At 43.9% G+C, this 72,089-nt stretch overlaps 1 protein-coding gene across 1 annotated transcript; it reads right to left on the reverse strand.

Annotated features, from left to right (window-relative positions):
• Positions 1-27,023: 27,023 nt before the first annotated feature.
• On the reverse strand, positions 27,024-29,366 carry TMEM158 (transmembrane protein 158). Its single transcript, XM_083406997.1, has one exon. The coding sequence runs from the start codon at positions 28,946-28,948 to the stop codon at positions 28,064-28,066; it is 885 nt and encodes a 294-aa protein (XP_083263123.1). The 5' UTR covers positions 28,949-29,366; the 3' UTR covers positions 27,024-28,063.
• Positions 29,367-72,089: the final 42,723 nt, after the last annotated feature.

Here is a 72,089-nt window from a genome sequence, read left to right on the forward strand (position 1 = left end):
GGAAACACCCAGCTACAGTCCACCAAGGATTATCCTAAGGTAAAGGTAAAGGTACCCCTGCCCGTTCGGGCCAGTCTTGCCAGACTCTAGGGTTGTGCGCCCATCTCACTTAAGAGGCCAGGGGCCAGAGCTGTCTGAAGACACTTCCGGGTCACGTGGCCAGCGTGACATCACTGCTCTGGTGAGCCAGAGCCGCACACGGAAACGCCGTTTACCTTCCCGCTAGTAAGCGGTCCCTATTTATCTACTTGCACCCAAAGGTGCTTTCGAACTGCTAGGTTGGCAGGTGCTGGGACCGAACGACGGGAGCGCACCCCGCCGCGGGGATTCGAACCGCCGACCTTTCGATCGGCAAGTCCTAGGCACTGAGGCTTTAACCCACAGCGCCACCTGCGTCAGGATTATCCTAATGCAAGTCTAATCCTCCCTCCATTATTTGTTGCAGAGCTCTGGAGGTGGTAATTTGCTCTGGATTTGCTAGTAATGTCATCTAATATCTAACCAGAGAGCCACTTCATGTTGCCGCAGGAAGAGCGTTTTATCTCTGCTACCTTCTCCAGAAATGTTCAACCCAGAAGGCATTTAAAGAAGAAGCAGAAACTCATATCTGTCGCAATAGCTGATAATAATAATAATATACAATAATAATTTATTATTTATACTCTGCCCATCTGGCTGGGTTTCCCTAGGCACTCTGGGCGGCTCCCAACAGAAGATTAAAAACACAATAAAACATCAAACATTAAAAACTTCCCTAAACAGGGCTGTCTTCTAAAAGTCAGATAGTTGTTTATTTCTTTGACATCTGATGGGAGGGCATTCCACAGGGTGGGTGCCACTACCAAGAAGGCCCTCTGCCTGGTTCCCTGTAACTGTAACACAGAGAACCGCCAGAAAGCCCTCAGAGCTGGATCTCAGTGTCCAGGCTGAATGATAGGGGTGAACGTTCCTTCAGGTATACTGGGCCGAGGCCATTTAGGACCGGTGTTATATGGTCTTGGTGGCCACTCCCAGTCACCAGTCTAGCTGCCGCATTCTGGATTAGTTGTAGTTTCTGGGCCACCTTCAAAGGTAGCCCCGCATAGAGTGCATTGCAGTAGTCCAAACGGGAGATAACCAGAGCATGCACCACTCTGGTGAGACAGTCTGCGGGCAGGTAGGGTCTCAGCCTGCGTACCAGGTGGAGCTGATAAACAGCTGTCGTGGACACAGAATTGACCTGCGGCTCCATGGATAGCTGTGAACCCAGAATGATTCCCTGTCTGCGCACATGGTGCTTCCGGGGCACAGTTACCCCATTCAGGACCAGGGAGTCCTCCACACCAGCCCACATCCTGTCCCCCCAAAACAGGACTTCTGTCTTGTCAGGATTCAACCTCAATCTGTTAGCCACCCTCCATCCTCCAACCGCCTCCAGCCACTCACACATGACCTTTACTGCCTTCACTGGTTCTGATTTGAAAAAGAGGTAGAGCTGGGTATCATCCGCATACTGATGAACACCCAGCCCAAACCCCCTGATGATCTCTCCCAACGGCTTCATCATATAGATATTAAAGAGCATGGGAGAGAGGACGGAACCCTGAGGCACCCCACAAGTGAAAAACCAGGTGGAAATAGACCACCATAGCTGTTCTGTGGTGCAACCTGCCATCCTTTCCTAAATAAACAAGCTTTTATCATTCCAAAGGACCATCTTTTTCCCCAACCAAATACAGTGGTGCCTCGCAAGACAAAATTTATTCGTTCCGCGAGTCTCTTCGTCTAGCGGTTTTTTCGTCTTGCGAAGCAACCCTATTAGCGGATTAGCGGATTAGCGCTATTAGCGGTTTAGCGGCTATTAGTGGCTATTAAAGGCTTAAGGGATTAGCGGATTAGCTGCTAAAAGGCTATTAGCGGTTTAGCGGCTTAGAAAAAGGGGTTGGGGAGCGGGAAAAAATCTCAAGACTCGCAAGACATTTTCATCTTGCGAAGCAAGCCCATAGGGAAATTCGTCCTGCGAAGCGCATCGAAAAACAGAAAACCCTTTCGTCTAGCAGGTTTTCCATCTTGCAAGGCATTCATCTTGCGGGGTACCACTGTATTGTATATCCATCCTGCATAAAGAACTGTAGTTCTTAAAAAAGAAGAATAAAGCTTTTGGTTTTTTAACAAAAGTTATTTTAAACATTTTTTTTTCATTTCGTTATATATCATCTCCCAGAAAGCTTTTATCACCACATATGATAAAAGGTACCTTCTTTTTCTTTACATTTCCAGCAGATATGTGTACTTGTCCTATACATCAACTTGTCTGTCCTTAAACAGCTGTGCTGGCTTCTAGCCCATCTCTGACCCTGCTGCAACCACCGTTTCAAACCAGGAGCATATATTCTGAGACACACCCTTCTCTGGTAGTCTAAATTAGCAATAAGAGCACTGATTTTTCTACTCCGCCCCAATCCTTGTAAGACATCCTTTTGTACAGGAAGCTGAGAATATAATAATTGTGAATTCAGAAGCATGGGGTCTTAATTTATATTGGATTAATTGCATGGCATGCAACAAGGTGGTCTTGTGCGTTTGTAATGTAAGAAGGCATGACGATTTTCAGCAAAAATCCGGGGGGGGGGGGGGAGACACTGACAAGGACAAGAAGAAATATCAAAGACAGAATAAATGTCCACACAGGAAGAATAATGATACAGTATGAGATCTTCACTTGCAGTGTTTATAAATTACAAATAGAAGTCAAAAATTATTGCAGCTGGTGTATAAGGGATTAATATTATGACGGGAAGGTAACTGAAATTAATAAGATTTTGGAACGCAGAAATAAAGTAAATCATCAAACCAGCACCTAAATTATATAGTTTGGTATTGGAATGATTTGTATTTGTAATTGTATTTTAATTGGCATTGTTGTAATGAGGCTTTTATTGGATGTTGTAACTGAAAACTAATAAAAAATATTATCAAAAATAGATGGGTTTTTTTTCTCCTGACAGACATTTGAGTAGTTGATTGGCTTGCTCTAAAATGATTGTGAAATGTTCCCTTCACCCCCGTTCCAGGATTACCTAAGTGGGAACATTGATTGCTGATTATGTTGAAATTCCAAAATGTTCTCTCTCTTTTCAACAAATACCTTGAAGGCATGTTTATCCCTGAATAGATCTTTGTTTTACAAGGAGTGCCAAAACTCCTGCCAACCCACTAAAGGCTGGCATATAACCAAGATTAGTCATGAGGAAAGCTTGGAAGACGTACATACAGCCATATCAGCTATCGTTAAATTCCTTTAATCCAATAACATCTACATCAGTGACACGCAAGAAGAAGAACATGAAAAAACAATACAGTTGGATGAGAATTAAAATTGAATTAATGAATCCATTAATTTTGATCACTGACCAAAATGGAGAATTAAAATGTAACATACACCCCCACACAAACTACAGATTAGGGTTGTCTCATTCACAATCCCTGAAAATGAGAGTATTATTACTGGTGTTAAAGGTAAAGGTAAAGGTACCCCTGCCCATACGGGCCAGTCTTGACAGACTCTAGGGTTGTGCGCCCATCTCACTCAAAGAGGCCAAGGGCCAGCGCTGTCCGAAGACACTTCCGGGTCACGTGGCCAGCGTGACATCGCTGCTCTGGCGAGCCAGAGCCGCACACGGAAACGCCGTTTACCTTCCCGCCAGTAAGCGGTCCCTATTTATCTACTTGCACCAGAGAGTGCTTTCGAACTGCTAGGTTGGCAGGCGCTGGGACCGAACAGCGGGAGCGCACCCCACCGCGGGGATTCGAACCGCCGACCTTTCGATCGGCAAGCCCTAGGCGCTGAGGCTTTAACCCACAGCGCCACCCGCGTCCCGTAATTACTGGTGTTAGGGGGTAGTCATAGTTTTTTAGATATTTGTTGTACTTCTAAATATCAGGAAACAACAAATATAGAATCAATTCCTTATCGGAAGCATCTTCATTTGACTCATCCCATGTTCCCAAGTAACACTAATTAAAGGATTGGTTTCAATTCTTGTTTTGTTATGAAATGAATTCCTAGGAAACCATCTCCCCAAAAGTTGCCACTGGGAGTGGAAACATGTATTTTTATATTTTGTACGGAGCCAGCATTTGGGGGACAAATTGGGGTTAATACATGATAAAAACATTGGTATAGTGCCACCTAAAGATAATTGTGAGAGTAGATTCTTGATTCAGTTCAATTTTCTTTATTTCTGTATTCTTGTATGTCACCGAAGTATATTTCTTGCTTAGATTATTTTAAAAAAACACATTTTTTTTTAAGCTAACATAAAATTCCCTCATCTGTCTTTAATCACTTGGTTTTACTTTGTGGAAATTTGTTCTGGATCGTATACAGTATTCATTGCAAAGTCGGTGTGTGGCGTAGCAGACAAGAGTGTTGGGCTAGGATATTATTTAGTACTATTATTGTTTTGTTTTGTGTTTTGTTTTGTTGGTTGAATTTATATACCGCCCCATTACCTGCTAGTAGAGCAGTTAACAGAATATGGAATAAAGGAAATTTATTCAGGGTCAAATTTTCTCTCAGGAATTGGAGCTCACTCTGAGCTCCATTAGAGGAAAGGTAAGTTTTTTAAAAAGGTGCTCAATAAATAAAGTCTCCTGTCTGTCTGTGTTTGTTCAGATTCAAGCATTCATAAATAGGGAGATTGGGGGGGGGGGGAATCAGGGCTAAGGCTGCAATACTATACACACCCCTACCTGGGAGTAAATCCATTGAACCCAATAGGGCTTATCTCTGAGTAAATAAGTGTAGGATTAGGCTGTAAATCTGAACAACAATGTGGGGAATATTGCATTAGTTTTCCTGACCATAATGCTAGTGCTTCTGTCTTGTTTTCTAATGCTGCTTTCACACGACAGTACCTGTTGTGTTATGGAATTGTGGCTTTTTGACCGATATACTGGCAGGTCACATTAAATTTCATTCACACCATAGTGTGACATGACAATGAATGTAACTAGATGACATCACACATCAGCACATGCCCCAAATTTCAACAGTTTACTTCCACGATTTTCTGGGTTAATATTAATATTAATATTAATATAAATTTTATTTATACCCTGCCCTCCCCAGCCAAGACCGGGCTCAGGGAGAGTAACAATAATAAAAACAAGTTGATTAAAATACAACTTAAAAAACAAGATTAAAATACAACATTCAAACATTAAAATGCAGCCTCTTCACAGGAGGAAAAAGGAAAAAAGAAAGAGGAGGAGGGAATCAAATTGATTCTAATGGGGCTTCAAATGGGTTTGTTTTTGTTTTTTTTACAATCAAATGAAACAGAAATGAGTGTTAAAAATGTGCTATATTTGACTAGAAGTAGCTTTTACATCACGTGAAAGCTGAAATATAATGCAGAAATAAACATTCATGGAAACAGAATAAATTACTTTGTGAATGCAGCTTGTTATAATAATTTTAAGGTCTTATATATATAAAATAGATGTTCATAAATGTACCAAGCAAACACATACCAATATGTAAACCACATGTCTGAAACCCACAGAAAAGTCCTGAAACCATTTTCTCTCTCCCAAAATGACCTCAAATATTTCTCTGCAAGGCCAAAGGAAATGGGAAATCTCCCCATTGTCTCTTTCACAAATCCTGTCTTAAGGGCACATTTAAGATATGAATAAGGTGTGAGCCTGTGGCCTGTGACCTGGCTTCAGGAATTGAGTAACAAAAGAGTGACCAGGATGCCCAGGTAATCCAATCAGGTAACCTGGCAGACAGGAAGAAACAACACACCCAGATTTACACCCCTTCTGTGGTGGATGGATGATGTTTCTGGGGGGTGGTCTTGAGCTACAGGGTGGGCAGTTTCAAAGTCTATATAAGGGCTTGCACACCTTTGTCCTGTGTCGTCCTCCTCGCTCCGTGTGGCAGGAGCACCCTGTTGCAACAGCTTTAATAAAGATCAGGCTTATAGCCGCTTTGCTTTTCGATATCCTGGTCTGGTCTCTGTTCATTTCCTGATCGGTTTGAGCCTAAAAGGTACACTCTCTCTGAAGGTCCAGTCTTCCTTAAGAAGCTGAACCCCTTGAAGGGACCCCATTTTTATTCTTATTTCAAGCCAGTATGGTGTAGTGGTTAAGAGCGGTGGACTCGTAATCTGGTGAACCGGGTTCGCGTCTCCGCTCCTCCACATGCAGCTGCTGGGTGACCTTGGGCTAGTCACACTTCTCTGAAGTCTCTCAGCCTCACTCACCTCACAGAGTGTTTGTTGCGAGGGACGAAGGGAAAGGAGATTGTTAACTGCTTTGAGACTCCTTCGGGTAGTGATAAAGCGGGATATCAAATCCAAACTCTTCTTCTTCTTCACTCACAAGTGCTAATCTCCCTCCACTAGCAGTGACACACTTGCAAACACAGTGGAACCTCGGGTTGCGGACGTAATCCGTGACGGAGGCATGTCCACAACCCGCAGCATTCGCATCTTGAAGCACCGCGTCTGCGCAGGCTAGATTTGGCGCTTCTGCACATGCTCGAAGCGCAATTTAGTGCTTCCGCGCATATGCGAGCAGCAAAACCCGTTCCGGTACTTCCAGGTTTCCTGCGGTCTGCAACCCAAAAACACGTAACCTGAAGCGTCCGTAACATGAGGTATGACTGTATATTCAAAGCAGCCTCTGAACTATGACGAATGTGGAAATCACTTTAAAAGATGCTTCCCTAGCACCCTCTTGATGTCTCCGACAACAAATCCTTTCCATTCCAGGCAGCAGAGAGTTTCTGGCAAGTGTAGACCAAGACATCAGAAGGGCTCCTTTGCTGGGAGAGGCTGTTTTAAAGCGTAAGTTTTAATTCAAACGATCTGGCTTCCCCAGACTTTAAATCGCAGCTCCCATCTCTGCTGCTGCACAAAGTGCACCTAGAGAGTTGATGGTGTTAAATGCGTTTGCACACTATTCCAGAGCACAAAGGATGGTTTGGCTCCTGCTAAAGGCAGGTTGTCTAGGAAACCAGAGCTAAAGTTGCTATTCCAGACCTGAGCCAGAGAAGAGACTGAATGCCGCAAAACTCGCGTGCCTATACTGTAGGTGTTTGGAATCAATGTGGGGAAGAGTAAAAGGACCAGACTTCATCTAAATTGTATCCAAATGTGAAATAGGACTTACATCGTCTACTGCCTTGTGATCTTTTGGATCCTATTCCACTCAGTACATCACACTCCCCCACAACAAACACTCTGTGAGGTGAGTGGGGCTGAGAGACTTCAAAGAAGTGTGACTGGCCCAAGGTCACCCAGCAGCTGCATGTGGAAGAGTGGGGAAGCGAACCTGGTTCACCAGATTACGAGTCTACCGCTCTTAACCACTACACCACACTGGCTCCCAGAGGTTGAGGATCAGAGTTTTCCTTCTAGAGGGGCTACTTTCCCAGGTTGACGAGCCCCATCAGCACCCAGAAGGACTACTAATTTAAATGTAGCATATATCCTACCTTTCAGTTTCTTAAGGCGACTAACAGAATAAATCAAAATCAAATTTGAGCTCGTAATCCAGAAGCATCATAGCCAGACATTGGAGAGACCTGTCAGGAGTAAGCATGGACCAATGGTACCAAATAGTATGGGAAACAGCCCTACTAGAAAAATTAACTAATAAACTGAAACTGACACGGGGACAAACAGAAGAAGACGCCTTCACCCCAGTATGGCTCCCCTTTATCACATACACAGCCCAACAGGACAAGGACAATAATCCACCAACAGCATACAAATCAATATGGCTAACCTGATCCAAAACACCCACCCACCTCACTCACACACGAAAACAAAGATCACCACAGCCAATCACAAGCAAACAATCACACCCTAGGCCAACCCCAACCTCTCTCACCACCAAAGGAACACAAGTGAACAACACAAGCAACGCTGACACCAAACTCTACATACATTAAACATAATAGAAACACCGCCACCCGACCCCATCCCCATCCATCTTCCCTCTCTCCACCCCCCTTTCTTTTTTCTTTTTCTTTTTTCTTCTCCCTCTAATGCCTCAGTAAATGAAACGGATTTGTAAAAATGTTACATGGGGGGAAAAATACGAGGCATTATACTTCTGTAAAACAAGAAAATCCTTAATAAAATATCAAGATGGGGAAAGCAAAAAAAATAAATAGAGTAAATGGAGTAAGCAGATAGGGTGGCCAGAAGCATGTGATATGGACACCTGTGGTTTAACTTGCTTGCTGGAGTTTCCCACAGTAGTCTGTCTGAAACAGATCTCTTCCTCTGCATGTGGCAGTCCAGTGGCCTGGACTGAGTAAGCTGACCTATAGGTAGCTTATATATAATGTTCTCCTCAGCAGTTGGGAGGGTAGCACTGAACTCGGAGGTTTTTTGTCCCTTAAATCTAGTTTCTAAATTTTCCTGTCATCTTTTTGTTATGAACGTGTTTTTGCTATTCTCATATTTTGATAGCTCCGTGCGTTTGGATTTCTGATGTCCAGAGAATTATCTTCAGTACAGGACAGTTCTTCGTAAAATCTGGCATCTAAGCATTTTTGCCCGAACATCAAACTGAATTTCCAAAATCTGGGATTTTAGAAAGTGTGGCCTTCAAGTGGAAATTTGCATGTTTCAAAGGAGGGAAAAAAGCCCATTTCATGGCAGAACAGAATGTTCTCTCACCCCCACTCTCGGCTTTTAGAGGGTGCTTCTATTGAGGAGGAAATTATAGCTAGCTGAATAACAAGATACTGTGCCATAAGAGAGTTTTAGAAGCATAGATAGAGACTCTGTTACTGTAACAGTTATGTGTGTGCTTAAGGGGAAAAAAGTTCATTGGCAGATAAAGACTCCCTATGATGCAGCTTCAAAATTGCTCTGCAAAATACAAGTAGTCACATATTAATGTTTGCTGTAAAGTAGGAAGAAAATGTAGCCTTGGAGCTGAATTTTGATTACAGTATGAGTCTCTCTATAATCATACCCTGCAAAGTCCAATTGTCTAATTGGAGAACAAGCAGCGCTTTGCACATTGCACTCTGGGAAATAAGCACTATTGAAATGCATGCTGGGAATAACAGTACTCTTAATTTCTCCTGTTGGTCATTATTTTCCGCACAACAATGTTCCTCATCTTACTCTGCCTCTAATGCTATTGGCAGGGTTTTACATCGCCGGCATCAGAGCAGCTAATAGCAATGGAACTGGTTGCAATTACTCGAAGTCCACAAATCTGAGCAAAGTGTACATTTGGCAAATTATTTACTAAACATAGCTAATTTGTATTTCCATGATACGGGTTTGAAAGAGTATTGCTATTTTCTGTTGCTTCGTTCTTTGTCTTGGCATGTCTTTACGTAACCAGGACTCTTTCAAATTTCAGGGAAAGGGAGAAATTTTTTAAGGGAGAAGAAGAAAGGAAGGTTTAGAGGCCTGCTGTTCAAAATTAAGGCAATTGGGTTTGTGCTTTAAAATGCGTAATTACAGAAATGTTACCGACACATGTTGAACAGTCCTTCTAGCAGCCTCTTCACAACTTTATACCTGTCCTGTCTCGCCAGAAATTTGAGTTATTCCGAACAGAAGTAAGTGCAGCCCTCATCAAAAACTCTGTGGGGAAAATACCTGAAAAAATGCCATATTTTATGGTGTTCGGTGAACATAGATCTGTTACCATGGAGATAAGTTTGACAAAGAGCGATATGCATGATGATTTGCAGGCAATCCCTACTTGTGCAATGCCTGCCCCTCTTACCTTAAAAGAAAGAAAAAACCCACAGCAAGATAACTCACATTCTCCCTGCCCTTAATTTTATTATTTTCATAATCATCACATTCTATATACATTTTAGAAACAAAGATTACCCATGTTTATCCCCAGAGGCCCCAGAAGTACATTATAAAAGCCTGTACTTTTGTAAGTAACAGTATCCATCTGCAAAACATGTTGTTGTTATTTAATCCACGAAATAGTAATAAAGCTTTGGGACTGTTCTTTGGCTTTCTGGAGTATTTGTGAACGTAAACCTCTACCATTCCTCTTGCCAGTCTCTTTTTTTAAAATAATTTTTTAAATTGATTTTCAAAAATAAAGAAAGAAGAGGAAGGAAAAGAACAAGAGAGAAAAAGAATAATGTTACATCAAAATATCATAGAAAATTCCACATATTGAGATTGCTCTGAATCTCCTGACTCCCCCCCCCCCCCCCGTCCCATCCTTGGGTCCTCTGATGTGTGTGAGAAAAATGAATGCTTAGGGCATTCACCAATGCTCTTTAAAGTTATGCATCAAGTGGTTGGGGAAATGACAGCAGTTTTCTGGGAGGAAGGGCCTCCAGTAGTTAGGGGAAGCAATCGCCCTATAATGGTGTAAATAACATTGAAGAGTAATGGAGCCCCGTCATTCATTTCCAATTGTAAATATACACAATGCACATCTTATTAACTGAATTTACAGTTGGAAAGTTATGGTCATTGGTAAGTTGAAATTAAAACTATAACCCAATTATATTTGCTCTTTCAAAACTCGATTTCCCTGATCTGTAGGCAGAAAGTCAATCTCAATTAAATTGATGTTTGCTACAAATACAAAGTGTAATAAGAGTACAAATATTGTCCACTGGCTATTCAAACTGTTATTGAAGTGCATATATTCATGTTTATGATCTGAATACTAATCTGGGGATATCTACAAATAGAATGAAATTAATAGAATTGAGCATTGCCTGAAATCATTGCAGATTTCTGGGTCGGTGGGTGAGAGACACAGAAAAGCTACAGGCTTGTGTGCATATTTTAACTTCAGTGAAGTGTCATTCCCCACCCTAAAGTGTGGTTTGGATTAGGAACAGTTGCATGTGAAATAGCTCCATATAATTTGTGGAATTCAGTGGCGTAGCGTGGGGGGTGCAGGGGGGGCCGGCCGCACTGGCCGCAACATCTGGGGGTTAGGGTTAGGGGGCGCAACTCCACGGGTTAGGGGGCACAAATCCACGGGTTAGGGGGCGCAAATTACTTGCCTTGCCCCGGGTGCTGACAACCCACGCTACACCACTGGTGGAATTTAAGTGCAATTGTGAGCAACAATGATACTAGAATGATGAGTGACTAGCCCTATTTAAGAACTTATCCTTATACATTTCTCATTATGGAGATGGGCTCACATGCCACATCTTTTCTCCTGCCTTTTGCACTGGGCTCTTGGGAACACAAGGAGGGGTCTGTACCAGCAAGCAAGCCCAAGGGTCACCCAATATTGGTGGTACAGTACAGTACTCACCTAGTACTGAAATGAATCCCCACTCCTGTTTTTGTATAAAGCAAGTCACCGGGTTTGCAGTTCCACAGTGCCAATGCGTCAAAGGGTTTGCGTGGCCCTACTCAAAGTGTTCGCTGTAGGGGCCGCCTCTACAACACTTAACCTAGCATCCATGGGAGCCATGAAGCCATGGCAGAGGCCTGTAGCGCCACCTGGTGCCTCGCTGACCTCGGTGATCGGCATGTCTGTGCCTTGCAGTATATTGAATGTATTGACCTTATATGATGATGGGTGCTGTAAAGCCGTGATTGGGCATGTAACGTGAGACATTGGCAGACGGCCATGCAGGCGAGGAGACAAAGGATAAAAAAATATATATATACCGAAGAGGAGAGAAGTTCGAATGAGCTGCCCTCCACCATGAAAATATTGCGGTCTCTCTGTGTGTTTTTCTATGCTGTGCACCCCATTTGTGACGGCTGGTTTCCGTCAGCATCCTCTGCAAGGGAAGCGGGCAGAGCAACAATCAGAAGCATAGCATGGGCTCTGGCAACCCACGCTATGCCACTGGCAACAATAATACCCTTGCTTCCCTCTTGATCAGTGATGAGGACCCTGTGCCATTCTAGCATGGCTGACGGTCAGGGACAGTCTAGTGCAGCAACATCTGGGAGTTCCCTATTCCTGTTCTAACTACAGAGGGTGACCAAACCAGGTTACCTGTCCCTGTATAGGCCCACATAAGACCACTTAGATCACCTGGGGAAATTCTACTCATGGCACCCTACAGAACACCATAAGGCAATAACCCAAGAATGGGCATGTTCTGCTACTGCTCCTGCATTATGGAATGAACTCCCCTCTACACTATAAGGAACAATAACCATTTGCTGCATCAGAGGCGTTGGAAAGCCTTTTTACCCAGGCTTTCCTTGATCCGTTAGATCGGACCCTGTTTTGTGTGTTTGAATCCCCTGCTACTGCTTCGTATACTTTTATACACTTTTATCCCGCTGTTTTTTATTGGTTTTGCTGCTCTTTGGTTCTAAAGAGAGCTTACCCCACTAAGAGATTTTTAAAAAGATATTAAATAAAGGAAATAAACCTGCTACAGCTGACTCAAAGCAGCCATGTTGCAAGGGGTAATTGAGAAATTTTCAAAATAGTATGGAAAACAATTCTGATGTTTCCATCCCTCTTTCCACTGCATTGCTAACCCCAAAATTTCCTGTGATTCCACACAGAACCAGGTTTGATGAAGACTGTGTTACGGTGTTTTATTGTTGGTATGATATACACACTCCCAATACATAAGACAATGGAATATACTGTATACCTGAAGGTGCATCTCCACCCCTATCGTTCAGCCCGGACACTGAGATCCAGCGCCGAGGGCCTTCTGGTGGTTCCTTCATGGCGAGAAGTGAGGTTACAGGGAACCAGACGGAGGGCCTTATCGGTAGTGGCGCTCCCCCTTCAGATGTGAAGGAAATAAGCAGCTATCTTCTCTTTAAAAGACATCTGAAGGCAGCCCTGTTGAGGAAAGTTTTAAATATTTAATGCTGTATTGTTTTTCACACTTGATTGGAAACCGCCCAGATGGGCTGGGGGAACTCAGCCAGATGGGCGGGGTATAAATAATAAATTATTATTATTATTATTATTATTATTATTATTATTATTATTATTATTATTTTGTACATATTCTTTCATTGCCCACAAACCTGCACATGTAAATTGAAGTGGTATGACATATCCTCCACAAGCATTGTTCTGGGCACTGAAATGCACAGATGGGCTCCACAAACAACAAAGACAAGTCGGCCAAATTAACATTTGCAATCTGTAGCAACATCCTCGGTTTGTTGTTATTAATGGTATGCGCATTCGCAGTGACACTTTTTCAACAATGGCTCAGAATGCCACCTGGTGTGCAGGTTTATTAGTAAATGTGGCTACTTTTCTCAATCCACGCATACTTTAGCCATAAGGTTTCAGAAAAATATCTAAAACAATTTATTCAGTGTCAGGAGTCCAGGTTCCCAACTTGATAACATGGTAAAGGTAAAGGGACCCCTGACCATTAGGTCTAGTTGTGACCGACTCTGGGGTTGCGGTGCTCATCTCGCTTTATTGGCCGAGGGAGCCGGCGTACAGCTTCCGGGTCATGTGGCCAGCATGACTAAGCCGCTTCTGGTGAACCAGAGCAGTGCACGGAAATGCCGTTTACCTTCCTGCTGGAGGGATACCCATTTATCTACTTGCACTTTGACGTGCTTTCGAACTGCCAGGTTGGCAGGAGCAGGGACCGAGCAACGGGAGCTCACCCCGTCGCAGGGATTTGAACCACTGACCTTCTGATCGGCAAGTCCTAGGCTCTGTGGTTTAACCCACAGCGCCACCTGCGTTCCAATAACACAGTAAGCGGAGGTAATTAAAAGTGGATTTATTTCAAAAACAAACAGATAGCGCCGGACAGCTCTAACAAAGCCTCCGGCACCATTACTCAAGATGACCCTTCTGAAGACTCCTTCCGGTGTTGACAGAAGATATTGAACTTACGACCCTTGAGCTTTCTATCTAGCAGCCCTCCCATTCGCCGTCTCTTTGGACATAGTGAATCAGGGCCAATCTCTTCCTGTTCTGAGAGGCTGTCTCTGAGACTGTTTGTTTGTGCCTTTTTGTGCTTCCTACGAGCTTTGGCTGTGCTCCAGCCTGCTCCCAGCTACTGCCTCATCAGCCAGCCCGTCCAGGTCAGGAAGAGCTGAAGTCTGCAGCTGCCGGCTCTCCCCTGCCTGACTAACATCTAAGCCTCTCTGTTCCTGGCTGCTTTCTGCAGGTGGCTGCAAACCTTTGCTGGAGGCAGGCTCATTCCTGACATTCAGGTATCAGCTTTTAATAGTTTGATCTTAAAATATTCTGCCCCGCAAGTCCTTACATTTGATCGCAGCACCTGCTGAAACAGACATGGCAGTCCAATTACCACTTTGACATTTAAGCTAAGTGTCAGCCTGTAAACAGTTTCCACTTTCCAGGGATTATAAAAAGTAGGTGTAAGGATGTGTCACACAACCTGAACATTAGGCTGATTGGCCAAAATCCTGGAGACCAAATTAACAGATAAACTGACAAGCTCAAGCTCTGTTAGACCGGATCTCATTTTCTTGTCTTAGAAAGATGTATTATGTTGTGCACTGTGGTTTGCTGTTGTTTTATTGATTGGAGTTTAGAAATTACTTGTAATTGTTGAGTGGATTTCTGTTCAATTTTGAAATGCTGATATTTAATATTATTTTATATTATTTGACTGAATGTTGAATGTTATTTTATTTGCATATTGTATATTGTATTATGCATATTGTCTTATTTATATGATGTTAGCCGCTCTGAGCCTGGCTTTGGCTGGGGAGAGCGGGATACAAATAAAATTTATTATTATTATTATTATTATTATTATTATTATTATTATTATTATGTACCACGGGCAGCCCAATCTTATATATGCTTATCTGGAAACAAGTCCCACTGAATCAAGTGCAATACCCTCCAATATTTCTCTAATGAAAATAGAGATGATGATGATGGTGATGATAATAATAATAATAATAATAATAATACCCCACCCATCTGACTGGGGAGCTTCTAGTAAAACATTAAACATCAAAAAAACTTCCCTATACTGGGCTGCCTTCAAATGGCTCAGGGGTCACATAACTCCATACCCTCCAATATTTATCTGATGAAAATAGGGACGTCCTAAGGAAAAGTGGGACATTCTAGGATCAAATCAGGAACTGAGACAGCTTCTGTAAATCCGGGACTGTCCCTGGAAAATTGAGGCGCTTGGAGGCTCTGTAAGTGTGCAAGAGATTGCTGCCTTCGTGGGAGAGAGGGAAAAAGGATAATGGCACTTTCCCAGCCCTGTGTAGAAATAAAAATGCAGATATACTGCTACAATATGAGACAACCGCTGCCTTTGAAGCCCTTCTCCTACTAAGGACCTCTGATTAACGGAAGAAGTGGGCATTTAACTAAGATGAAGGGCTCTCTACAATCATTTTGCTAGTCAGATGTAAAAGACACAAAGGGCTTGATTTAATGGCTATTGCTGTACTTGAAACATCAGCAAACTGACTAAACTTTCTGCTTCTGTTCTAACTATTAAAAAAAAAAGTCTGCAGCAAGGTCTTCCAGATGTTTTTCGTCTTCAATTTCCATTGACTTCCATTTGCCAGCATGGCCAGTTGTCAAGGGTAATCCAGCAACATCTAGCAGGTCACCGGTTCCCATCTATGACCTTCACACAGTGGCGTAGCATGGGAGGTGCAGGGGGGGCCGGCCGCACCGGGCGCAACATCTGGGGGGGGCACTCGCACTTGCAGCTCTCTGCCCCTACCTGGCTCACTCACTCTCTCTCACTGCAGTGCTGGCTGTGCGAATCCGATCCGAGCCGCCGGGTCGCCACCCACTGTGGAGGGGAGGGTGCCAGGCGTGCAGTGCGGTGCGGAGAGAGAGCGAGGGGCTATCTGGGGGAGGGACAGTATAGCGGGGGGGGCGCAAATTACTTGCCTTGCCCTGGGTCACCGCCCACTGTGGAGGGGAGGGTGCCAGGCGTGCGGTGCGGTGCGGAGAGAGAGCGAGGGACTATCTGGGGGAGGGACAGTGCAGCGGGGGGCCCCCGCAAATTACTTGCCTTGCCCCGGGTGCTGACAACCCACGCTACGCCACTGCCTTCACATAATGGTCCATTTTCACATAGAGTGCTGGTGGCAGTGCAGCACTACAAACATGAGCAAAAGTGAGGCTCGGGTATCTTTCTCCCACTGCCCCTAACCCTGAAGACGGAGATTGCAAACATCAGTTTCTGCTTCTGAACTAATTTAGAGACCCCAGTGGCAAAGTTCCTAAGTTCAGGCTTTAAGATGAAACTCATTTACCCCCTTCAAACAAGCCAGGATCGAGCCATAGTTTATGATGCTGGTTTGTTCACAAACCATAGTTTAAGCAAACCATAGTTGGATGTAGCAGAGCACTTGAAGTAGTTCAACAGTGAAGCGTATGCTCAGGCTTTCTTCTTCAAGGCTATGCTTCAATAAAGGTAAAGGTACCCCTGACCGTTAGGTCCAGTCGCGGATGACTCTGGGGTTGCGCACTCATCTCACTCCATAGGCCAAGGGAGCTTCCGGGTCATGTGGCCAGCATGACTAAGCCGCTTCTGTCGAAACCAGAGCAGTGCATGGAAACACCGTTTACCTTCCTGCCGGAGCGGTACCTATTTATCTACTTGCACTTTGATGTGCTTTTGAACTGCTAGGTGGGCAGGAGCAGGGACCAAGCAACGGGAGCTCACCCTGTCGCAGGGATTCGAACCGCCGACCTTCTGATCGGCAAGCCCTAGGCTCTGTGGTTTAGACCACAGCACCACCTGCGTCCAATGCTTCAATATCCCCCCTTTAATAAATCTTTAGTTAAAACCTCATCATTTCACTCATGTTGGTGCCCATCTCATGCCTAAGCAACAAGAGCATTCTGAGTGAATTGGTGGCAATGAAAAAATTTAAGAAGCACAAATATTTGTGTTTATACGTAAAAAGTAAGGTTTAGCAACTGGTTTCCCTGGGAAATATGAATATTCTTTCTAATGCCAGTATGCTGTAGTTCCTCTACGTCTGAAGAAGAGTGAGGTAAGGGGGTGCTATTGGATTGTTGTTTTTATTTTTATTATATATTTTGTGGTCTTATATTTTGATTTTATTCTTTGAACTGCCCTGAGATCCCTGGGTATACGTAAAGTATCTATCTATCTATCTGTCTATCTATCTATCATCTACAATAATGACCCAGAGCAGAATAATTTTTCCTGTAATGGGGGAAAGATTTGTTACCATTCCATAAACTAGATTTAAATAGAACTGGCTTCAACTAGATACATGAGCTACCCACTCTCTAAAGCAGAGCTTTTCAAACTTTTCATGTTGGTGACATAGTTTTTAGACATGCATCATTTTGTGGCACAGTAAATCAGTTTTACTAGCAAACCGGAGGTTAAAAGAACCCATTTCCAGCTCTGGGAGAAATGCAGGGAGTGTTTGTGCGACACACTGCAGCCGACACACTCATGTGTCACGACACACAGTTTGGAAAGCTCTGCTCTAAAGCAATAACCTTTATCCCAAGCTGGCATGGGCAGTGCAGGAGACAATTCTGGACTAAGACTCTTTTAAAGTTTTCTTGAATATTCTCTTTTATTTTTCATATGAACACCACTCCTTGCGCTAGACTTCAACCAATGAAGTAAAAACAAAACGATCTTGTTAAATCTAACTCATCTACAAAAGATGGACTGTGTTGTTTTGGGCACATACAGAAGTTAGAAGCAGTGGTGGTGTTTTTTTAGGGTTGCCATATTCCCAGAAGTGAAAATCCAGGCAAAAGTTGTTGAGCTTTTCTGGGGAACATCTGGGATTTTAAAATAAAAGAAATATATATATATATATATATATTTGCTTTCGTAGATTTTCACGGGTACAGGAATGCAGGTTTTGGTGTCCTCGGGTGTCTTCCCGTGTAAAAGTTGGGGTGTCTAGGCGACGTTTCGACGAGGTCTCACTCGTCATCTTCAGGCTGGTGCTTTCGGCTTCTTGTTACTGGAACAGAGCAGGATCTCAGTGTTTGAGTTCCTATAAATACTGTTGAGGAGGTGTGGTGTATAGCCTCCAATGTTCTGGGCAGAGAGGAGGTTCCCAGGCTAGTGTGCCTTTTCTTCTTTTGTTCCTTAATTACTTGAGGGATATCTTGGGTGATTTCTTGAGTGATTTCCTGAATCCCACTTAGGTGGGTCATTAGGTGTGGATTAGTTGCTAAAGCCTTCGTGTCTTGAACTCTTGAACTTTGTGAAGAGTTTTTCTGAGAAGATGGCTGTACTGCACTTGGTTGTGCTCTGGCTTGGCTTCGTGTATAGGGGCGAGCTGTGGTTTTGTGGCCTGTGCCAGCCAGATCTGTGTAGGGATTGCAGGGGGGTGCAGCATCCGGAGGTGCCACCCTGGTTTGGCTACTGGATGGTGTCTGTAATTTATCTGTGGAGAGGGTCTGGGTTTGGGTCTGGTGTGGTTGATTGGTGACGGCGTTCTGTGTGCCTCTGGATCTGGTGTCAGATTTTGTGGGGAGGGCTAATTTCCAGATGTCTGGCAAGCGGGATGTGTCGTCACGCTTGTTCATGTTGTGAGGGTGTTTCTCTATCTCGATGGCTTCCATGATTATTCTCTTGTGGTGATGTTCCATGTTAAAGAGCAATTTGGAATCTGCAAAATTAATTTCGTGTCCTGTTTCTTTCATGTGTTGGAAAAGAGAGGAAGTTTTTTCTTCTTTTTTGACGGCATTCTTGTGTTCTGCGATCCGTGCATTTATTCGTCTGTTTGTTTGTCCAATGTACGTGGCTGGGCAGACTTTGCAGGGTATTTCATAGACCCCTTGGTTTTCCAACTGAATTTTATCCTTGGGGTTTCTGAGGATATTGGCTATTTTTTGGTTGGTGCAAAAGGCTGTTTTGATATTGTGTTTATGGAGGATTTTGCTAATTTTATCTGTAGTGCCCTTGATATAAGGAAGGAGGGCTATGCCATTGTTTTCTTCTGTGTCTTGGTTTTTGGGGGGTGTTTCTTTTTGGATTAGCTTCGTAACCCTGTTTTGCTGGTATCCATTGGCAATTAACACATTTGAGAGATTCTGTAACTCAGTTGTCAAGTGGTCTTCGTCAGCCAGGCGTTTGGTTCTGGAGATGAGAGTCTTGGCTACGGAGTTTATTTGTGCAGGGTGGTGGTGTGATTGTGCATGTAAGTAGCGGTTGGTGTGTGTTTTTTTCCGGTAGATAGTGTGTCCTAGGGAGCCATCAGGTTTTTTGTAGATTAGGACGTCAAGGAAGGGAAGTTGGTTGTTGGCTTCTATTTCCATAGTGAATTGTATTTTGGGGTGTAGGCTGTTGAGATGTGTGAGGAAGCTATCCAGTTTTTCCTTCCCGTGTGGCCAAATTACAAAGGTGTCGTCAACATATCTGAGCCAAAGTTTGGGTTTGTGTTCTGACTTGTCTAAAGCATTGGTTTCAAAGTGTTCCATGTACAGGTTAGCGATGACCGGTGAGAGGGGTGATCCCATAGGTGCTCCTTCTATCTGTTTGTATCTTTGTCCATTGTGGATGAAGTACGTGTTGGTTAGGCAGTGGTTGGTCAGGTCCAAGATGTATTCGGGGGGATTGTATTTGTTTTGAATGGCTGTCAAGGCTTCATTAATGGGCACTTGTGTGAAGAGAGATACAACATCGAAGCTCACAAGTAGGTCATTGGGTTGTAGGTTTTGCTTCTTTATTGTTTCTATGAACTGGAAGGAGTTTGGAACGTGTGAAGAGATGGATTCTGCATAGGGCTGAAGTTGCTTGGCGAGAAATTTAGCGAGATTTTGTAGAGGTGAGCCTATGGAGCTGACTATTGGTCTGAGTGGTGTTCCTTCTTTGTGTATCTTGGGGAGGCCGTAGAGTTTGGGGCATCTGGATGATTTTTCTCTGGGGATGATTCTTAGCTGGATTTCTTCACTGATAGGAGAGGCTTTTATTTTGGATTTGGTGGTTTTTTCCAGATAGGTGGTGGGATCTGTTTTTATAGGTTGGTAGGTAGGGTCTTGGAGTAGATTTGATAGTTTTGCTTGGTAGTCCGATGTGTTCATCACAACAGTGGCATTACCTTTGTCTGCTGGGAGAATGATTATGTTGTTGTCTTTCCTCAGGTTGGTGAGTGCTTTCTGTTCTTCTTTGTGTAAATTGCTTCTGGGTGGTTTGCTGGAGCAGAGGATGTTGGTGACTTCAAGTCTGATTTTATTGGCTTCATCTGGATTGATTTTGGTTAGGCTAGCTAATCCATCTCTTCACACGTTCCAAACTCCTTCCAGTTCATAGAAACAATAAAGAAGCAAAACCTACAACCCAATGACCTACTTGTGAGCTTCGATGTTGTATCTCTCTTCACACAAGTGCCCATTAATGAAGCCTTGACAGCCATTCAAAACAAATACAATCCCCCCGAATACATCTTGGACCTGACCAACCACTGCCTAACCAACACGTACTTCATCCACAATGGACAAAGATACAAACAGATAGAAGGAGCACCTATGGGATCACCCCTCTCACCGGTCATCGCTAACCTGTACATGGAACACTTTGAAACCAATGCTTTAGACAAGTCAGAACACAAACCCAAACTTTGGCTCAGATATGTTGACGACACCTTTGTAATTTGGCCACACGGGAAGGAAAAACTGGATAGCTTCCTCACACATCTCAACAGCCTACACCCCAAAATACAATTCACTATGGAAATAGAAGCCAACAACCAACTTCCCTTCCTTGACGTCCTAATCTACAAAAAACCTGATGGCTCCCTAGGACACACTATCTACCGGAAAAAAACACACACCAACCGCTACTTACATGCACAATCACACCACCACCCTGCACAAATAAACTCCGTAGCCAAGACTCTCATCTCCAGAACCAAACGCCTGGCTGACGAAGACCACTTGACAACTGAGTTACAGAATCTCTCAAATGTGTTAATTGCCAATGGATACCAGCAAAACAGGGTTACGAAGCTAATCCAAAAAGAAACACCCCCCAAAAACCAAGACACAGAAGAAAACAATGGCATAGCCCTCCTTCCTTATATCAAGGGCACTACAGATAAAATTAGCAAAATCCTCCATAAACACAATATCAAAACAGCCTTTTGCACCAACCAAAAAATAGCCAATATCCTCAGAAACCCCAAGGATAAAATTCAGTTGGAAAACCAAGGGGTCTATGAAATACCCTGCAAAGTCTGCCCAGCCACGTACATTGGACAAACAAACAGACGAATAAATGCACGGATCGCAGAACACAAGAATGCCGTCAAAAAAGAAGAAAAAACTTCCTCTCTTTTCCAACACATGAAAGAAACAGGACACGAAATTAATTTTGCAGATTCCAAATTGCTCTTTAACATGGAACATCACCACAAGAGAATAATCATGGAAGCCATCGAGATAGAGAAACACCCTCACAACATGAACAAGCGTGACGACACATCCCGCTTGCCAGACATCTGGAAATTAGCCCTCCCCACAAAATCTGACACCAGATCCAGAGGCACACAGAACGCCGTCACCAATCAACCACACCAGACCCAAACCCAGACCCTCTCCACAGATAAATTACAGACACCATCCAGTAGCCAAACCAGGGTGGCACCTCCGGATGCTGCACCCCCCTGCAATCCCTACACAGATCTGGCTGGCACAGGCCACAAAACCACAGCTCGCCCCTATACACGAAGCCAAGCCAGAGCACAACCAAGTGCAGTACAGCCATCTTCTCAGAAAAACTCTTCACAAAGTTCAAGAGTTCAAGACACGAAGGCTTTAGCAACTAATCCACACCTAATGACCCACCTAAGTGGGATTCAGGAAATCACTCAAGAAATCACCCAAGATATCCCTCAAGTAATTAAGGAACAAAAGAAGAAAAGGCACACTAGCCTGGGAACCTCCTCTCTGCCCAGAACATTGGAGGCTATACACCACACCTCCTCAACAGTATTTATAGGAACTCAAACACTGAGATCCTGCTCTGTTCCAGTAACAAGAAGCCGAAAGCACCAGCCTGAAGATGACGAGTGAGACCTCGTCGAAACGTCGCCTAGACACCCCAACTTTTACACGGGAAGACACCCGAGGACACCAAAACCTGCATATATATATATATATATATACACACACACACACACACACACACACATACAGTGGTGCCTCGCAAGACGAAATTAATTCGTTCTGTGAGTTTTTTCGTTCTGTGAGTTTTTCCGTCTTGCGAAGCACCACTGTGTATTGACGGTTTCCCATAGGAATGCATTGGCGGTTAAAAAAAAAAGGTGCAAGACATTTCATCTTGTGAAGCAAGCCCATAGGGAAATCCGTCTTGCGAAGCAACTCAGAAAACGAAAAACTCTTTCGTCTTGCGAGTTTTTCGTCTTCCGAGGCATTCGTCTTGCGAGGTACCACTGTGTGTATGTATGTATATATATATATATATATATATGTATATAAAACACCCTACTTCCCATATGTCCGAGTTTTCCTGGACATTTTGCCAAGTCAGCCAAAATCCGCCTGGAGATCATTTTCAAGCACATTTCTTGGCTGTGTCTGGGAAAATCCAGACACATGGCAGCCCTAGCAAAGGTTTTATTCATTATGTCTTGATGTTTCCTAGTGCCACTTAAAGAAAGCCTGTTCTGCAAGCTCTTGGGTCTGAGTAAATTCTTGCAGGGATCCCTTGGTCTGGGGTCCCCAAACTAAGGCCCGTGGGCTGGGTAAGGCTCGAGGGACTCATTTATCCAGCCTGCGGTGACCCCTGCCACCAGCTCTTACTGGCGCTGTGCTGTGCGGCTGCCCACTTCCGAGTTGGAGGAACACCAGAAGTAGCTTGTGCGCATGTGCGTTATTTCTGGTGCACATCTGGGTCGGAGGAAGCCCGTGCACATGCGCACAAGCTATTTCCGGTGCTCCTCCGACCTGGAAGTGTGCTCAAAATAGTGTGCGCATGCGTGTGGGTATGCGCTCCTCCGCCCTCTGGCCCGCCACACGATCGGCGCTGGAGACACCGGCCCGAGGCGCAGTAAGTTTGCTGACCCCTGCCTTGGTCTGTTCAACACCACCTTAAAAGAACCGTACAGACAATGTGATGTTGGCATATTATGGCTCTCTAGCTTACCTCCTTTTCAGGGAACTGCTTTATAGAAAAAAAATACTTTTGAACATTTTCACATGCGGTATTCCCTTGGGACTGTAGTTATTAGGTTTGCTTGTTCGCTGTCACCGCTGTATTTCTTTGGTCTTGATTTACTTTGTCTGCTTCGAGACATTTCCTCCACAACAAGGACATTTCAGTCCACAAGGCTTTTCAAAGTAGATACAGTTCTCTCTTTTTGCTGTGTGCAATATAAACCTTAATGGGACCGTGACTCATGACTGAACCTGCTGGCAACTACTACAATAAATACAGCCAATTTCCTCTTATTTAATAAGCTTTGTTTTCTTCTGGTTTTGCCTTCCGTCTGTTCAAACCTTAATAAGCCAGGACATAATGATTGAGAGGGGCAGGGCCCACTTCTTCAAAAAAAGAACAGCACAAAATTGTTCCTACCTTACATGGAAAATCCCCTACCCCCTTTTCTTTTATATTTCACTTTTCCTCTAAAGCAGTGTTTCCCAAACTTGGGTCTCCAGCCGTTTTTGGACTACAACTCCCATCATCCCTAGCTAGCAGGACCAGTGGTCAAGGGTGATGGGAACTGTAGTCCAAAAAACAGTTGGAAACCCTCAAAACAGCCTTGCAAGGTAGACAAGACTGACTGACCCAAGGCCACTCAGTCAGTTTCATGGCTGAGATCTGAACCCAGGACTCCCAGGACCTATTTCAGCTCCCTGACCACTACACCACACTGCTGTGTTCATCCCCGCTTCTCATGGGTTGTGCCTGATTCTGTACTTCATTACACCTGCTTAGACTTACTGCACCCAGTAGAAAAGAGGTGATCCTCTGCTTCTGTACTGTGGGAACTGAATAAAGGAATGGAAGTAGACAGACGGCAGGCTTTATTCTGAGAAAACAGTTGCAAATGAAGCCTAAAATCACAAGAGATTTCCATATATTTTTGCCCACACAACCATTTGTGATGTTGTAAAGTGCTCTTCTTGAAACAGCGCAATTTGCCACACTTCAGTAAAAATAAATAAAAAATGGAAAGGATGAAGTCTAAAGCAGCTTCAATACTAATCAGCCAGCTTCACAGAGTTCTCCTCCCATGGCGATGAGGGTATTGTTTTGTTGTTAGACGATGGAAAGGGCATTTATCGCCAAATCTTTTCTGCCCACTTCTCACTTCTTTTTGCTGTTTATGCCCTTTCCCCTCCAGCCTGCTTTCTTTCGAAAAAGGCAAAGAATGACAGTTCTTCTGTTTTCCGTTGCTTATTATCGTCTTTAGCATTCTCATTTTGTATCTCTCTAACTTCACATCGCTTAGCAACACCAAGTCGTCCCTCAGTAAGCTGACACGCTGGTTTTCTCAGGGAATCCTGTTTTATACTGAGCAAAATATAATTTAACCTCACAGAGAAGTTAAAGGCAATGGATTTGGAGGTCATGGTTCAGCAAGTACCTAATTAAGCTGGCATTTTAACGAAGGGCCATTTAAGGAAAGTGATTTTCATACAGGTATAAAGCTTGATCTGCACAATCATGCTTTAGGGAACTTTTATCAACTCAAGTGGGTTTTGAGCGTTCTAAATCCAGATTACAAAGTTGCTTTTTGAAAGGTTTTCCAGGATGAGGCAAACTGATCTGGCTCTTCCTGAGATACCTCAGTTGGTAGAGAGTGAGACTCTTAATTTTGGGGTCATGGGTTTGAGCCTCACATTGGGCCAAAGATTTCTGCACTGCAGAGGGTTGGACTAGATGACCTCATGGTCAATTCCAACTATGATTCTAATGTCTGTAGAAGAAGCAATACTTAACTTATGGGAAGAGTGCTATTGTGCTCACATCCTGCTTTTGGGCTTCCCATAAGCATCTGCTTGGCTATTGTATTAACAGGATGCTGGACTCAGTGCGTTCTAAACTTCTACAAAACATTGTTTACTTACGTACCACCTGACACTATGGATTTATACGTACGCAGAAATAAGTATTGTGGCATTTGGTTGTTTTTCATTTCAAAGCGTAATTAGCACTCCAGCCTAAGCACATTTATGTGGGCAGTTCACCAAATTAAATGGAACTTCCAACATGCAACAAATCAGGCTGTTAGTTTTACCCATGAAAGGTGGGTCGTAGGTGACAACAGTGCCGTTCCTTTGAAATTCAAAAAGCACAGTCCAGTTTCACTGCAACATTTTTACTTCATTGGACTGTATCCTAAAACTACACAAATTTATAATTTGCATTTGGAATTTGGAAGCTTCCAGGAGGAGATGTCTATTTAGTCTGAAGCAAATGCCATTTCCTGGGACCCTACCATTTTAATTTTTGGATGCTGATCAATCAACTCAATTATAGAAGGTGAAATAGGCAAATCACTTGCTTTTCTTACGTTCTGGTAGAATGCAAATAGCTCTAACACTTGACAGATTATATATAATCTGGTTAAATAAGAACACATGTCTCCCTTGCTATCAATAGACTAATGGATCTGCCAGGTCTGAAGATTAGGTTGTCTGTATAGTTAAAGCTATGGTTTTCCCAGTAGTGATGTATGGAAGTGAGAGCTGGACCATAAAGAAGGCTGATTGCCGAAGAATTGATGCTTTTGAATTATGGTGCTGGAGGAGACTCTTGAGAGTCCCATGGACTGCAAGAAGATCAAACCGATCCATTCTGAAGGAAATCAGCCCTGAGTGCTCACTGGAAGGACAGATCCTGAAGCTGAGGCTCCAATACTTTGGCCACCTCATGAGAAGAGAAGACTCCATGGAAAAGACCCTGATGTTGGGAAAGAATGAGGGCACAAGAAGGAGACGACAGAGGATGAGATGGTTGGACAGTGTTCTCGAAGCTACTAACACGGGTTTGACCAAACTGTGGGAGGCAGTGGAAGACAGGACTGCCTGGCGTGCTCTGGTCCATGGTGTCACGAAGAGTCAGACACGATTAAACAACAAGAAACATCCCAGTCCAGCTGTCGTCAATATGTAGTCAAGTCACACAAAACTGTTGAAGCTTGATGTATCTGTACATCTTTGTTGTACATATATCGGTTCAGATAGAAATCAGATTATCGCTGTAATGCATATGGAGGGGTTTATATAGGCGCACCCATATAATTTTGGCTGTTTCTGAATTCAAAAAAAGCATGTTTGTAGGAGTGGGGTTAGAATCCATCCTTCACTGCTACTTGCAAAGATCTTTTCTGGGGTGGGAAAACACTTCAATTCTTTACGAGGAGTTTTTATTCGCAGTTTACATAGCTGTGCTATTAGAAAGTACTCTAGAATCGATCTTGCAATCCCTTATTAGCATATGGCACTATCAAAGTGCCAGGGCAAACCAAGGACAGAATAGTATCTGAAAGACTGTCCTCTTAAACTAAACACTATTTTAAAAAGTTAAATTCTATTTCTCAAAAAAAAAGAAGTTCTCGAGGTGGCTCACAGTATATATTCAAATAACAATTAAAATAGATGGTGATACAAACATGAATGGAAAGCAAGTTTGTAAGTCCTTTTTTTCTCCAGCGTCTCTCACAGCCCTGGTCCTGTTGGCGTTTGGTGGAGCAAAGATGTTAACTGCCAATGAGTTTTCACAGAATGCAGCAAAACTCACTTTGAAATTAAATCTGGTATTAGGCTGTGTCTTGGGGTCAATCACAGGTCAATGTGTATCACTATTTAATTTGCCCTGCTATTTTTTGCACTGCATTATTGCTGGTACTAGCATAAAAGATAGGTGAGTCCCTGCCAGAAATTAGGGATTGTTTAATCCTTTGAGCCACTCCATGAACTTGTAAATAAATCAGAAGTTAAAGTGAGTTCAAATATTGTGACTTGTCATTACAGAAGAACTAAGGGTTTAATTATATTGGGTGGGTGTCTTAAGCCTTTGTTCGTACCCCTAGATCTGATTTCCTTGCTGAGATTTGTGAAGTCAACCACTCTGATAAAAACAGACCAAAGTCTTAAAACGCTTCAACAAAGAAAATATCTGTATTCAGAACCCAACAGAATTACAATAGTAACCACACATTCTCTAATAAGAAACACACACATTGTAAAAGAGTGTTTCAACTCCCGGTTCTCCAGGAACAATATATATTGTATTAGCAAGTTTCAACCCTGCCCCAAAAAAGTTCCCTCTTTTGGTAAATAAAATCTTGCAGAGACAAAAGTGTATTCATATACAAATAAGTACTCTGACTCACAGCTACTTGCAAAGTGCACTGGGTTTGTGTGTGTGTGTGGTCTTTACTAAAATACTGACTTAAAAGAGTTTTAAATATATAAAGCCAATACACAGGTTTTGGTCATTTTTCTAAAAAAAAGATATGACTTTGAGCACACCAGAAATAGATCTATAAACCCCCTTAAGCGAGCTGGGGAGGGGGGGTGGTCCCCCAAAAGATCCCAGCTATAAGATTTCCACCCAAGTCCACTCTCTTCAGCACTCCACGCCAAGAAGATGGCTTTGCAGTGATCTACAAAATATATTCCTTTTCAACACTACCCCCAAAAAGCAAAGCAAGGTCAGTGCCCAAATCAGAGGCCCTTCCACGGCAATGGATCCGACCCGAATTAGATCAGGAAGCGAAAAGGAGGCAGTGCCAGATTACCAAACAGCCAGAGTTAGGCGCCGGCCTGGGGCCCCCACACCTTTTAGGGGCCCTGGGAACAAAATAAGATTGATTTGATCTCAAAGGAAAATGACAAATCAAGCTTTCGGAGTTCAATGTTATCCCACTAGAGGGGACGGGCGGCATCCAGGACAATGGATTCGACCAGGAAGCGAGGAAGAGGGAAGAAGCAAAAGGGAGGCAGGGGTGAGGCAGTGCTGGATTAAGAAATAGGCAGAGCAGGCCCCCAGGCCTTTTAGGGGCCCCGAGATTGATTTGATCTTGGAAGGAAAATGACAAATCCAGCTTTCTGAGTTGAGTGTTATCCCACTGGGAGGGCGGCAAGATTTCGATCCCCGATGGGCCTCTTCGGGGTTTCATCCGGTACTGGACGGGGGTCATTTGGCGGCTGCTGCAGCTGCTCCAGATGTGCTCCCCGAGGCGGCGGCTGCGGCGGCGCTCCTCCTCTGCTCCATGCCGTTGGGCAGGAACCCGGCGATGATGGGCACCGGCCAGATGAGGGCGGCCACGCTCCACACGATGATGACGAGCGTCATGAAGCAAGCCACCAAGGTGGACTCGATGGGCTTTCGGTTCATCCTCCAGCCGGGGTCCCCCTTCAGCTCTTCCAGGCTGAAATCGAGGCAGCAGAAATGCAGCCGGTCGCCTTGCTGCTCCGGAGAGGGCAGGGAGGAGGAGGAAGAGAGCGCGGAGGAGGAGGAGGAGGAGGCAGCGGCGGGCGCCGGGTTGGCGACCCCCGAGCGGAGGCGCCCCACGCGCCTGCCCCGAGCCCAGCTGCAGCCCACGCACAGGCGCAGATCCTGCTGGACGCCGCCGGCCGCCAGCCCGACGTGCTCGATGAGCAGCGGCGGCGGCCCCACGCGGTGGAAGGCGGCCGAGAAGAAGGCGCGCCCGCCGGGGCCGCTGGTGGAGAAGAGCACCAGGTCGCACTGGAAGCCCAGCGGGCTCCAGCGCACCAGCAGCGAGCTCAGCATCTGGCGCTGCACGCTGATATTGCACGGAGGGTCCTCGCGAGGCGGCGGCGGCTGCTGCTGCGGCTGAGGCGCCGGGGGGCGGCGGTGGGGCAAAGGGGCCGCCGTGGCAGTGGGGCGCGCTTCCTCCTCAGTGGCCGCTTCCCGCCCTCCTGAGGAGCCCGCCAAGGGCGCCGAAGAAGAGGCGTTGACGGGCGGCAGCGCCAGCTCGGGCTCCGGAGCGGACCAGCCTCGGCACGGAGGCGCCAAGGCGGCCAGCAGCGCCGGGAGGAGCAGCGCCAGCGGCGGCATGGCTTAGAGCAGCGCCCGGGGAGGCTGCATGGCGCGGCTCGTGGCCATGAGGGAAACGCGGAGAGAGCACGCTTTTCCCCCCCACCCGGCCCGGCGGAGAGGGCGGGAAAGCGGGGAGGAGACGAGCGGCTGGGTGGGGAGCGAGCGAGCGAGGCGGCCGCCGGGAGCGACTTCGAGCCGCTTCTCTCTCGCGCGCGCGCTGCGCCCGGAGCCGCCTCAGCCTCGTTGCGCCAGGCGCGAGTGGAGTGAGGGATCTTCTGAGGGGGCGGCGGCGGCGCTCCGTTCTCTCCCCGTCAGTCCCTCCTCCCTCGCCACAGGATTCCCCTTCGCTCCCTCAACCGGCGAGGATTCCCCTGTCTTTCGTCACTCCGAAGGATCTCCCTGCGCGCGCGCCCCTCCCCCCGTTCCCACGTGAAGCGAAGTCTCTCGCTTGTCGCTCCCCCCACAAAAAAAGGATCATTTCGCCTCACTGTTTTTCCATTTAATATGATACATTCACATCACCATTATCCACTTTGGCTCTTTAGAGCCTATCCACTTTCTTCCCTCCCGCCTCTTGGCTTTCAAAATTAACCTTTGTATCATTGCATTTTGTAGGTTTTCCAGTTCTAATTACACTGATTAGAAAATAGCTCAAGATTTAAATAAATATAGAAAGATAGAAAATTTATCATTACAAGTCTTCAGACAACGCTGCTAGTGATGTTAATTGCTTACAGTAATCTTTCAGGTATCCTATAAATTTACTCCAGTCCTTTTGGAATACTTGAGCATGCTGGTTTCAGATTTTTCCTTCAGCTTCTCCAGTTCTGCAAATTCCATCATCTTCATCTGCCACTCTTCCAGCTAGGGAGTTTGTTCATAGAGCAGAGTACATCCCCCCTTTTAAATAGCAGGAAGCTAGTTGCAGATTTCTTAGAATCTCTTAAGTTCTATGATTCCTGGTAAGACCCCTTTGATTCCCTCCTCAAAGAATAAAGACACAGCAGTCTTCCTTTAAAAGTAATAAGAAGTTTACTTACTTTCAGTTCACACTTGGATCCCTGAAGGCAGGCTTTAGCTTAGAGTTACAGAAGAGGGTTTGAGTTCATCCCATATGTGAATTCAGCCAGCAGTGCAGTCCAAGAGAAGAAAAAGCATCAAAAGAGGAAGGTGGCTGCGTGACTGGACCTTTTGTGGGGTCTGTAAGGGTCATGCCCACCTACCTGGTCACACGAAGGATGCTCCAGACCTACCTGGTCACATGCAAAGGACGGATGCTCCAGAGCAGGTACAACAGGAAGTTCAACTGGCTGGACCAACATTGCCCTGCATGTCCACTCTAGGCAAACAGGAAATGTTGTATTTGACTGCTTATGTTACATCTCACACCTTTCTATATTGCTCATCTTTAATGCGCTTCTCTTTCGCACGCCAACCCTTGCTCGCCTCAGGGACACCCCCGTCATCTTGACACCGCAGTTGTACAACCCCTGGACTCACTCACTCCTCCATTAACGAATATAATATTTGCAACAGAGCAGAACATTTGAGAGGATGGAAGTTTCAGGCACTGGTTCCTCTCCACACACACACACACAACTCCATGTTCCTGTAAAAAAATAACAATTAGTGGAGCACTGATATCTTTAAAGATGGTGTAGGTCTCTGGGGTATACAAGTTAACTCCTAGTGGCCAAGGTCCTTTTGCCCCCCCCCCCTATTAAAATATTTCAGGGGGCTGGGCGCCCAAAATTGATGGGCATTGCCATTCAAATGGTGTGTGTGCGTGTCACATCATGTGATCAATTATGCTGGGCAAGGCTTCCCTGCCTTCCCCCATATTTTAGTCACATTGACACACCTGGAAAAAGGTCAGCAAAGATTTCTGACTCCCAATTGTTTACCAGTGGCTGCTTCTTCTCCTTTGGCAATCACCGAGCATGACTGTCCATGAACACGGTCTTAACAGTGAGTCCATAAGTGACAGTGGAGGCCAATTCTGGATCCATGCATCCTTCCGCAGTGGGGACATAGGTTTCCGGGTGGAAGTTGATCATGGTGAGGGTTTTCCAAACATGCCTTCCTCTTAGCACATTTCTCCATTTCGTCCTGAGTTCAAGCATCTTCAACGCCCACAACACGTTTGGTAAAGGCTGCTCTCCGGTTGGAGCACTCGCAGGCCAGTGTTTCCCAGTTGTTGGTGTTTATACTACATTTTTAAAGATTTGCCTGGAGAGAGTCTTTAAACCTCTTTTGTTGACGCTTTCCATTTTTAAGTTCGGAATAGAGTAGTTGCTTTGGAAGGCGATAATCAGGCATCTGAACTACATGACCAGTCCAACAAAGTTGATGTTAAAGAATCATTGCGTCAACACTGGCGATCTTTGCTTCTTCCAGTACCCTGGCATTAGTTCACTTGTCTTCCCAAGTGATGTGTAAAAATTTTCGGAGACGTTGATGGAGGAGTTGGAGATGGTGTTTATAAGTGGTCCATGTTTCACAAGCATACAGTAGGGTTGGTAGTACAATAGCTTTGTAAACAAGCATTCTGGTTTCCCTGCGAATGTCACTCAAACACTCTGCACTTCAATCAGGAGAAAGCTGCACTCGCAGAGCTCAGGCGATGCTGGATTCGGCATTGTTATGTACTGAAGTTCTCACCCTGGGCCAGCAGGGGGATACTGTAGATAGTTATGCAAATGAAGGATCGAAAAGTGACGTTCAGTGATTGGATAGTTTTAGAAAATGGCAACAGTTGCATTGTTCTGGAGCTCTATATAAGCAGGCTGACTGAGCTCCTCAGCCTAGTTCTGTTCTGGCATCTGAATAAAGAAGAGCTGTTTAAAGAATCGCTGTGTCGTCTGACATGTTTGCCCACAACTTAACAGACATTGACATTGACCAGCCGCAACCATGACATGACAGACCATTCATTACATTGCTGAAAGGAAGAAAGCTGGACCGCCTAAAGGTGCAGCTTATACTTTATAGAGGCCTTGATCCCTTCTCATATCTGACTACTTTGTGTTTCAGTGAGCTATTGTGCTGAGCACTGATTGATGGATTGTGTTATATGCCGCTTTTGCACAATGAGCTGTGGCCAAAGCAGCTTACAGCAAACACTCAAAACTTCAAAAACAAATATACAAATATGCAGTGTCTTTTAGTTGCTTACATTTGTTTAGAACTTCAGTACAAAAGCTCTAAATAAAATTAAAGGAATTGTCCTAAAACCTTGACCCCGCACTAAAGTAAGCTGGTGCAGCTAATCACATAAGTAGACCCAGTTCATGTGGGTGCCAATATAAAAAATAATGGCCACTTTGCTTTTCCCTTTGGTCCCTCCTGCCAAAAGCTGAGCCATGGTTTGGCTTAGTGTTATGTTTGAACATGGCTTTGTGTTTTCTCTCTTTCTAGACATCCAGATGGTGATACACACTTTGTCTATTGGGTCTTTTGCCATCACCCATTGCTCATCAAGAAACTGCCTTCCAGACTGTGTTCCTAGACTATCCTGAGACGACTTCTTCCTTTTTTTGCAGATGGGGGGAACGACACAGAGAGATTTACTTCAAATATGTATTTAAAGGAGATAATTTTAATGTACATGCAAATATAACCCTAAGCTATCATGTCTAATAGGCATTATCTCCACAAATTTAATTAAGCCTTTAACAGCCACTTATGCTCATTTCCGTCAGAAACATCCTGCAGAAATGAATTCCATAAATTAATTGTTCATTAGATGAAAAACTGTCTCCTTTCTGTTCTTACCGACCGTCAGAATCACTGGATTACTTGAAATGATCATGTCCTAAGTTCAAACACGTTTGCTACCCATTTATGACTTCGTACATTTCTTGCTTATACATATGGAAAATGTTCCTTGCACTGAACATCCTTGCTGCTTCTTTCAGTATCTTCTTCAGTTCATTTAAATGTACAACTTTGTCTTTACATCGTAAAGCTTTGCACAGATCTGACAGGTGCAAAAGAGACACAGAGGCCAATGCAAGTTATCTATTAATAACCAGTGGCTGGCGCTTCCCTCGGGAGAGGGAAAAGAGCTGAGTGACTCTCCCACTCCTCCCAGACTTGGCTGAGGCTTGTAGAAGAGCAAGTTGCAACCTGCTCAGCTGCAGCTTAAGCCCATCTCTAGGCTTGGACATCAGTTTTTCTGCAGATAAGCTCTTTCCTGCAGGAAGAGGGAAGGAAAGAAAGAAACAGGTCTATAGGTTTAAGAATGCATAAGTGACATAGCTGTCAACTTACAGATTTGAAAATAAGGGACCAGCAGCCTTGAAAATAAGGGACCTGCAGCCTCACCCGTTCCAGGCACTCCAGTCTTCCTGTCCTCCTGCAGTCTGGTCAAACTCATGCTGGTAGCTTCGAGAACCCTGTCCAACCAACTTTGTAACCAGAGGTTCAGCTGAATAGAATCTGAATCACATGCACCACAAGGCCTATGCAGCCTCAACTTAAGATGGCTCCCTGGCCTGGCTTTGCACTGCAAAGTTTGCAGCAGCACGTGCAACAAAATGGCATCCAGCATTCAAAAAACCCCTCAGCTTGCCTTAAGTAGCCACACACAAGGCATGCAAGCTCCACCCCCAGTCGTTCTTAGACTTCTTATTGGGTGAGCAACACAGCCAAGCAACACAGTTGGAGCCTCCCTCCTCCCTGGCTGGCAGGGAGGGAGGGAGAGGAGCTGCTTCCTTTGAAATTTAAGGGACATCATTTAAGGGACATCTATCAATAAGGAACAGCAGCGGGACATGGCGCTGGAATAAGGGACTGTCCCTTCAAATAAGGGACACTTGACAGCTAAGATAAGTGACAATTCAGCAAACTCTGTATATTATCAGATAGCCGAGGATACTTTTTTCTGTATGGGGGAAAACTGCCGTAGAAGAATGCCTTCATGACTTTGTGGCTTTTCTTTCTCTCAAACAAATCTGTTTCTGAAAAGACAGCTTGTTGTGAAATATATTGTTCAGAAATGATAGTTCCAGGAGCCGTTAAGGATCATACAGTCCTATCCTTTGCCTTGCAGATTGTACATTCATTTATGATTCATCTTTGGAGCCTCAGAGCACTAGAACAATTAATTCCAACATATGAGATTCAAACATGCAATTAATTACCAGAATAATAACATTGGCAATTGAATTAATGTGAGACTTACATTAGTAAGGAAGCAATGTTATAATTTTTGTGCTCTTTTGGACATATTTCTTTGTAGCGGAAGAATTACTCATAATTTCTTCTACGTAACCTTCTTCACAAAGCTCTAGAAATGTACTCGTGAAAGGATTATTAACAATACTGGATAAAGGGCCTAAGAGCATAGAATTACAGTATTATCTATTTTCCAATGGTATAAGAGTAAGGGCGACTTGTTCTATAGGTTGTGTGAATGACCAAACTTGGGTTTTGCATCGCTTAATATAATGCTTACCATAAGGTTGATAAGCAGGTTGCTGACCTCAACCTGTAGATTTTAAAGGATATTTACTGGACTTCATACATTTGTATTGATAAAGTAGAAGTATAATACTTTCTGTGGAATTTCACTGACTGTGGTTAGCATAATAATTTGAAGGCTTATGTAATTACTGCAAGATTCTCTTAGTGAATATCTCCCTAGCCTACACGACCCTGACACACTTTTCTAGGAATGAAATAAAAGGAAATTTTGCCATGAAACAGAAACCCATTTTCGAACTGCCTGGTGAATAATTTCGCTAATATATATTTCATCATCTCGGAACATAAGAGCACAAATCAGACTGCTTGAACAACAGATCTCTTATCTGAGAGCCTACCTGGCATGTCTAAAGTCCGTTTTGGGGGCCTAATCCGGCCCGCCGGTTGGTTTAATCCAGCCCCTGAAAAACCTCAACAACTTCAATCCTAAAAAAAGTTTAACAATTTTGGTCGACCCCCACGGGCATCAAATCTGGCCCTCTTTGAAAAAAGTTTGGACACCACTGAAGGGTTAGAGTCAAAGAGTTCAAGAGAAGCAGAGAAGGGGGTGCTAGATATTGACCCCTCCATGCTGCTTCTGTTGGAAAAGGGGCGTGGTTTAAGCAGCCCGATTGCCCCGCCCCTTCCCATTGTGCCCTGCCCCTTTCCCTGCAAGGATTCAGGTGAGTGCAAAATGCCTTGGGGCGCAGCAGGCTTTGTAAGTAAGAAGAAGAAAAACATACAGGAGATGCACGCTTCATGCCAAGATGGCTTGCGTTGTGAAAATAAGCAAGTGCATTGGGATTTTGTCATAATGGGTTGAGATAAGTGTGAATTCCAATTAAGAATATCCATGGAACAAATGCCTTAATTGGGTAGCAAATGTTTCCTGGCGCTGTTCCAGGCATCCTCTTAAGTTCAAAGATTCCAGCTGAAGTGCTCTTTTTAAGATGCTGCTTGTCGTGTGCAGAGCTTATATTTCAAAATAGTCACTTATCAATCAATCAATCAATCAATCAATCGATTAAATCAATTAAAAAATGTGTAAACTGATCAGTCTCAGCAATCAATGGATTGTGTGTTGCAACCGGCAAACCTCATTATTTAAGAGAGCACTCCGGTCTATCAATGCACCAAGGAGGTTCAGTCACCCACTGTCTCTCATTCACTTGAATGGAGAAACAACCTTTAGTTATTTCACAGCTCAGATCAAAATCCAATTAACAATTGGTCTTTTCAGTCTGCAATTAACGAAATAACTGATTTACAGTGACTAGATGACACATGCTTTCAGCTCTCATCTTAGTGGATACCAATTTACACCTGTGCAAGTGAAAGAAGAATGTTTCTTTGATATGCCAGGGAAGGACAGACTTAATGTAATCCCTTCAGCAACAAAGTTCACCCTCCTCTTGTTATGCAAATACCCCTAGTGATCAAGAATTGAAAAACAGAAAGAGAAAAACATGACAAGGACAGATTTTTCTTTTCTCTGAATAGCTTGTTATTCACAAGGCGCTAGCTGCTCTCCAAATGCACTGTTAAGGAAAAATGTGTGGTTATATAAGCTACAATAACTGACCATCTCTAACTTCATTTGTTTGAATACTTTGAAAGGCTGGGCTTATTATGGAGCAGCCTTTAATTAAGGCTGACACAAGTTTACTCGATTTTAATTGCAAGTTTTTAAAGTTGTTGGTGGGGTTTTTTTGCCTTGACTTTTTCAGTTAGCAGAGCAAATTTAGGCTTCTCACACATTCAGTCATTTCCAACGTGAATATTTACACTAATGAAAGTCCTAGGTAGGCTACAATGCACATTCTCACATTTCAGAAGTGCATTTGCTTATTTTACTAAAATGTTGGGAGGGTGACAGCCAGACAGGCTTGCCTTCTTTTAGCATACAGTGGGCTTTGGGGGTACTTTCAGGTGGGCCAGTACCTTCTTATTTGCCAGTCACAACCTCTGCATCAGGAAGATTTTGGGCAAACAATTTAGATGTTGTGGGCAAACAATTTAGCAATTTGAAAAGCAGGATTAGAGGTCAGTAGAAAGTGGGCTCCATAATGCCTAGCTGCCCAACTGCCTCTCTGCCACCATTTTGTGACTGGTGAGCACCCGTAGTTCTCCACTGTCTCAAGGGCGCCCTGTGGGTATAAAGTTTGAGTTCCCCCGTATCTATTCCGTTCCTCCCTCCCTGTGGTGTTCCTTCGCTCCTTCTGCAAACCCTGCGGTTTCCCTGAACTGGCTGGCACCTTGAGTACAGATGGTGCCATTTTTGCTACATAGATCTAATAAAATGACAAGGACGACAACGACATCTGAATGATATCTCTTTCCTTTCATGGGCAGAATATTTTTCCACAGAGGGCAGGTAGGGATCGGTCACCACTGATGTGATGCCCACTCACTGCCAAGCATTTGGTAGAGGACATTCGACACACCAGTGTAGCGGCTGTGTTGAATCTCCTCTGCCAAACTCCAATCCATGGTGTTAGTATACCTGAAGGAGGATCTCCACCCCCATCATTCTGCCCAGACACCAAGGTCCAGCACCGAGGGCCTTCTGGCGGTTCCCTCCCTGCAAGAAGTGAGGTTACAGGGAAGCAGGCAGAGGGTCTTCTCAGAAGTGGCATCCACCCTGTGGAACACCCTCCCATTAGATGTCAAGAAAATAAACAACTATCTGACTTTTAGAAGGCATCTTCTAAAAGGACCAGGTGTGCAGCCTGGAAGTCCTTTTGGACTCACAGCTGTCCATGGAAGCACAGGTCAATTCTGTGTCCAGGGCAGCTGTTTACCAGCTCCATCTGGTTCGCAGGCTGAGACCCTATCTGCCCGCAGACTGTCTCGCCAGAGTGGTGCATGCTCTGGTTATCTCCCGCTTGGATTACTGCAATGTGCTCTATGTGGGACTACCTTTGAAGGTGGCCCGAAAACTGCAACTAATCCAGAATGCTGCAGCTAGACTGGTAATGGCCGCCAAAACCACATAACACCGGTCCTGAAAGACTTACATTGGCTCCCAGTACGTTTCCGAGCACAATTCAAAGTGTTGGTGCTGACCTTTAAAGCCCTAAATGGCCTTGGTACAGTATATCTGAAGGAGTGTCTCCACCCCCATCGCTCTACCCGGACACTGAGGTCCAGCACCGAGAGCCTTCTGGTGGTTCCCTCACTGTGAGAAGCCAAGTTACAGGGAACCAGGCAGAGGGCCTTCTCAGTAGTGGCCCCCGCCCTGTGGAATGCCCTCCCACCAGATGTCAAAGAGAACAACAACTACCAAGCTTTTAGAAGACTTCTGTTTTTTTTTTTTTTTAATAATATTTATTAAGATTTTTCAACAACGTAACATCAAAACAAAACATACCCACAAAAAACAAAGAAAAGAAAAAAGAACAGCAAAAGAAAAAAAAGGAAAAAGGAAAAACAAAAATCAAAAAACCCTCTTCCCCATCCCCCTACACAAAAATCCCAAAAAACAAAACACAAAAGTACCCCACACAACACAAAGTCTCACATTCCCTTTTTTTCCTTTAACTTGTTTCCATGACTTCCTCCCACCTCCCTCTTTATATTCCTGATTTTAATCTAATCGGCAAATTCCCTCCGACTTTTGATACTTTTTCCCTTATTTACCTTTACCTCTTTTTTTTTAAAAAAAAAAAAAAACAATAGTAATATAAAGAAAAAGAATTTATCTTAAAACTTCTGATCTTAGATTCTATAATTATATACCCTTATATCTTAATTTTTCATTTTCTTTATCTTACTCCTGGAACCAGTTAACTTCCTTCCGTCATCCCCTCAAAATACTTATTAAAACCATATTTTATCAATTTTACTTAATAATCTCCAATTTTTCCCCCATCTCATCCCCCCGGTTTTAGGTGCTGCCAATCCTTTTTACAAATTTTTAAAGTCTTTCCAATCGATAAATTCAGTCCATCAGCCAGGCTGCCTGGTGTCCGAGGCCTTTAAATCATCTTTCTGGCCTGTCTGGAGAGTCTTTTTTGAGCTTAAAATTGTGTCCCAAACCACATTCCCCTCAACCTCTCCATTAACCTTTATGAACAAGCTTGCCCGAACTCTGTAATTCCTCTTGTAGACCAAAGAATTGTCCAAAGTTTGCTCCACACACTCTTTAAGGTTGCTGAAATTCACCTCTTCAAACTTTCTCAGAGTGCCAATTTCCAAGATATATTTTATCAAACCTGTGTCTCTTAGTCCATACATGGCACTCCTTATCCAGATCTGTCCTTTAAACTCTTTGCTCTCATAATCCACTTTTTGTCCATCAACTTGAGGCTCTATTACTGTATTTTCCACCAGGGGTTCCTCTTGTAAAGACGGAACCTGTTCTGTTTGATCCATATTCTTCTCAGTTGTCCTTCCTTGTTGATTTAATTCCAATCCTTGGGCCGAGTTTAGTAATTTTTTCCCTTCTTGAGCCAGGCTGTGAACATTTTCCTTCAAATCAGAAATGCCAAATTCCAAAATAGACAGTTTTTTTTGAAATTGCTCAAACAGAGCTGCTATTCTTCCCTCCATGTTCCCAAGTCTGTTCTTTCAATGTTATCTTGCTGTCAAGGTCGAATGCTTATTTAGTCTGTAAAGTTGCAGCCTGTGTGAAAGTTTCTATCCAAAGGTATAACAATTGTAACATTCCAACATGAGTTTCTGTAACTTTCCACAGCCACAAGAACAGTTGTCCTTTAACTCCTTTTTTCCTTTCCCAAACAGTAAACAACAGATTGAGTTCTCTCTTAATCCTTTTCTTCTTAATAATTCTTAATAATTTATTTCTTGTTATAAAGATTCTTTTTCTTGTTTTGGCCGCCCGGTCCCGGGCTCGAGATGGTGAAGATAAGTTCAAAGTACCCTGCTCTGCAGGACTATAAACTGTTAAAAGCAATCTCCCCCTCTTCCCTGCTTCCGAGGGGGGGTTTAAAGGGCTTAGGTGACAGATTTATTACCTTGTGAAGTACTTTTTAAAGGCTCCAGTTCTCACACTTTTGCCTTGATCTTTCTACAAAGTGGAAGGCAGGCTTCCTGTTTTAACCTTCCATCTGATGCCGAGTTTCAGTAATTTATAATCCAATTTCCATTACTTACGAGAGTTTCTTTAATCCAAATGTCCACAGGAAAAGTTAGCGCTTCCTGACAGCAGCTGTGCGGCTTCACTCCCTGAAAACAGCGATCGATCCAAAGTGCCGCGCCGCTCACCCCACATCGCTCCGGAGCCCGTAGCCGGGTCTCCCCGCGAGTAAGGGAGGCGCTACTGGCACCAGCCGGATCCCAAGTCCACGGTCTTCCTCCGACCGTGGTTTTTAGCGGGTCTCCGCCTCGCCGTAGGCGGTCAGACCCTTCTTTTCAGAGAGCAGTCTCCTCCGAGACGAAGGAGGTCTGCTGCAGCCAAGAGCGCCAACCCGGAAGCCTTCTGAAGGCAGCCCTGTTTAGGGAAGCTTTTAATGTTTGATGTATTACTGTATTTTAATATTCGGTTGGAAGCCGCCCAGAGTGGCTGGGGAAGTCCAGCCAGATGGGCGGGGAATAAATAATAAATTATTATTATTAATTTATTATAGTGTGGTATCACAGTCCTCTAATGACAGAATATGTTGAAGAGGAAGCACTTCATAAAGGAGAAGCATTAACTAGATAAAACAGGGTTAACTGATAGCAGGCGTTTAAGGAAATAGAAAGCTTTGGAGATTCCGGGGGGGGGGGGAATTCAGAATAAACTCATTTCTCAGAGCAAACTTATTCACCTAGTATGGATTTTTATATCAAATCACAGAATGGTAAGGCTCAATTATAATATGACATGGGTATGTTATCAGGTAGTTGGAAATGTCAGAGGCCAAGTCTACATTTTAGGGGGCATGCTTAATCCAAGGTGTCTTGCTAAACTCACACAAGCAAAAACAGGAATTGACAATAATCCTCTGCACTTTTATGGCATATCAGCAATGTCTAATTAGTCCCTGTGGGATTTCCAGCACACCATGACAGCAAGGATATACTGACTTCATTGGTGCACTACAACAGAAAAGAATATAATCCAACAGAAAGATAAGGGCATGATAATTGGCCAAATGCTTAATAGAAATAGTATTTTCCTGTTGCTTGTTGTTTACATGGCAAATACTAAATATGTCGTGTCAGAACTTCCATACACGAGATCAGAGATGCAAGGCAGGGGTGCTGTGTTCAAATTTGCCCACCTTAGTACTTTCAATAAAACGTTGAGCTCGACTTTTCCGTTTGTTAAGAGTTTCTGGGGATAAACTACAGTGCTCATAATTCTGTTTTAAAGGTAAAGCATGTTCATGGCCTGCTGGTTACTGAAACTGTGTTCAAATGACATTAGCCTGAGTCCATATCTATCCTGTACAGGGCCAGCCCAGGATGTTTTGCCACTGAAAATGCTACCGCCTGTAACGTTAACATATGGGAGTGCTGGAGGTTAATTAGTTAAACAAGTTACCCAATCAGAACCCAGGGGGTGGAGTCAGAGGGACTATAAAACCAGCTCTGGGAGGGGCGAAGGGAGGAGTTTGTTGGGAGGTTGGTTGGAGTGGGAGTGAATTGGAATAGAGTCTGTGGGTAGGTTGAGTTAGTGTAGCGAAATAAGCTGAGTCAGGAACAGTTAGAGGCTGGGACAGGGGTCTGCAACCTTTAAGACAAAAAGAGCCACTTGGACCCGTTTCCGAAGGAAAAAAAACTGGGAGCTGCAAAACTCATCATTATAAAAATAACTTTCTTGTCACTTTTTTATTATTTCTTTGTTTGACCCCTCAGAATTACTCTTCCACATAGAAATAAACGTTAAATTAACGTTACCTGTGTGTGTGTGTGTGTGTTCTTCACTCCCTTTCAAAACAGTGACCAGCGTACATGCCCCCTTTCAATGCAGTGACCAGCGTACATGCCCCCTTTCAATGCAGTGACCAGCGTACATGCCCCTTACAATGTAGCGGGCGGGCGGGCGGGAAGGTGATGTCAGGACGGTGCGTGAGTAACGCGCGCACCGCCCCCATGTGACGTCACAGCCAGTACAGCGCCCACCACAGTGGGGAGTGTCGGGGCGCACAATGCGCCTCCTCCCCTCGCTAGTATCTGCCCCGGAGCCATGGCAAAGGTGTAAAAGAGCCACATGCGGCTCTGGAGCCGCGGGTTGCAGACCCCTGGGCTAGGAAGACAAGTAAATATCTGAGAGGTGGTTTAGTGAGTGAGAGCAGGTAGCGGAAGTTATAGGTCTGGATAGGCACCCCATGATTGTAATTGACCGATACCGTTTATGAAACCACACGCTTGTTAAACTGCAATAAATAAACAGAAGTTTATGTTCCAACTTAACCCTGACTGGACTCAGTATTGTACCAGGTAGGGCCTGGGTGGTGGCAGCGAGAAATAAAGTGGTGGCACAGGGACCAATAGACGGTGAAACGTCCGGGGACCCTGTGTGATCGCCATACCACCACCCCGTCCTCTACAGCCCCCCTCCAAGACAACAGGGAGGGACGGTGAGCAGGTCTGTGTCCTGCATCTCATGGTCTCGATTCCATAGCTTCTTAAGAACTCCAGGTGTTTGATGCCTTTTCTTTCATATCAGCCTCCACTTGAAAACAATCTGCAACTAAGCTGAGGTGTGTATGTTTAAGATAGCCGTTGCACATGTGCAGATGACAGCTTCACAAATAGGAGTTGGGGGCATGCCAGATCCTCTAAGTGTCTCTATTTTCCAAGGACACTCCCAATTTTAAAGAAGCCGTCCTGGTTTCTGATTTGATCCCGGAATGCCCCACTTTTCCTTAAAGGTAAAGGGACCCCTGACCCTTAGGTCCAATTGCAGACGACTCTGGGGTTGCGGCGCTCATCTCACTTTACTGGCCGAGGGAGCTGGCGTACAGCCAGAGCGGTACCTATTTATCTACTTGCACTTTGACGTCCTTTTGAACTGCTAGGTTGCCAGGAACAGGGTCCAAGCATCCCATCGCGGGGATTCAAACCGCCGACCTTCTGATCGGCAAGCCCTAGGCTCTGTGGCTTAGACCACAGCGCCACCCGAGTCCCTAGTCACTTTTCCTTAGGATGTCCCTAACTTCATCGGAGAAATGTTGGAGTTATGCAACCCCCGAGCCAAGGAGATAAGTAAATTACAACCTTTAGAAGACATCTGAAGGCAGCCCTGTCTAGGGAAGTGTTTTTTAAAAAATGTTTGGCATTTTATTATGTTTTTATATATGTTGGAAGCCATCCAGAGTGGCTGGGGCAAACAAGTCAGATGGCCGGGGTATAAATAATAAAAAGATGGTGATGATGATGGAATAGGACGTTCCTATTTTCATCAGAGAAAGGTTGGAGGGTATGGCATGCAGGCACAGAGAATGTAAACAGGCAGTAAGCATTGGGTGACAACATCTCTGCTGGTGTGTACAGCAATGTGCCTTGGAATGCAGAATGGGCTGCATTTTAAACCACTAATGTGTGCATAGCCTAATTCCCTCTGACCAAAGCTGCTTATTTTTTCTTTTTGTTGAAAAACAAGACTGGGACCCTGCTACAGTTATGTGCATGGAATATGTAGTTAGCTTAAAAAATGGGGAGAAAACCTATCTTCTCCCTTTTGATTGTTTATCAGAGTCAGCAGGATCTTTCCTAGTGGAGAGAATTTAGGCCCTGTATCCCTAAGATTGGTGATATGATTCATGCAGTTAGCAACAAGGCCTAGGGATCTCTCGTGGGAGGGAAGGTGCAAAATATATGCAAGATGATTTCCACGGTTTATGAATACATCTTTCAACACATTATCGTTTGCTCTTTAGAAAAAGCTCATTACGAATCAAATCATTGTTTCTTATTTTTAAATCATCACTCTCTTTTCTCTGGAGCTAAAGAATGCAACTGACGATTATAGATTGAGCAAGACAGTTTCTGGGAACAAAGGTGGGAGAGCCGCTTTACAGATTAACCTTTACAGATTTCTGTTCAGCACAATCCTTTACATCTCTACTCTACTGAATTTAATGGTATTTGCTCCCAGGTAAGTGTGTACGCGGGTGGCGCTGTGGGTAAAACCTCAGCGCCTAGGACTTGCCGATTGCATGGTCGGCGGTTCGAATCCCCGCGGCGGGGTGCGCTCCTGTCGTTCGGTCCCAGCGCCTGCCAACCTAGCAGTTCGAAAGCACCTCCGGGTGCAAGTAGATAAATAGGGACCGCTTACCAGCGGGAAGGTAAACGGCGTTCCGTGTGCGGCTCTGGCTCGCCAGATGCAGCTTGTCACGCTGGCCACGTGACCCGGAAGTGTCTGCGGACAGCGCTGGCTCCCGGCCTATAGAGTGAGATGAGCGCACAACCCTAGAGTCTGGCAAGACTGGCCTGTACGGGCAGGGGTACCTTTACCTTTTTAAGTGTGTACAGCCTAACAGTGCAATCCAATACCCACGTACCAGGACGTAACTGGGCCTTATATCTGGGCAAGCATGTATAGGATTGCACTGGAAATGTATTATGCAATCTGGAAATGAGCTGAAAACCCCACCATTCCCACCCAAAAGCTATGCAAGGGAGTTGAGGCTACACAGAAACATAAATCAAAGTTTTTCTGCTGTTATGCCCTCAGCTCTGAGATGCCATCTCATGGCAATGCAGGAAAATAATTTCATTGCCACATTCAAATCTCTACTCGCCCATGTTAAAAACCTGATTCTTAGCCTAAACTTCCTCATAGGGTCATTATGAAACTACGGTATATGCTCCTAACAAGCAGAAAGCTGAATTCTTCAAAACTATAGAAGAGGAACTGTTTGATATTTGATGGCAAATTAATAATGATGGGTGACTTTAATGGTGTTGTGTACCTAGATTTAGACTGATCTATAAGAAAATCAGACTCTAAAGAAGGGAAACTACCTAATGCTTTCTTCGACATGGTGGCCAAGATGGATCTAACTGATATTTGGTGTCTCAGACACCCACTGGTCCGGGAATCCACTTTTTTCTCAAACGCAACAATTCTTCAAGACTTGTTATGGGCTTTGAAAGACCTGACAACTAGAGTAAAAAAGGTTGAGATCCAACCAAGGACGTTATCAGATCACAATGGTATTCTGATGACCATGGCAGGCTAAATGATGCGATACTACATCATATAGAAATTGTTAATAAGGGAATATGTTCCCTACCAGAATTTTTCAGCCTCAACTTTAATAAAGGAACAGATCTAAATATGGTTTGGGGTGCCAGTAAGGCAGTAATGAGAGGCTTTTTAATCAAACAAAGTGCATGCATATACACCCACACCCACCTCCACACACCACGGAAGCTTGAATTTTGCTAGCCCAAAGATGGAAGGAAGACTGGCAACTTAAGATGATAGAATTTGCAGAAGCAGCAGGTTTAACATAGAATAAGAGGGCAAGAAGAATCTTTATTCAAAGAGGAGTGGAAACGTTTTACTGAATATTTAGAAAACAGTTGTGTGCAACTGAAAACCCTGGTAGTGTTTAGATAAATTCAACAATATGGTAAATATTTGAAGGATGTAAAATGGAGAAATGATGAGATTAGCTATAGTAAAATATGCAGGAATGATGCTAAGTAAAATGAACCATGAAAGGGGAAGGAGGGAAGTCAATTGTTACATCATATTATGTAAAATGTTTATTTTGAGATGTATAAACTGAAAAATTAATAAAAATTGGTTCTTTTTAAATGCTAAATACCGTATTTTTTGCTCCATAACACTCACTTTTTTCCTCCTAGAAAGTAAGGGGAAATGTCTGTGCGTGTTATTGAGCGAATGCCTACGGATGGCTGGGGGATCTGCTGCAGTCGTGAGCAGAGGATCCATGGTTCCCCTTCCTTCCCTCCTCCGTGGCTCGCTTTGAAACAGCAAAGCGGGAGAAGAGCCGCTGAGTGGGGAGAAGAGAGGGACAGAGAGCCTGGTTACAAAGCACGGATCCACATGGATCCTCAGGATTTTTGCACTGGGTCACCCCAAATTCACCATCAGATCACATAGCATGTCCATGGCTACAGCTTGCACCAAAAAAATCACGCACCCGCTGTTGCCTGGGGCCACAGTGGTGCAAAAACGTGGTTACAAAGCATGGATCCACATGGATCCTCAGGATTTTTGCATTGGGCTACCCCAAACTCACCGTCAAATCACATGTCTGTGGCCACAGCATGAACCACAAAAATCATACATCCACTGTTTCGTTTAGAATTTTTTTTTTCTTGTCGGGTGCGTGTTATAGAGCGAAAAATACGGTAATTTTATTTCATTCTTAACGGGGATGGGGAAGGGATGTATGTAGGAAGACACTCTCGGGAGATTTATGCCTTTACAAAATCAAAAACGTACATTTTTTTAGAAACCAATTCAACATATTCCACCGGTGAGAGCAGTGCCAACTTGGCAGGAGTGTGCAGCTCTTCTGCCCCGCATGCCGCTGGCACCCAAAGCTCATCACGTGTCCATCTCCTCGTCCCACTTGGTGGCGTCAGGCAGCTTCATGTTTTGCCACATGAAAACGAGGAACATGGAGGCCTGCAGGAACCGGCCCAGCCTCTGGAAGTGCCGTTCTGTGTATGGTAGGAGAGACTCCACAGCTGCTTTGATCCCTTCGTATTGCAAGAGGCTCTCTGGCGTCTCATGCTTGAGGAGGGTTTCCACCACTGCCTGAGCCTCGAGGTAGTTCCGCGAGTTTGTGTTCCACGTGATGGAAAACTTCAGCACAGCCTCTTTCTGGTCTTTCCTAAGCTTCAGGAGGTTCTTTTCCAAGTCTTCTTTTCCATCAGCCTCCTGAAGAATAGCAGGTCCGCATACAAAAACACTCATATGTACGCAATGTTTGGGAGGAAATAAGACGGTAAATAACAAATAACAAACGAAATATTGATGTATGTAATTTTTATTTCTTAATTATATTTAGTGGTAGTATGGCTGTATTGTTTTTTTGTAACATAAAATTATTCAATAAAAAATATTTTTTTAAAAAAAAGAATAGCAGGTCCAACTGCTTCCTCTGATCCCGTGTCCAATTCCTGAAGTCCGTGCAGGCCCGACAGGGCGGCTTTTTCTTATTCGGTTTGGCGGCCGGCAAAGGGTGCCCCTCCGTGGGTTTTTCAGCCCCGGCCCTCGAGGCGGAGAAGGGGAAAGGGAAAGCGGGCGCCGGTCGGGACGTGCTGGGGCTGGGCGCTGCCATGTTGGGTGCGCGCAAAGCATGCTGGGCCAGAAGGGGAAAAAGGAGGCTGAGAGTGGTTGTCAATGGCAACTCCAGTAGGCCGCTTCCCCTTTTCCCGTTTACGCTGGAGTCTTCTTTGGCTTGCCACGCCTGCGGGCTCTCTTCCGGCCAACGCTGCCAATGACAGATCTTAAAATCTTGGTGTCGGTGAGATTCGGAAATCGTAGCACCTTGCGCCTGCTGGACCTCCTGAGCGGAGCGGGTTGTGTCTTGCTCCTCGTGAAGTAGGGTGAAATGTGAGGAGTGTTGCAAGCCGGTGCAGAGGCAGAAGGTCTGGCCGAGATGGTAGAGCACGGCTTCTCTGTCTGGGGTGTCTTCCTAACCCAGTGGAACACCAGTATCATACGCCTCTTAGATGGGTTGGACATGCTGAAGAAGATGCTGGAGGCCCAAAGACCAGGGTGACTTCAAAGCGGAGGACGCAGCAGGCAGTTCCCTATCAATGGGGCCAAATCCAAGCTAATGTTAGCTCCAGTCCTGTTAAATCGATCCAGCACTTAGGAACGTTAAATAAGGAATTAATTCCTCAGGCAGTATGAAAGGACTCTATGTGGCTTTTCAATAGCTGGGAGCTCCCAACTACTGCCACTGTTGACAGCCTGTTGCCCCTTAAATCTGCTTGAATGGGTTATGTCACAATGGTTCCTTAAGCCTTCATCAGGTGTTTGTGAGCATGAAAATGCTGTTGGGAGTTTCAGCAATGAAGGCTCAGGCATAACACACTGTTTGAAAGTCTGAACATTTCCTGTTTTTAAAAAAAACAACCAAATTTATATACCACTTTTATAATTTATATACAAATTATTAGGAGAGTAAGTTAAAAATATACTGTAGTTTATTCACTTATGGGCTAGTTTACATACTTTATTCCTTCTTATACTTCTATCCCACCTTTCCTCCACAGAGCATATACACTTCTGCCTCCACCTTCTCCATTTTATCCTGACAGCAATAATGTGAGCTAGGGCCATAGCTCAGTGGTAGAACAACTGCTTAGCATGCAGAAGGCATCAGGTTCAGTCCCCAGCATCTCCTGGTGGGACTGGGAGAGATCCTGCCTGAAATCTTTTATGATGATGATGATGATGATTTTATTAAAGATTTTTTTTTATGTTACAGAAGTATGTGTAATGTCTCTCGTATTTTTTCCATGTAACATTTTTACAAATCAGTTTCATTTGTTGAGACATTGGGGGGGATCAAGACATTGTTTCTATTTTGCTTAATGTATGTACGGTTTCTGGTCAGCGTTGCTTCTGCAGGTTCTCTGCTGTTCATAGCCTAAGTTACAGGAAAAACGGGGGAGTGGGGGTGCTGTGGCCGAAACGACTGAGTCTAGGACTTGCCGATCGGAAGGTCGGCGGTTCGAATCCCCGCAACGCAGTGAGCTCCCGTTGCTCTGTCCCAGCTCTTGCCAACCTAGCAGTTCAAAAGTGCGAGTAGATAAATAGGTACCGCTGCGGCGGGAAGGTAAATGACATTTCTGTGCGCTCTGGCACCCGTCACGGTGTTGTGTTGTGCCAGAAGCGGTTTAGTCCTGCTGGCCACATGACCCAGAAAGCAGTCTGTGGAAAACGCCAGCTCCCTTGGCCTGAAAGCGAGATGAGCGCCTCAACCCCATAGTTGCCTTTGACTGGACTTAACTGTCCGGGGGTCCTTTACCTTTTATCCTTTGTACATGAAACAATGGAGACCTGCCACCGTTTCTTACATTGCCACATGGGAAGCTGCTTAAGAGATTTCCACTCCAAAGTCAGCTTTTTCTGCATCTTGACACACCTGGAAGGTGTTCTCCAACCAAAACAAGGAAGTCATCTTGCTTTTCTGCCATCGTGCTTTTGTGGTGCTATGGCAGACAGCAATAATGCAATAACTGTGGGGGAACATTACAGAACAACTCTTAAAACAGACAGGCTAGTATAAATCCCACAAGTGTCCCAGAAAAACCAGGACATCCCCTTTATAATAATAATAATAATAATTTTTTATTATTATTTATACCCCTCCCTCCCCAGCCAAGGCCGGGCTCAGAGCGGCTTACAAGCAATAATAAAAACAAGATGAATGATTACAACTTAAAAACAAAAGTAAAATACAACATTAAAATAATGGAACATTAAAATATTAAAATGTAGCTTCATCGCAGGAGGAGAAGGAAAAGAAAAAAGAAAGGGAGGGAGGGAGGGAATCAAATTGGCTCCAAGCCAAAGGCCAGGCAGAACAACTCTGTCTTACAGGCCCTGCGGAAAGAAATCAGATCCTACAGGGCCCTGGTCTCATGAGGCAGAGCGTTCCACCAGGCTGGAGCCAGAGTTGAAAAGGCCCTGGCTCTGGTTGAAGCCAATCTAACTTCCTTAGGGCCTGGGACCACTAGGGTGTTGTTATTTATTTTTTCCCTCTGAGAGCCTGCTTACCATTTGGGGTGCCATAATTTTGTGCTGAGATATCGTTCAGAAAAAAAAAACGTTTTTTTGGGGGGTACAGCGATCTCACACGACACGCCAAACACCTTTTCGGGTGTTGTGAAAGCACATATTTTGGGGCTCCGTGATGTCTCACAGGTCACGTGACTCGCACGGACAGGAAGACACCTGTCCCAGTTTTGGGATTCAACTTGTTGAAGGATATGACATGTCAATGACATGTTGCAGAATATCTTCCCCCCACCCAAAAAACACCCCTCCACAACCCACCAGTCTGGAAGGGCTCTTAGAATAAAAGGAAACAGACAAAATAAAAGTGTTCTGCTCCAACGTAATGGTTCTGTTTTGCATCTCTCAGTGCTTTCGTCTGCATCTTTCCTTGCCACTGCTGTGTATGGTTCTCAAATTACTTGTCCCAGCACAGAAAACAGATTGTGAACTATTGCTGCAGACAGCTTGTCCTTTCATGTTCTGCATCATGCAGAACAGAAAGTATTTGTACTTTGAGCCTGAAAGCGATAATCGCTTTCTGATCTGCAGCTGTTCCTCTGAGGAGTTCATCCTGCTCCCAGTTTCCCCCTCATGCTTTCCTAGTACCAATCGGCCCATTTCTGTGAATTTGTTGTTCAAATTCCCAACACGTGCTTTGCTACCCTATGTGAAGGGGGATATATGGCTCAGCGCATGTTTCGCAGTCATATTTTAGTGACATATAAATAAACATTAGTAGGGGGGGTATTCTTCTGGGGGGGGGGAAGCAAGGTGATGGGTTCTGTTTTAAAGCAGTTCATCGTTTTGCAAGGCCATTCATTGCACGGCTAGGACTTTGCTTAAAGGTTGAAAACAACTTGCTTCGGTACTTAGATGGCATCAGAAATTTACTAACCTCACGAAGCAGAATTTATGTTAATATTGTGCCAGTTAAAGCAAAGTTTATGCCATTAGCTGTGATTAGGCTGAATCAGCTTCGTTAAATATGACTCAGTAATGCAGATCCTCTGGATAATAGCGTCTGTGGGAGAAGCACAGGTAGAAAATTATGAGAACCTGAGACATTGTTAAAGACCTTTGACTCTTCATCTAAGCCAATTAAGAGTTCAGTCTGAGATCTTTACTACAAAAGTGTTTTGAATGGTTTGCAAACACTCGACAAGCAAGGGTTAGATGTATCCATATCATATGTTTTTCTTGTTGGTGCAAAAGTATATATATGTACAAAAGGAGAATTCCCTGGATGCCAAAATCCAGGTTTGGGGCAGGTACTCTTTGGTGAGAGAAACTCAGAAGACAATTAAAGTCACAAAATATGCAGCAAAGTAAAAAATGGAGATATAGGTTGGTAGACATTTAAAATATGCCCTTCCAAGAGAATTCCAAAGTTTCACTTTTCCCCCAGCATAAGAAACTACTAATGTTTGGCAAGTTAAAAATTGGTTTACTTACACAGGCATCCCCAACCTCGGCCCTCCAGCTGTTTTGGGACTACAATTCCCATCCTGCCTGACCACTGGTCCTGTTAGCTAGGGATGATGGGAGTTGTAGTCCCAAAACAGCTGGAGGGCCAAGTTTGGGGAAGCCTGACTTACAAGCTCTTCAAATGTCGGATTTGTGTGCTTTTCCATACATCAGTCAGAAAAGTTGCACAGGCAGTAAAACGTAGCTTAGTTACAAAGTGGTAAAAGTTCCTCGATTCCTGGTACACGAATTCAAGAGTGGCTGGTGAGAGCCATGCGGTTGAGCTAGAGCAACCAGCTCAAACCTCCTCACACACTGAGTTTCTCAGGTAGACTGGGGAAAACAATAGGCTTGATTACCTATTTCCTCCGAAAGTAAGGGGAAGTGACATAGCTAAACCAGACAGGACAGTTGACTCTGTGGTATTAACCCCTTCATGCATTAACTAGACTTAAGCATGTTGGTTATATGAGGCTGATTTCTGAAAGCCCAGGAACATATTTCGAAGTCCTTTAGACAATAATTCAAGCTTGCATTGAGTGTATGATTCAAATGTGTTAAATAGTGCTATTATTCAATTTATTACCTTCTCTTCATCATAAAGTCCCCAGGGCAGGTTACAACAATATTAAAACACAATATTGAAATCAGTTAAAACACTTACTTCACATTCAAAGCACACAATTAACATGTATCTCCTCCCCCACCCTCCCATGCTTCACAAGCACTTCTACATTCCCATTATGTTAGAATAAAACACACACACACACTCACACACACACACTTCAGTGTGCCAGCCTTTTCGTTAAAAAGAACCACTCACTTACATCATAGCACCATCATGACTTCAGGAAGAAAATGGAATTTGCTTGGGCTGCCCTGCTGGTAAAAAGCATATTTACTGGGGAAGAAGTGAGATTTAGCTATAGACAAAAATAATCTATTTTTAAAGGTACAAATGATAAAATGAGCATTTTATAACCATGTACTGTACATATTTAGCCAGCCGCACCCAGACTACACAGACTATATTTTTTAAAAATGAGAAGAAGAAAGGAAGGAAGGATGCTGTGGCAACCAAATGTTAGTCCTGGTGGTGCTTTTGTGGGCTCAGGTGCTGATATTGAACCTGTTTGTCACTGCTGCCATCACCTGCCACTTTCTGGATGTCCATAGGTGGGGCATGGACTTTAGCTCGGAGGTCCAGTCTTAGCTGCACCACTGACCAGAATACGAGGATGCAGCAAAGGTGGTATATGATGGGCAGTAGGTGGAGCTTCTGGTCAATCGCAGGTAAAGCGTCACAGAAACATTGTCTTACCTCAGACAACATAACTATAAAAAGGTAAAGGGACCCCTGACCATTAGGTCCAGTCGTGATCGACTCTGGGGTTGCAGCGCTCATCTCGCTTTATTGGCCGAGGGAGCCGGCATACAGCTTCTGGGTCATGTGGCCAGCATGACTAAGCTGCTTCTGGCAAACCAGAGCAGCACACGGAAATGCCGTCTCCCTTCCCGCTGGAGCGGTACCTATTTATCTACTTGCACTTTGACGTGCTTTCGAACTGCTAGGTTGGCAGCAGCAGGGACCAAGCACGCGAACTCACCCCGTTGCGGGGATTTGAACCACCAACCTTCTGATTGGCAAATCCTAGGCTCTGTGGTTTAACCCACAGCGCCACCCGCGTCCCTAACACAACTATACACAGCAGATGTATAGAACTGCTTCAAGTGTTTGTTGGAAATGCAAGGAGAAAGAAGGCACATTCTACCACATGTGGTGGACATGCAAGATAATAAAAGCATTCTGGGAAATGATTTACAATGAGTTGAAAAAAATGTTTAAAATAATGTTTGTTACCAGAGGCTTTTTTGCTTGGTATTCTAGATACAGAGATTCCGAAGGAACAGAAATGACTATTCATGTATGTGACGACAGCAGCGCAGATACTACTGGCCCAAAGATGGAAAGAAGATAAAGTTCCAACCAGAGACGAATGGCCGATGAAGATGATGGACTACGCCGAAATAGCGAAATTGACTAGGAAAATCAGAAACCAGGAAGACAAGAATTTTAAGAAGGAATGGGAAAAAATTATAATGTATTTAAGAGAACACTGTAAACAACTAAAAACTTTGGCAGGATTTGAGTAATGCTTGTAATGTACAGAAAACTATGGTAAAAATGGATTTTTTTCTTTAAAAAAGAAGAAAATAAGAGAAGCAGTTGGGGAAAAATAGATTGATAATGGTAACCACAAAAGGGCAGAGGGGACTCAAAAGATTCAAGGAATCCTAAATGATGATGTGGATGTTTCTTTGAATTTAATCGCTGCACATCTCATCCAGCAAAATATTCAGGCCACGGGGAAGGGATATAATTAAGCGCATTGTGGTTGCTAAGCTACAACCTTCCTTGATCCTAAGCGCTTCTGCATTGACCTATAAGGTGAATGCGCAACAATTTCTACCTCCTTCTCCTGAGTGCAGCAACAATACCTTCAAATGGAGACTTTTTTCATTATCACAGTTGGTGTCTGTATTGGATGCTGTCAGGGACCGTGCTGAGGAGGGCTGCACTGAGAAAGAATGGTGGGAGCCACCCCGTCCCCCTGATCCTGAATCTACTCCTGAATCCAGGAGCAGGAGGACAGCATAGATCTGGAACAGTGGTTTGCAGAGGGTCATAGTTCAAAAGGCAGCAGCTGGGAAATACTGGATGGGGAACAGCTAGGAGAAGAAACACTAGAAGGGAGAGAGTTAACAGATTCACAGTCTCTGGATAGTATACATCCCTCTTTCTCCAAAGACCCAGAGGGCTCAGAGAGTGTTGGAACAGAAAGCACAGAGGCTAAAAGCTCAGGTTACAAGACGTAGGAGTGACGTAGATTAATAGGGACGGAAGTGGGAGTGAGCCTTAATTGGGAGCACCGCCATTTCTAGGAGATGTGTTCTTTTTTATCTCACTGTGATGATTAACAAACTAACTGGTAAAACATTTCTTTCATTTGATCTTTTTATTTACTGCCACAGGGGGAGGAACCCAATTCCCCAAAGCCTGACAGATGTTGTTGTTAATTTATATACTGCCCCATACCTGCAGGTTTCAGGGGCTGAGGGGTCGTTGCACCCCCCCATTAAAATATTTGAGGTGGCTGCCCCACAGTTGTTGGGCATTGCCATTCAAATAGTGTGTGTGTGTGTGTATATGTGTGTGCGCACACTGCATCATGTGATCAATTATGTGCGGTGGGGATTACCTGCCCCACCCCTAATATTTTATTCAAGCTGGCACACCTGGGGGGATGTGAATTGTTGTCATGTATCTCCTGCTGACGTTGTTTTAAATGGCTCATGTCTATATATAACAGGTTTTTCAAACTGTTTTATATACAGGTATGCAGCTGTTTAACTGTTCTAGGTAGATATAGATATAACTGTTTTATACATGCTTTTATTATGGTGTAAATTGCTTCAGAATGCCTCAAGGGAAGCAATTAATGAATGAAATGAACAACAACAACAATAACAACAACAACAACATGGTCAGACAAAATTGAAGTTTGCTTGGGGGGGGGGAGTAATTTTGGGGTAAACTTAGAACATCCCTGCACCGATTTGGGACACAATATCCAACTTTCAGACTGGGAAAGGTTATGGAAAATTGATTTGAAATTCATGGTGTGTTGTACACTGAAAGAAAACTGTATGAAAAAGATGTACCGATGGTATAAGACAGCTACAAATATCTGTTGGAAATGTAAAGAAAAGGAAGGCACCTTTTATCATATGTGGTGGTCTTGTAATAAAAGCATTCTGGGAAATGATATATAATGAGATAAAAAAAAAGTTTAAATTAACTTTTGTTAAAAAAACAAAAACAAAAAAGAGGCTTTTTTTATTAGGAATTATAGGTGCTGATATTCCCAGGAAGCGGAAAAGACTTTTTATGTATGCCATGACAGCCACTCGGATGCTGTTAGCCCAGAGATGGAAAGAATCTTCTCTACCAGAGAAGAATGGCAAATTAAACTGTTGGATTATGCAAAAATGGCAAAGCTGACTGGGTAGCTCAGGAACCAAGAAGACCAAAACTTTAACAAAGAATGGGGAAAATTCATAATTTCTCTTGGAGACTACTGTAAGCAGATGGAAATATTTGAGGACTTCAATAACGCTTGTAATGTAGCAAGTACTATGGAGACAATGGAGTTATATAAAACATAGATGAAGTAAAAAAGGTAAAGGGACCCCTGACAGTTAGGTCCAGTCGTGACCAACTCTGGGGCTGTGGTGCTCATCTTGCTTTATTGGCCGAGGGAGCTGGCATACAGCTTCCAGGTCATGTGGCCAGCGTGACTAAGCCGCTTCTGGCGAACCAAAGTAGCGCACGGAAATGCTGTTTACCTTCCCACCAGAGGGGTACCTATTTATTTACTTGGACTTTGACGTGCTTTCGAACTGCTAGGTTGGCAGGAGCAGGGACCGAGCAACGGGAGCTCACCCTGTTGCGGGGATTCGAACCACCGACCTTCTGATTGACCTAGGCTCTGTTGTTTAGACCACAGCACCACCCGCGTCCCAGAAAAGGTTTAATAATAGGACCCATAGAGGGAAGGTGGGAAGTCCAGAGATTCGGAGGAATCTGTAAATGTGTATGTGTATGATTGTATTGCTATAATTTTATACTTGTGAAGCCAAATAAAAATTATTATTATTATTATTTAAAGAACATCCCTGCACTGTCCCAAAACAATCCTGTTCTCATAGAGGCCAGCCCAGATGCTTATAGGAAGGAAGCTGGCAATGTAGCAGGAAACCACCCCCCCCATCATTCAGTTTGTACAGACTTCACACACACTCACACACTACATACGCTACACTTCTGTTATAAATTCATAGAAAATCAACCATACATCAGATTTGCACTGTTCCACTTTTATTTTACTCCATGAAGGAAGGACTACAAAATGGGGAAGGTTTGATACAGGCCGCCATAATCCCTTGAGCATAGCAGCACATCCACAGGAGCCCTGCCCAGTTGCTATGCCAACCCTGATGGTCCCAGACAGAAGACAATCAAAAATCACAAAGAACTTGCATATGGGAGTGGATTCAGCATGATCAGATTTCCCTCAGGGGGCAGGAAAAAACGGCGACTACCTTTTGTCTTCAGGAAATGACTCATGCGGAAGGGGAGAAGGGAACCAGCCAGGTGACAGGACACTCAGGTTACCACCACAACTCCTCCCTCAACCCCTCCTTTCTGTAATGTATGCATGATGTTTCTGGGGGTGGGCTTGACCTAGAGGAGGGGAATTTCAAAAGTTTTTATAAGGTCTTGCACACCATTTTTCTGTGTCTTTCTCCTGCGAGTGAGGGGAACACCCTGCTGCAACAGTACAATAAAGGCCAAGCCTACAGGCTGCTGATTTGCTCCAATTTACTCTGGTTGGTGTCTTTACTTTTTGTCCAAGGGAGCCCTTGGATTTTTCCGGTAACAGCAAGCAAGACCCGAATGCGACCATACTCTCCTCGACTTCAGTTTCCAGGCAATTCACATTCAGAGACACCCTGGTTCCGACAGTGATTGAACTTGCAACTAACACGATTTCCATGCAACTAACAAATCTTTTTGCATAACCAACAAGAAAAGCAAGACTTGCAAAATTGTTCTCAGGACCAGGCAGAGTTCAAAATGAACAGTACCGCAGTGCTTGTTTTATTTATGCACGTATATTTTATACAAGCTATCAGAATTGCAACGTCAAAAGCACATCTTTTAAAGAACGGTCTGTTGCAGCATTATCCTATCATAGAGTCAATTCATACCACAGCTGGCTGCGTTTTGATCATCCAAAGCATTCAGCAATAGCTTTTAATACATTTAGCTAACGTTTCTATATCGAGCACACTTGGAATTCATCCTGGGCCAAAAAAGCAGACAAGGATAATGCTGCTATCTTAAATCTGGGATGTGGGTGTTTTGGGCACACAGATTTTCCCCCAGATTAGATCAACAATGCCAGCTACAACAAATTGGCACCTTTGTGCAAATTGACCCCCCTTAACCTGGAATTAGCATATGCCCTCCAACATGTCTCTGATGGAAATAGGGACGTCCTAGTCAACAACAGGGGACGCTGGTGGCGCTGTGGGTGAAAGCCTCGGCGCCTAGGGCTTGCCGATCGAAAGGTCGGCGGTTCGAATCCCCGCAGCGGGGTGCGCTCCCATTGTTCGGTCCCAGCACCTGCCAACCTAGCAGTTCGAAAGCACTCTCGGGTGCAAGTAGATAAATAGGGACCGCTTACTAGCGGGAAGGTAAACGGCGTTTCCGTGTGCGGCTCTGGCTCGCCAGAGCAGCAATGTCACGCTGGCCACGTGACCCGGAAGTGTCTCTGGACAGCGCTGGCCCCCGGCCTCTTGAGTGAGATGGGCGCACAACCCTAGAGTCTGTCAAGACTGGCCCATATGGGCAGGGGTACCTTTACTTTTACCTTAGTCAACAACAACAAACAACAACAATTTTATTATTCATACTCCACCCTTCTGACTGGGTGGCTTCCAACATATATAAAAATAATAATGAAACATTCAGCATTAAAAAAACCTTCCCTATACAAACACTTCTGATCTTACATTACGTGAGAGACATAGCAGGTGAAGAGACAGGAAAATGCAGTTTTTAAAAATATATTGGCTGCTTCTTTTTCATGTAAATGCTGCCTCTTTCCTGGCACCAGGCATCTTCTAAACCTCTTTTGTGTTACATTGATTTCTCAGCTCTGAATAAGGGAAGAAAGTGAATGAGCAGCATTTTCTTTCTCTCCAGCCACCCCCCTCTGCCACCCTGCAGAAGGTAAATAATCTACATTTTTTCCTTGAATGCAAGAGATTCCCTGCTGTTTCAGAAAAGGGTGAGAGGGAAATGATAGAAAACGTGTGAAACTGTAAAGGTTACAGGAACGTGAGTGAGAAGAGCACAGGCTTAGATGTTCAGGTCTCTTCATATCATATTTTTTTAAAGCACGGGAGCAGATCATGTTTTCCTTCCTGTTCCCGAGTTGCAATAGCCTTAAGAACCAGTTGTAAATGCATAACATAAATGCATGTTGTAATCTACAAAACGGTTGCAGATTTCCACAACTGTCAGTCTTATGAGGATTTATTGGGGTGTTTAGAGGTGGTAGCCCCTTCCACCTAGACTTCTTTCTGGGGGCAATAATGGCAATGAAACAAGCTATATCTTTAATATATATGCAGAATTCATCATGCGAAAGGCTGGATTGGATGAATCCCAAACCGGAATTAAGATTGCCGGAAGAAACATCAACAGCCTCAGATATGCAGATGACACAACTTTGATGGCAGAAAGTGAGGAGGAATTAACCTCTTAATGAGGGTGAAAGAGGAGAGCTAATAACTAAGATCATGGCCACTGGTCCCATCACCTCCTGGCAAATAGAAGGGGAAGAAATGGAAGCAGTGAGAGATTTTACTTTCTTGGGCTCCATGATCACTGCAGATGGTGACAGCAGCCACGAAATTAAGAGACGCCTGCTTCTTGGGAGGAAAGCAATGACAAACCTAGACAGCGTCTTAAAAAGCAGAGACATCACCTTGCCGACAAAGGCCTGTATAGTTAAAGCTATGGTTTCCCCAGTAGTGATGTATGGAAGTGAGAGCTGGACCATAAAGAAGGCTGATTGCCGAAGAATTGATGGTTTTGAATTCTGGTGCTGGAGGAGACTCTTGAGAGTCCCATGGACTGCAAGAAGATCAAACCTATCCATTCTGAAGGAAGTCAGCCCTGAGTGCTCACTGGAAGGACAGATCCTGGAGCTGAGGCTCCAATACTTTGGCCACCTCACAAGAAGAGAAGACTCCCTGGAAAAGACCCTGATGTTGGGAAAGATGGAGGGCACAAGGAGAAGGGGACGGCAGAGGACGAGATGGTTGGACAGTGTTCTTGAAGCTACTAACATGAGTTCCAAAAAAAGAAAAAGAAAAGCACATACAGCTGAAAGGAAGCAGGAGAACATTCTTCCAATGCCCTCCTTCAGTGCAACACATTTTGAAAGGAGCAGAAGCGAGGGAGGCCATCAGCCGCACAATGTCATGATTGTGGAGGGAAATATGAATCCCTGTGACTACGGGGGCGGGGAGAGGGAATAACAAAAGAACCAGCTGCATGCTTGGGTTTAAAACGTGGGGCTTTGCAGGAGAGATTCCAGCAGGAGAGATTCCCCAATAGCAGAGTCAAGTAGCAATATAGCATTAGGAATATAGTTTGTTAGGCCCTTTAATGTCGTTTAGTCTGTTTGCAACCAGCGCTTCTCTCGTTCCACCCTTCTTGCAATGAACGGACCACACACCCTGTTAAGTAAGTTTAAAATCCTTTACTTACAAAACATCTCAAAGATCAGATTCATGCATTCATCCAGGCGGCAGCAAGGAGACCACAGGCAGACCACAGGTAGAAAATACAAGAAGCTTCATACACATGCTCTAAGCTTGGAGCAAGGATTGCACATGTCCTACCTGGCGGTTTAGGTGGCGCGGAGAGAGCAGGAAGTTTCACTTCCTCCCTCATTGGAGAAGAGGGGTGTGACCTAGCTGAGTCTAGGAATCTAACTCAATGATCTTAGCCCCTCTTTGACTGCCATTTCCCACAATGATGAAAGGGCCCTTGAGCTACCAACATGAGTTTGACCAAACTGCAGGAGGCAGTGTAAGACAGGAGTGCCTGGCGTGCTCTGGTCCATGGGGTCGGACACGACTAAACGACTAAACAACAAATATTCTGCTGGAAGCCGCCCAGAGTGGGGAAACCTAGCCAGATGGGTGGGGTATAAATAATAAATTATTATTATTATTATTATTATTATTATTATTATTATTATTAGATTTAGAGGGAAGCTTGCGTTGAGGCTCTCAGTGCCTGGAGCTTGCAGTCTTTATTACAGGTGTCAAATCTAGACTTCAGCAAAGCCCCATGCCTAGCTAATAGAATCCACAGGAGCCTGCTTAGTTGTGTGGTGTCATTTTGATAATAAATAGACCACGACTGCTGACAGTTATCTTTAAACTAATGTAAAGAAAAGGGCTTGAAACACGTCAGTGAAGGAGGAGAGGGATCATCCAACAGAGAAGAGAAATGGGGGAAAATTGCATTCACTGCAAAAGGAGGACTCCCTGTAGAGAAAGGTGACTTACTGCCCACGCTTCTACTTGCTTGTTCTGAGATCTGGGTAGAATCCAGAGTAATATAATTTGTTGTGTGTGTTCTGTTGTTTTTTGGGTTGTTGTTTTTTTACAGTAGGCTCTACACCCCAGTGTGAAAGGTAGAGAACATTATAGATTTGTGCCACAACTCCCACAGAAATTTGAGAGAATGAAAAGGAGAGGTACTGAATTCACTAGACGTCAACATCTTATCTATAGCAACAGAGAGAAAGACAACAGTGACATGACTTGGCTATTCAAAAGGGAGGAAAGAAATGGTTTAAATAACTTGTACTGATAGTGCATACCCTCCAACATTCCTCAGGTGAAAATAGAGACATTTCTCACACCCACCCACTAAACATCCTCAACCCCATTTTGGGTCCCCTCTCCCCCCCCCCCCCAGCAGAGCATTTCCTTTCAAACACCAACAGGACACAGCACACATGCTCTCCACAGTCCAGAAAAATAAACCCTTAATCCAGGTTTTATTTTATCTTATTCTCTGGTAGATTTACAAAAAGAAAAGCACACACCAATAAATGGCTCTCTCTTATGGGAGAGCATGTTGAGCCCCATTCTTTGGATCTAGGATCCAGCCAAGTCTTTTATTAAAAGAAGAAGAAGAAGAAGAAGAAGAAGAAGAAGAAGAAGAAGAAGAAGAAGAAGATTTGATATCCCGCTTTATCACTACCCGAAGGAGTCTCAAAGCGGCTAACATTCTCCTTTCCCTTCCTCCCCCACAACAAACACTCTGTGAGGTGAGTGGGGCTGAGAGACTTCAAAGAAGTGTGACTGGCCCAAGGTCACCCAGCAGCTGCATGTGGAGGAGCGGAGATGCGAACCCGGTTCACCAGATTACGAGTCTACCGCTCTTTACCACTACATCACGCTGGCTCTCCATATACAATGGTATTATATAAAATGGTATAGAAATAAAATATAAAATAAAATATAAAATGGTATAGAAATAAAATTTAAAAATTAAAAATTCTTGTGGAAAGTCTGAAGCAAGTTAATTCATCCCAGGCCTGTTCTCTTCTCAGGGCAGTCTTTAGCACATGCGCCACTGGGGCATCCTACTGGCACTCCCAAATTTAGTTTAGCCCCCAAATTAAACATTATTTTCTTAATAATTTATCTGAACAAATTTGAACTGTGCTATGAAACTAAAATGCAATGCTTCACTCGGGGCCAGCAGCACCTCTGACACGACTAATCTCACGCAGGGAGGCAGGTGGCGAAATCAGTCATGTCAAGGGTGCTGCTGACCCTGCCGCTGCCACATAGCAGCTCAATACAACACGTAACATAATATTTTGATGTAAGAGTTAATTTCACGTGCACGGCGTCAATGACAAGCGCCGTCATTGAGTCTGACAAGCCGTTGTGAATGACAAGCACCGCCTCGTCTTTGGTAAATGAGCACACAAAGTCAAAAGTCCTTTAATGAAACAGTAGGTATACATTTCGGTAACACCTAGGTACAGTGGTACCTCGGGTTACATACGTTTCAGGTTACAGACGCTTCAGGTTACAGACTCCACTAACCCAGAAATAGTACCTCGGGTTAATAACTTTGCTTCAGGATGAGAACAGAAATCGTGCAGCGGCAGCGGGAGGCCCCATTAGCTAAAGTGGTGCTTCAGGTTAAGAACAGTTTCAGGTTAAGAACGGACCTCCGGAACGAATTAAGTACGTAACCAGAGGTACCACTGTATTTTTGTATTTTGTTTTTCTAGCTTGATCAAAATTATTTATTATTTCATAACAGGTAGATAGTTAAGAGCTTAGGCGGCTTCAGAAGCAGGTGCCCGGCGGCCCCAGAATCCGGCGCCCAGGTGCCCCACACCCCTTGCACCCCCGGGTAAAGACGGCCCTGTCTCTTCTCTGCTGCATGGTTTAGTCACGGAATACATTCATTTAGTTCAGAGCCATATTTCCCTCTCTTCGCTTCCCTTCCTCCACCTCCAAATTAAAGATGTGCCAGAGAGATGGTTTTTAATCTGTTGCCTTGGAGTTTAATTTGATGCTTCCTGGATCCTGTATTGTCATATGAAAGAGTAAATAGCAGGAACTATTTACTTTCTCTGTGCCTTCCATTATATCCGGCACCTCTGCCCTTTCTCTCTAAAACAGATAAGGTTCATCTTTTGAGTCTTACAACCCTTGTAATTGCCGTTACTTACCTCAGAGCCACTCATCATGTCCTTGTTTCTGTTTCTTAAAGGGTTTCGAATGAAAGATCGAAGAAATACATTAATGCACGCTTCTGCTTTTCATGCCCCTCAGGGGAAGTGAGAGAAAATAAATGCATGAAGTAGTAAGCACACCCTTTTAAGGGTTAGGCTCAACCACCATTTTAATTTCCACACTATGCCCCGCAAGGTTAAACCATTGTAGGAAATTTAAGATGTGGTTGAATCCAGACATCTGAACTTTCAGAGTGCTGGACCAATTTTTTTTGGGAGGATCTGCCTTTAAAATTATGGCGAATGATGTAACCGTTTATTAAATATCAGTATTAAAGGAGATTATATATTTGTGATCTTTTAACAATTAATGTAATCATTAAAACATTACAATGAAAAGAAGGGCATTTTTAACCAGAAAAAAAAATCCTCTCAAATATCACACTTCCATAGTTCATATTCCAGTAATTAACAAAACACATCCAACTCTCAGCAAACTTTGTATTCCTGCTGTGTATCTAATCAGTCAGTTTATCCATTTCTGCAATCTCCAAACATTTCAATAGTAACCATTCCCAACTAGATGGAGCTTTTGAATTCCACTTACATGGCTACACTGCTGCGGCAATTAACAAAATCTTAATTAAACATTTCGAATCTCCTGGGAAATCCTCCATCCAGTTAACAAAATCAGCACCAGAGGGTGTCTGAACCCTGTTGTTGCTATTATTGTGCAAGGGATGAGGGTGGCACTGTGGTCTAAACCACCGAGCTCCCATTGCTCTGTCCCAGCTCCTGCCAACCTAGCCGTTCGAAAGCACACCAGTGCAAGTAGATAAATAGGTACCGTTGTGGTGGGAAGGTAAATGGCATTTCCGTGTGCTCTGGCTTCCGTCACGGTGTTTCCATTGCGCCAGAAGCGGTTTAGTGATGCTGGCCACACGACCCGGAAAGCTCCCCATGTCCACTCAAAGAGCTTCAATTTCCAGAAGTCCTTGGGAAGAGGGATTGACTGTTGGGGGTGGGGACCATTACTGTTTTAAGTGGGATGATACTGCTTAAATGCTTAGTGTAGATAGGGCCTAAGTGAGGAGCTGAACATCAGATCTTCACCCATTTCCCTTCCAAGATAATGACACCCATTTCTGTTTCCCATCACAGTCTTAACTTTCACCTCCATCAGCATTTCATAGTTTTTGGCCCACAAACTATTGTGTTTTATTATTTCCCCCAGGTTGTCTGCTGCCTGCCCTACCATACAGGGCCCAGGGTGTCAGACAAAAGGATTTTTTAGTGAAAATAATGAAACCATGGAAGTATCCCGCCACACCCTCGTTGGACCATTAAACCCTGAGGTTAAGAGTCTCATGCTCTGCCGACTAAGCTACCCCAGCTGCTTGCACATAATGGAAGAGTGCAGCAGAACAGCCCCTCTGTAGAGAGGTGGCAACCTTACAGCCCATTATGCAGGAAAATGTCAATTGATGCCTGCTATGTACTGAGTTGAATAGGATCCAAAATGCAGAGTCTGATTGGTCCTAGAACAATAGGATTTGGAATGCAGCAGTCTGATTGGTCCACAGGAGCCACCCAATCCAGCTCCAGGTGGAAGTGAATCCGCAACCTGATTGGCCTACAGGAGAATCCCAGAAATAGCCAATCATGTGGGGCCCATTGTGTAAATAGTGTATATAAAGCAGGCATTCTGGGGGAAATTCCATTCCTCCTCACCACTATGAGCTGAATAAAGAACATGAAATCCGCTCTCGACTCCGAGTATATTTCAATGCCAATGAAAGCTCCTGCTTAAAGAAAGCCGCCTTGGTTTTTTAATAGCTGTGAATCAAAGGATGCCGTGGGAATCTACCCCCACCTACCAGGATACTGACGTGGATGATTTTTTGAAAATAGGGGCACTCAGGTGGGGTCTTCCATGCCAAGTGTTGGGGAGCCTCTCCAAGAGTTGGCTCTGAGCACACAGCACAGGCTTCCTGTCTCCTCAAAGCCAGTAGCAATTTGTGCTGGCTAGCCACCAATAAAAATCAGAGGCAGAAGAGAACGTAGAGTTCTTCATCCGCCTCTGCTCCTTAGAATGAAGTGTTCTGTGAAAGACGAAGCTGTGTAACACACACACACACACACACACACACCGCATCATACCAATGCTAGGTATGTGTGGAGGTTGCATTCAGATACCATCTGTGCTTGTCTCTCTGCAGTCAAAACCTCCCATTCCAACGAAAAAAATTAACTCCCTCACTATTGCTGCTGCAAACAGTTACCAATGCAGCATAAAGGGATAACTGAAGAGAGGCAAGGTTAATAATAATAATAATAATAATAATAATAATAATAATAATAATAATTTTATTTATAGCCCGCCCATCTGGCTGAGTTTCCCCAGCCACTCTGGGCGGCTTCCAATCGAGTGTTAAAAACAACACAGCATTAAATATTAAAAACTTCCCTAAACAGGGCTGCCTTCAGATGTCTTTTAAAGATAAGGTAGCTGCTTATTTCCTTCACATCTGAAGGGAGGGCGTTCCACAGGGTGGGTGCCACTACCGAGAAGGCCCTCTGTCTGGTTCCCTGTAACCTCACTTCTCGCAATGAGGGAACCGCCAGAAGGCCCTTGACGCTGGATCTCTATTATTTTTGTTTATTCAATTTATACAATTTCGCTAACTTACTGGGAGTTAAATACCAATGGTATATCATCTTCATATAATTTTATTTCAGGGTATAACAGCGCCTTGTGACACTTTCATTCTGGCAGGTGCTTGAGCTGAAAGCCCCGTTGCAAACTGCCCATAAGCTTTAAGACAGGGGTCAGCAACCTTTTTCAGCCGTGGGCCGGTCCACCGTCCCTCAGACCATGTGGGGGGCTGGACTATATTTTGAAGGGGGGGAAATGAACGAATTCCTATGCCCCACAAATAACCCAGAGATGCATTTTAAATAAAAGCACACATTCTACTCCTGTAAAAACACGCTGATTCCTGGACCGTCTGCAGACCAGATTGAGATGGCGATTGGGCCATATCCAGCCCCCGGGCCTTAGGTTGCCTACCCCTGCTTGAAGAGGACCACTGCTATGGCTCCATAAGCCTCGGGTTGTGGGGAATGCAGACATTGTCCCCCCCACATTGCCTCTAACGCCATGTAGCCAGCAGCATTCCAACTGCTGTTTGGTTGCGCTGGTTCAATGTGATTTTTGTTCTGGCAGATGCTTTCATTGATAAGGAAATGAGATTATAAGAACACGGGAAGAGCCACGGCCAGTCAGTGTAGAGAGTACTGCGCTGGGTGGACTTGTGGGAAATTGCAGTCAAATATAACTAGCAAGGGATGCAGGTGGCGCTGTGGGTTAAACCACAGAGCCTAGGACTTGCCGATCAGAAGGTCGGCGGTTCGAATCCCCGCGACGGGGTGAGCTCCCATTGCTCAGTCCCAGCTCCTGCCCACCTAGCAGTTCGAAAGCACGTCAAAGTGCAAGTAGATAAATAGGTACCACTCCGGCGGGAAGGTAAATGGCGTTTCTGTGCGCTGCTCTGTTTCTCCAGAAGTGGCTTAGTCATGCTGGCCACATGACCCGGAAGCTGTACGCTGGCTCCCTCGGCCAATAAAGCGAGATGAGCGCTGCAACCCCAGAGTCGGCCACGACTGGACCTAATGCTACCTTTATAAGTAGCAAACATAGGGCTAGGTAATGCATGAAGGGGAAAAAACCACAGAGCTGTGTTCCTAGACTCAGTTTGGTCACGCCCCTCATCTGGAAGGAAGGAAATCAAGTTTCCGCCTTTGTTCATTCTGTTTCTCACCATGTAAACTAGAAGCTCAGACCATATGTTTAGAGCTATTTCAGCATATTTTTGTATCCCAAAATTACTGCCTGTGTTTACTTGCTGCTGCATGGGTAAATGCATGAGCCCATGGACCTAGCCAAGGGAGGGACAGCTGCCCCCCCCCCAAATCAAGAAAATCAATTAAAAATACATAGCAAACTGAGGTTCTGCCCCCACCCCTAACAAAAGGCCTGCTCCCCCTAACAAAAATCCTGGCTATGTCCATGCATGAACCTGCCTTTTGGAAATTTGTAAGTAAAGAATTTTAAACTTACTAAAGCGTGTGGTCTGTTTAATGCTAAGAGGGGTAGAAATGGAGAAGCTTTGGTAGCATACTGTGACTTTAAACCTCTGCTGGGGGCTCTTATGGGACAGCGTGTTTAGCCCCACTCTTTGGATCTAGGATCCAGCCAAGCTTTTTATTAATTATGACCACATGGGTGATCTATATCTATTTTCTTCCGCAGGCCCCAGGGTCAGGTTCCGTATAAGGTAGCATGCTATGTTCCTATGTGTTTGCTGCAAACAATGCAGAAATCATAGGAAAAAACGTTCTGTAACCAGAACTCCAGGAAAGCCCAGTTTAATGAGAAGGTTGACATGTTTATTCATTTAGGCTTAACTAGTTCCTGTTTTAACTACGAAAATGTAGAAGGCAGCTGCAATATGTCAAGCAGCTGGAAACTACCCAACCAGAATTATTCCAGCTGAGAAAATGTTAAGAATTCCCAAACAAAACAGCTGCGCTTATTTTTTTCTTTGTTTATTAGAACATCATATGATACATGCCTTTTGGCAAGAAAGAACAATTTTACAATCCTGAAAGAAGAAGGGGGAAAATGTATATATATATACAAGCGGTACATTTGTTCAAAAGGCAAGCTTTTGATGAATTCCAGTCCCTTTGCCACCTACTGTCACATTTTAAATTATGCAACAAAACTAACTAATTTTACTGATAAATTATCAAGGTATTAACATGTGCAGAAGCAATTCAAATGCCTGCTCAGAAACCCTCTCTGGAGACTTTCCCAACCATTTTCAGTATTCCAACACGTACAGTCGAATCCTGCTAATTAACCAAAGTGCCTCCAAAGATTAGAACACTGTACCAAATAGATGCACCAAGCTTGAGTAATTCATCCTTAGCTGTGATCTTTGTTTCCTTTTGATGTTTTAATTCCCACCCCTGCCAGCGTCACTCATTTTATTTTATTTTTTAAAGTTGATAATAGCTGGGACCCTCAACTTGCTCCCACTGTCATGCTTCTGCCAAGCAGGAGAGAGGAGGTACCGTTAGTGATTTCCACCATCCACCTACAGTTCTTTGTGCTCCCCCTCAAATCTGGTCCAGAAGATAATAGATACCTCCTGGGCTACTTGAGAGGTGGCCTAAGGTGCTGTAGGAGGGAGAACTGGTTATGTACTGAGTTGAATAGAATCCAAAATGCAGCAGTCTGATTGGTCCTAGAACAATAGGATTCAGAATGCAGCAGTCTGATTGGTCCTAGAACAATGCAGCAGTATGATTGGTCCACAGGAGCCGCCTAATCCAGCTCCAGGTGGAAGTGAATCCGCAACCTGATTGGCCTACAGGAGAATTCCGGGATTAGCCAATCATGTGTGGCCCATTGTGTAAATAATGTATATAAAGCAGATATTGTGGGGGAACATTCATTCCTCCTCACCACTATGAGCTGAATAAAGAGTATGAAATCCTCTCTCAGCTCCGAGTATATTTCAGAACTGGTGATAAATGTCTCGCCTTTCTGCCATCAGGATTCTCAGGTCCCCATGGATCTTGGTTCTGCCTGTGAATCCAAAATAAATGGTGTTTCCGTGCGCTGCTCTGGTTCGCCAGAAGCGGCTTAGTCATGCTGGCCACATGACCTGGAAGTTGTACGCTGGCTTCCTCGGTCAGTAAAGCGAGATGAACGCCGCAACCCCAGAGTTGGCCACAACTGGACCTAATGGTCAGGGGTCCCTTTACCTATTTAATAATAATAATAATAATAAATAATAATAATAATAATAATAATTTTATTACTTAAACTCCATCCATTTGCCCAAGCCACTCTGGGCAGCTTCCAACATGTATAAAAACGCAATAAAACTGTAGTAAACTGCCCCCAGCCGCTCGCTCCTCCCTCACCTATCTTTGCTCTCCGACCAGACTAGGTTTCTTGAGCAGGGCTGGCAGACATGTTTACGTTTCTCAGAAACAGGACAAAATAGAACCGGTAAGGCTGCCACCACTCCCTTTGTCCCGGGGAACCCAGAGCCACAACCCAGGGAGAAGGCTGTGCCCCGTTATTGCCGGTTATCCCCACTCCACAAGTTGTATCCACAGACTTGCAGACAGAAATTCTACGGTAGAGCGCGACCAGAGCGTAAGGCTTGGAATTAGCTTTTCCCCCGGAAAGGCACACAGAAGCAGAAAAGTTTCCTTTTTAAAATTTATTTTAAAAGAACATAATGAAACATGCTAAAAAGCAGGCACATCTTTTGGAAGTTACAGGCAAGAAAAATAATAACATTGTAGAATCTAACTAACTTACATACTCACGACTAAGACACAGATAGAATAGTTAGAGGCCTTTCGAAGATCCGCATTCAGAGGTTTCAGTAATTCTCCATCACAAAGGACGAAAGGACAGCTACTTAGGTGGAGCATTAGTAGCCGGGCGATTTGCGGATTGCAGGGTGATTTGCGGATTGCAGAGCTCGCTTTCCCAGCCATTCCCAAGATCTTTTATCCCCAATTTGCACGTGGAGTCGGAACCCCCAAAACCAATCACAACTCTTGATTATTTTTAAATCCTCCAATGACCAGCTTGTGGGCTAATCAATCTAATTTCTGGCAGCTGGGCCAATTAAGAACCTAGAGCCTAAATCAAAGGGGTTTCCTCCCTTTCTGTGGAGTCTATGCAGATGCACATTCCCAGGCAATCAAGGGCAGATAACATCACTGAGGGAATGCACATAACTTCGAACCCAGGTGTCAAACCTTCCATTAAACCTTCCACTTTCTTGGGGGCCCTAAAAAAATTTAAAGGAAAAAAAACCCTGGATGTACATTTCCAAAATATAAGATAAAAAAACAAATAAAATAAAACCTACATACAGTAACAGTGTTTTGTGTTGTGTAGGCTCCTATGATATACACATTTTGTAATGTGCAAATGGCTTTAGATACCTATTAGGTCCATAAATTACCATATTTCCTATATTCAGCACACAAAAACAGTGACAATTTGTTGTTGGCAAAGGACAGCTGGACATATAAAGGGCCCCTTACCTTCAGTACCTTAGGGCCTCATCAAACCTAAATCCAGCCCTGCTTATACTCCAGTACAAAAGCCTAGCAACACGGACCTTTTTACAGCAGTATATTGGCACAGCAAATTGCTGTAAAATCTGTATCTTTCCAAAAGCACATTAGCCTTAAAAATCACTCAGGTTGTTTTTTTAAAAAAATCCCCCTGCTGGAGCGACACGGGATACGAGAGCTCTTCCCACTTCTGCTGTACGTAAATGCTGTATGCAGCTATGCAATTCACTCGAAAACAGGTCACTCTTTGCAGTAAGAATAACCAAGAAGACCTGTGATTATTGGAATGGACATAATGCATTTTCTCACCACTCTCTACTCATAGCTCAACTCCACTCCATTTGAAAGAGCTGATAGGAAAAAGAGTACAATAGTTTTCATTCGGCTTCAGCTTTGACGTAGTTTCCCCAGAAATTAAAAATTGCTATTGTTGTAACATCCGCTATAGTAAGCTCAGACCAAAATACGTGGAATAAAAAAGCCACGCTGTACAATCTAGCATTTCATTTATATTTTTCATATATGCAAAATAAATAAATAAATTATGCAATTGTTGGGTTGAAATAAACGACAGACGAGTGACAAGTGTCATACGGGAAGCATCTCTTGAGCATGTCTCAGAGAGTCCCTTTTATTGAATATTACAGCATTGCCACGTATGTGCTTGTTGCTGATTGGTTAACACAAATCATACGCAAGGGTTGCATATAGGCATTAATCATCAATAGATTAAAGGTTGGGAAAAGAACACAGAGTTGGACAGGTATGAAAACCTAGTGATTGATATACTCCTTATTAAACTAGTGATTGATATAGCAAAATTTAAAAGGGCATAACCATCGCATTCATAGATGTGGTCAACCATGCATTAAGAACAGGTCAGGGTACGATGTTTCATGAACTCAGTATGAACTGAATATTCTGGGGTGGGTGAGGACGGAATGCTTCAGCTCAGAGCGGTTTGCCAAAACTCATGTGCAGAAGCAAAACCTCCCATCATGCAATCACTCTGCCTAGGAAGTAGTACTTAACATTACTTTCACCAGATACAATCCAGTCCAAGTTAAAATGTGGTTGATTTCAGGGGGAGCACTGAGAACATGCCTCGCTCCCTCTTCCACTGAAATCATTGAAGCCCAAAACTCATTAAATCTCGCTGGATCATTTCATTTCATTTCACTTTTACTTTGTATACTGCCTTTCTCTATTAGTATACACAAGGCAATTTAAAACAACAACAACAACAATAATAATTTTATTAAGTTTCTTACAGACATAACACATATCACAACAAAAGAAAAACAGGAAAAAAAGAAAAAGAAAAAAGACAAGATCACAAATATAAACAAAAAAGAGAGTAAAAACAAGGTACCAGTAAATACCTAAACAACCTAAACACCTAAACAACACAAATTAATTATTTAGACTTCTAACCTCATAAACATATTTTGGGCTTCCTCTGTGCCCTCCCGTCTGAATTTCCTTGTAATTAAAATGTAGCAGTTTTCTGATATCATTTTTTAAAAACACAATATTCCAATTAAAATAAAATTTCTTAACTTTCCTTAAAGTTCTAAATCTTATTTATTTAATTAACTCTTAAATTAATCCTAGGCTTTTTTTGGTACTTTCAAGTAATTTCTATTTTTTAATATCACAGTATTTATTCAAATAGTCCTTAAATTTCTTCCACTCTTCTTGGTATTCCTCTTCTTTTTGGTCGCGGATTCTTCCAGTAAGGTCAGCCAGCTCCATATATTCCATCATTTTCATCTGCCATTCTTCCACAGTTGGTAGTTCTTACACAAGGCAACAAAATATGCAACGTTATGATAATCTGATCCAGTTCCAAAAATCATAATGAAACATAACTTTAGAATGGAATGACTGACATCAAACAAAGTAGTATTCAATAAAATTAACTCTCAGAACATGAGCAAATAATAACTAAACAGAAATTCACTCTCAACAATTACAATATATAATAACTAAACTATGAACAATAAATATAACTTCAAGTGACAATGCATAAAATACCGCAATACATACTGTTATGTACTGAAGTTCTCACCCTGGGCCAGCTGGGGGAATACTGTAGATAGTTTTCACTCAGGTCCACGTCAGTTCTTTTAGGCGGGAAACCCTGGGTTGTTGTTGCTACAATGTTGACAGCCGGCTGCCTATAAAAGCAGGCCGGCTGAGCTGTTTGCTGTTCAGTTCTGTTCCAGCTTACAAAATAAAGAGCTGCTTTGGAGAAATCGCTGTGTCTTCTGCCATGTCTACCCACTATTCAACACATACAATACCATGAAAAAGGATCAAATTGAAAAACAAAGACACGCAACTTATAAAATTATGGATCATGCCCACTTTTGAACTAACCTAGTGAATAGAAAGCATTTGCTCAACATCTGTACAAGATGTTCTCTCTTGGACCTTCATGTGTTGCTTCTCTTTCAAGGCTGCATGATCTGAGAGAGTTTTGTCTGTGCCGACTTCAACCACGCAGTTCCCAATCAGGTCCTCAGTGCAAAAAAGTGAACTGGCTCCTCACCTTTGCACTGCCAGGGGTTTGTTGCCTTTCTTTGTGCATGCGCTTCCTTCGTAGGGCCAGGTATAAAAAGGGCACTTACTGTGTTGACAACTGCCAGAAAACCCGGCTCTCTCAATCTCCAATCAACATGAAATATTTAAGAACATCATTAAATCTCATCAGCTCTTTCTGACAGCTATTTCCACCTGACCTCGGAACAGCTGCGGTGTAATCAAATAAAAGATGCAACAAGAGATAATAATTCAGAGGCAATTAGGGAGTTTAGACGTGGGAAATAATATGAAGGAGGAAACAGTGTGATTGGACTCAAAACTCAGGATAATAGCAAATAATTCGCAGCAAAGCAGGATTAGCTGAAGGGTTTCAGGTATTTGGGGTTGGTTTTGGTGGGGTGGAAGGGGCACAGGTGGC

The sequence above is a fragment of the Podarcis tiliguerta genome (genome assembly GCF_965153285.1).
Source record: "Podarcis tiliguerta genome assembly, chromosome: 12".
Taxonomy (NCBI): domain Eukaryota; kingdom Metazoa; phylum Chordata; class Lepidosauria; order Squamata; family Lacertidae; genus Podarcis; species Podarcis tiliguerta.

What these genes read in the sequence shown, in the direction of transcription:
- TMEM158 (XM_083406997.1), bottom strand. Translation starts at nt 28,948, where the DNA reads ATGCCGCCGCTGGCGCTGCTCCTCCCGGCGCTGCTGGCCGCCTTGGCG.